The sequence below is a fragment of the Tinamus guttatus genome, unplaced genomic scaffold, assembly GCF_059628265.1.
Source record: "Tinamus guttatus ecotype Peru unplaced genomic scaffold, ASM5962826v1 Tinamus_guttatus_pri_ptg000356l, whole genome shotgun sequence".
Classification (NCBI taxonomy): Eukaryota; Metazoa; Chordata; class Aves; order Tinamiformes; family Tinamidae; genus Tinamus; species Tinamus guttatus.
In genome coordinates, this window is record NW_028288890.1 from 869,790 (window position 1) to 938,059 (window position 68,270).

Here is a 68,270-nt window from a genome sequence, read left to right on the forward strand (position 1 = left end):
TTTTCTTTTTTTTTTTGTCCTTTTAGAAACACACATTTCTCACAGGTGTTGTCAGCAGCAACGAACTGTAGCTGAGCCCCACACCAGAGCGGGATCCCCAAGAGCGGCTCAAGAGCTGAAGCGACATGGGCCGGGCTGGAAGGGTGAGGGCTCGACCTTGGCCTCCTCGAAGATGGCTGTGGTTGAGGCCCGATATCGGTACAGGCTTCGTCCCAGCGGCTGTCACCTTTAGAAGATGTTTGTCCGTCCATCATGTGCTGCTCCTCGCTGTCCTTCCCACCACTGCAAGGACGGGTGGTGACATGGGCGTTCGCGAGGGGTGACAAAGCACAGCACGTTTAGAAAAGATCGGTCCAGCTTTTATAAAATATAAACTATTCAATGCAATCAGATCTACGTGGCTTTTAACATGAAAAATACAGCCGGTCAGTCGTGGTTTGGAGGCTGTCGGCGTGTGCGGATCCCAACGCTTCCCATGCGCCAACGGACCCTGCATCCCGGCCGCGCCGCCAAGGTCTCGTCTCTCATCCACCCCGCGCCAGGCGCCCACGAGCGCCCGCACCGGCCATCACGTCTGTGCGGCCACAGCCTCCTGCCCCAGCATCGCCGGCTCCATGGGCCGCAAGTCAAGGCAGTCGAGCCCTTGTGGCTCCTCATGGCTCTCGGCGGAGCCCTCTTGTCCCTCGGGCTCGCCGGGCTGGCCCTCGGCGAACTCCAAGATGGTGGGCAGGTTGCCTTGCTTGGGGCAGCGCTTCTTGAGGCCCACCAGGAAGGGCTGCGGCAAGGAGAAGATGTCCACGTTGTTGCCCAGGTCGATCCACGTGATGCTGGGGAACCTGGCGGGGTCTTTGAGGGCCTCGGTGAGGTCGCGCAGCACGGCCTTGGTGAGGCGGTTGCCGTTGAGGGAGAGCGTGGTGAGCCGGGGCAGGGCGCCCAGCGCCGGCAGCAGCTGCAGCAGCATCTCGTCCGTGAGCTCGGTGAAGCAGAGCTCCACGGCGTCCACGTGCGCCGCGCTGCGCTCCAGGTACGCCGCCACGCGCTCCAGCTCCTTGGGCGACAGCGGGATGCCCGACAGGTCCACCGTGTTGTCCGGCGGCTTGCCCATCAGCGCGGCTTTCAGGCTGCGGAGAAAGCGGGACAGCGGCGGGGACACGTCAGCACCGGGGCTGCTGCCGCCGTCTCTGCGTGCACAGGCCCCAGCTCCTAATCTTCATAGAATCATGGAATCATAGAATGCTCAAGGTTGGAAGGGACCTCTAGAGATCATCTAGTCCAACCCCCCTGCACACGCAGGGTCACCTAGAGCACGTGGCACAGGGCTGCGTCCAAGCGGGTTTTGAAGATCTCCAGAGAAGGAGACTCCACAACCTCTCTGGGCAGCCTGTTCCAGTGCTCTGTCACCCTCACTGTCAAGAAATTTTTCCTTAAGTTCCTGTGGAACTTTTGGTGCTTCAGTTTGTGGCCATTACCTCTAGTTCTGTTGGTGGCCACCACTGAAAAGAGGCCAGCACCATCCTCCTCACTCCCTCCCTTGAGGTACTTCTAGACACTGCTCAGGTTCCCTCTCAGCCTTCTCTTCTCCAGGCTGAACAGGCCCAGCTCCCTCAGCCTCTCCTCATAGGGTAGATGTTCCAGGCCCCTGATCATCCTTGTGGCCCTGCGCTGGACTCTCTCCAGCAGCTCCACATCCCTCCTATAATCTTGCCTCGAAACGTGCAGACTGGGCCTGTTGGAAAGCTTTATCTTTTTCTTTTTAATAGAAATTGTGAAGCAAGTGCCCACGCCGAAGCGTGAGCTAGGGGGGAATTCAAATAACAGCCACTACTCTCAATTACTATTTCCTGCACGTTTCAGCTGCTGGGTGTTCCCAGGATAGATTATTCATGCACACTGCTTAGCAAAAGGCTGGCAACCAACCATATGTATTTATATTATAATACATTACATTATATTTCTATATATATGTTTAATTTTGATGACAGTGCAAGAGTGCACTAAGCAGCATTTTCCTCCTTGGTTTCCCCTCAGCCGCAAGCTATGGGGGATCACCAGATGCCTCTTTTGCACTCCTGTTCTTTGCTGTAAACTGAGGTCTGCTACCAAACTTGCCCAAGAGAGCGGCACCGATGGAGGACGTTGCACCCGCCGCATTTCCAAGCCACCGCGCTGAGGTCGGTGCCAAACCACAAGGAAGACTCCGACAGCGCTGGCTTGGAGCAACCCTGCCCTGAGGGAGGTGGCAGGGGGGCTTCTTACTGCCTTGCTGGGCTCAAACTGTCCCCCAGAAAATAAAAACCCAACAATCCCAAACTGTGATTTAATGAAAACTGTTCTCTGCTGAACCATCCCTTGGAAATGAGCATACTGTGTTGACAAAGAGCTGCAAAAAAATGTTATTCCTGACATCAAATTTTCCATAGAATGGCCCCAATTCTCAATAGGAAGATCTTACCCTGAAACAAATCCCGAGGACTTTCCGTCGGGAATCAGTTACACCCACTTGGTTCAGCCCCAAATGCTCCAAGCCTGTTCCATAGGGGAAGGCACAGACTTGTCCCCAGCTGCAAGCAGCAAATTGCTTCTGACCAGCAGCACCATGTAAGAAACCATGCACCAAACCCCCGTAACTCCTTGGCAGAAGCCCCTCTGTGCAAATATTTGTTCCACATTTGGGGAAATTGAGCTCGTTTGCTTTTTTCCTCCTCATCCTGGTAGGCGAAGCTGTGCCAATACCCCACGCTACAGCATGGTGATAGCTCACGACAGTGCTCACTTGGGGAATCCCTGACCCACGGTTGGGGTTTTGCTCTTGGGATACACAGAACTGGTGCCAAGACCGTCCTGTGAACCTAAAAGCTTCACGGGCATGGGAAGGATCCGATATTTTACACTCGCCACTTGGTTTGGGGGGTTAAAGTAAAGGATTGGGATAAAAGACTTGTCCTGCAGTTCTGGATGTCTCAGTGCAGAGATGGTTTCTCAGAGCTTCTGCTCCTGCTTTAAAAGCTGCATGTCCAACACCAGAATAGATATTTTGGAAGAGGAGGGAAGGAACATAAACATTTCCAGCAGGCTCATGTGCTCTGGTAGCAGCGATGTCGGCAAAAGGATGAAGCTCTCCCAGCCTCAAAGGAGGAACCGAGCCAAGAAAATGTATTTATTTAGCTTAAAGCAGGCATACAAATAGCAATGTGACTGAGGTGTATACGTAGTAATTATTATAGCAATTATTATACAGTAATAATGAATAATAAAGGGAAGATGAGATTAGATGGCTCTTTCTTATCATCTCTAAATCACGATCTGAGGGACACCCACCCTAGCAAAGCAGGGTCTTGTGTGCACAGGGCTGGCTCAACCGTCCACTTCCCACTGCGGGATGGGATGGGGACCATGCGCTTTTCCCAAAGCAATTCCAAAAATCTCTTTATTGGTTTTGTGATTCCCTGCTGGCAACTTCCCGTCCAGGCCATTTAGCTCCAGGGCGGGCAGTGAGGAGGACAGGCAGAGCCTGGAGCCTGTCCTTAGTCGGGATTTGCTCCTAAGCTTGGCAGCTGCACCCAGGGCTAAGTTTTTGTCAGAAAACGGGTCTTCCTTTCAGCTTTGACAAGTCTAAAAGGTTGCAGCATCATTTCATTGCATCTCTGTGGCATTTAGGAAAAGGACCCGGTTAAACCATAAAGCAACAAGATTTTTGGAAAATGAAATAACTCTGTCCAAAGCAGCAGCTTGATAAATATCTCCGGCAGGTATAACAAAGGAGAAGAGCTGCTTGAGGAGTTGCTTGCACCACTTACATGGAAGTCTGTTTTCCCAAAGATTCTTCTAACTTGTTTTTAATTTCCTGCTACACAAAAATCAAAGAAACAAGCACTTGGGATCCATCAAAATGCTTTCCATTAATTAGAATTCTTTGACTTATTAAGAAAATTTAAATATGCTGTTATTGAAGTACTCCATTTTCTCCCCTGAATTCCTCCCCGCCAAATAAAACATATTTATACGCTCCTCCTTATGAAACATTTTCCTCTCGAGGAACCTGCATCATCCTATAGAGAAACCATGCTGGAACATTTCCAGCTAACTCTGCTCCAGTCTAATAAAAAAAACTACAGCTGAGGCCCATTAATAACATGCATTTGCAGAAAAGGCAATTTGCACCCGTGCCAACAGAAAACCAATCAAGAATTTAAAAGAAAACACTTTGGGATTGTTGCTGCTGTAAATGACTTCCTGGAAGTCAATTTGACCCGAATAAGAATTTGTTCAAGTTTGCATGAAAACAAACAATAGGAACATTTTCTTTAAACTCTAGCATAGGAAAAATAAAAATAAAATATGAAGAAAAAAGGAAATGCTCTGAGAAATGGACTCTTATGTCCAAATAACTATTGGCTCTCAACCCTGTGGAGAAAGGAAGCAATTGCACTTTGCCATGGGGCATCCTCTGGCATTTTATTCTGCCCACCAGTCACTTCTTGATGACCACAGCGGCTGCAGATCTGGCTCTTGTGTAGCCAAAAGCCAGGAAAGCTTAGGGGGGGAAAAAAAAAGGAAAGGGATCTTTCATGCTTGCGGAAAATGGCAAACATGAAACCACTGAGGGTCTGAGTTCTGCATGCTGTGGAGTCTATTTGCTTGTTACTTTAAATAGATTAAATTCCATTGATGCAAAGGGAAAGAAAATAGCATTTTTATTTTTCAGGGGGGAAGGGAGATAGATAAACTTCAAGCCTGATCTTTCAGGCCTGTTTTCTCATCAGAAACCAGCCCAAGGAATAAAAAATAAAATAAAAAAAAAAAACACTTCCCCCCACTGTTTTTCCTGCAATTAGGCAGTGATCAGCTGCCAAATTATGTGCCCAGGGCTTTGCTTTCCCTAAACTGTTTATTTTATCAGAGCACGGATCCCGTTCGGGAGCGGTGCAGCAGGCGGCGGTTCCCTGCTGCCGCGCAGCTTCCCGGCAGCCCGGCTTTTTGCTGGGATGGACGTGGGAACATGTCCTGCCCGCTCCCCTCCGGCTTCACTATCCGTCTGGGGCCAGGAATGTCCCCATCCCACTTCCCATATCCCATCCTGTGGAGCAGATGCAAGAGCATCCCCAGCCCCCTCTGCTTTCAGAGCTGCTCTCTGTGTCCCTGCAGCTCTGCAAATCCCACAGGATCATCCGGAAAACCACAAAAACCTGCCCTGTTTGTTTCTCCCAACCAGCTGCTTAACCTGCTTTCTGACAAAAGACATGAGCAGGAAAAGGCAACACATAATACTGCAAAAATCTCACTTCCTGTTCAGCTTCCCAAGTGCAGGGAATTGGCCCTTTTCTTGGACCCACGAGTGGTGACATTCCACATGGCTGTGGTCCAAATTGGACCCTGCGGGAGACCAAGTGATGCTGCAGAGTCTGGCACAAGTCACAGACCCGTCGCCTTCAACATGAGCTGCTTTAACCTGGCGGATTAGGCAAGAAGCCCCTTCCCGGAGAAGAGAGATCCCTGTTAGATGCCAGTGCCAACTTCCTCCGGGACATGGGGTGGAAGCCAAAACTGCTCCCCGGAAGGACGAGCGGGATCCGAGTTGGGGCTTGGAGAGCATGAGTGAGCTTGGAAAAAAGCGTAAGGGGAAAGAGAGGTCCCGTTCTTATGAAGCAGCTTCTTCCACCCTCGCTGCCAGGGCAGGATTTTTTCCTTTCGGATATTTTCTACTGCTTCTGGCTGCCAGTTCATTTGTTCAGCAGCAAAATCAACAGTTTGAGCATTTTGTCAGATTCGGTGCTCGTCAGCGGGGCAAAAACCCTCCTGTGCCTCCGGGTTGAATTGCTTGAAAGTCTGGAGAGAGCCAGCGGCTTGCAGGGGAGGGATTATTTTCCAAAGGGGTTCCACGAGGAGCCTTTACCCCCTCCAAACCCACGGCGTGCCCGCGAGCACGCACACCGGCGCTGTTTACACACGCTCGATTTATGGTTCGGCTCTGTTAGACTGCAGAGGCGAGTGCCAACGCGGGCGCCTCGCGAGCTTAAACAGCGATGCTGCAAGCGAACGTTTTAACGAAGGTGCAAAATGAGGATTGCGCTGAAGCAGCCGACTCGAAGGCACATCAGCCTCTGCTCCCCGTCGCCGGGATAATTAAGCTCTAATTCCTTCCTCAAACCCTTCAAACATGCCCAGAGCAGCTGCAGGGAAGGAGAAGTGCTGCGTGGCGGGAGACGGGCAGAGCCAGGGGCCCAGGGAAATTACCCTGCTTAATGAAGCCATGCCACAGATTGCAATGCGTGCGTTACCTGGCTCGTTAGGAGGAGCGCTAATGAGCGCGGCTCCAGCAGACGGGACCCAGGAGCGCAATGCATCGCAAAGCTACAGATTGCAAATTAAGGAAGTGTTTTCCAGCAACGCTCCAGCCCAGGAGTTCTCCATCAGGGCCTCAACACCCGTGCAATTGGGTTGAGATCTGTAATTATCAGTAGGAAACCAGGGGACAGAGCCAAAATACTCATTAAAAGGTGAAGAAGCAGAAGCCTGTGCAGGAGGCGAGGTTGGTGCATATGAAGCTCACGGCTATGGAGCCTTCTTCAGCGACCCTGCTAGCAGATGCTCTGGGCAGCACACAGGCTCCAAACCTTCCCTTGATGACCCCCAATATTTTTGCAAGATGGGCGAAATCCTCTCCAGCAAAAAAGGAAATGAAAAGAAAAAGCAACAAAAGGAGGAGAGTGAAGAAAAAGGAGACGAGACAGCACAAGGAAGCATCGCGGGCACGGATGCAGCCTGCTGGCCTTCCAGGCCATATGCTGTGGAACAACCTGCTTTTCTGTGCCTGGTTTGGGAGGACACGAAGCTTAATAAAATTTCTTATTGCCAGTGGGAACAGGCTTTGGATCTGCCTTCTCTGAAGAGGCAGACAAGGATGGAGTAGCTGGGGATGTGTCCCTAGGAAAGGCAGACTGACAGCCTTTCCCAGCATTGAAAAGTGCTCATATGGCAGTAAGAAAAATAACAAGAAAGAAAAAAAAAACAAAAAACACAGATATATACAAAAAGCAGTGCCCCTTCCTTAGACAGTCATGGGAAAGGGGAAGCTGCTGTTCTCCTGCTTCATCCAAAAGCAGCCAGCACGCTGGGCACCGCATCCCGATCCCACACCAGAGCAGGAGCAGAGGTGCCAGGGAAGGCTTCAGCTTCCCCTGCCATCATGGCTCTTCCCAAGAATCCCACAGGGAACCGTGCGTCTTATCCCCAGGGCCCCGCTTATTCCCGGGAATTACTCTCACCACCCAACGTGAAGGAAAACGCGCCCGGTTGCCCCCGCGCGACGCCGCGGGCCGGGACTCACCAGGCCTGGGGCTTCCTGCGGACGAGGCCGTGGCGCCGCCACTGCGAGTGGGGGCTCAGGTGGTAGGTGAGCTGCCGGCAGAGCTTCTCCATGGCCCCCAGCGCCTCCCCCTCCTGCGGAGACAAGCGGGAACGCCGTAAGGGGCCTGCGGTCACCCCGGCCCCGGCAGGACACGAGGGGACGCAGGAAAATCTCCTGGGGGGCAGTTTGCTCCCACAGGTGCATCAACCCCCCGGGTTTTGTCACTGCACATGGGAGCATCGTGGGGGCATCGTCGCCAGCCCCTGTGCAAAAGAGGTCGACGTTACCGATGGAGGAGGCAGAAAGGGGGTTTCTGCGGCAGGCACTGACCCAAACAAGAGCAATTAGCCCCTGTCCCAGCCTGGCAGAGGGGCCAGGGTCACTTGTGTTGTTACAGGGTCCCACGTTGCTGTCACTCGCAATCAGCTTCCAGGCAGAAAAATCCACTTTGTATTGCAAGTCTTAACACACAAATACTCAAAAACTGCCCTCCAAAACTACGCTTTTCACTTAATTAACCCCGTTTTTTTTTTTCTCCTTTCCAAGCTTGTATCTTCTCTTTCTGGTTGCTGCAGCACTGTCAGGAACGGGAGCACACAATGCTTAAAGCCATGACCATAAGGACACTGGTCATTCCTGTGCCTGGAGCTGCCGCCAGGAATATCTGAATGAGGAGGAATAGCTGAAACACGGGATCGCGGCGAGCCCCAACCCTGCACACAACCATCTCGGGCATGTGCAGACCCCACCAGCAACACATTCCCTCTCCATGTGGCTCAGGGGACGTTGACCCCTAAAACACAATCCACTTCATGCCCATAAACCAAATGGGAGGAAAAACCCCCGGTGCTCCTGCCAGCGATGGGCCCTAATGCCGCAACATGAAGATGCGATGCAGCGGGAGATGCTCCAGGAGGCCCTAAGCCCCATCACCAAAGATGTTTCCTGACGTGCCTCAGCTCAGCTACTACAAATTAGCATCAAGCAAAGGAAAAACAAATGCCCACAACACAAGAAGGGATGTGCTTTGGTGTTTGAAGGAAGGAGATGTTATCCAAGCACCAGGAATCATCCCGCTCCACAAGAGCTCTCTGTGCCTGACGCTCACCCACCGCTCGCAGAGGCCACAAAGCCACTGGCACGAGCTGCTTCCCAACGTTGTCCCCGGCCACCGTTGGGCTCCACACATGGCTCCATCGTCGTCCCTGCTCCCAGCCCTGTGGCAGCCAGTCGGCATCCTGCTCCCCGTGGGTTTGGAGGAGCCGGCGCTGCCAAATTTACGAGGCCTTCCCTTCTGACGCGGTCACGAGGAGCTGAAGTCATCTCATGGCTTTCGGCTTTTCTCACTCGAGTTTTAATTTGTTTTTTTCTTTCCTTTTGGTTGATGCAATCACAGCCCATTGCTGCCTGCAGACATCGGCGCCGCAGCATCCCGGCCCGTCGCTGCTCGAGCCCTAACAGGGCTTTCTCCAGCCAACAGCTCTCCCTGCCCATGGGAGCAGCAGCCAAGGGATGGGGACAGCTCCAAACTCCCCCTTTAAACAGCCCAAAGGCCGGGGTGAGGGCCCATGGGCAATCGCAGCCGAGAGACCCCTGTGCTGCCTTCGCTGACAGGCTGAAAGCAGAACTAGCTGATTTGGTAATTTATGTTGCAGATGCAGAGCAACACGTAGGATTTTCCCAGCCCAAACAGGCTGTTACGGAGTCTGCAGCTCTGCTGCACTGCACCGGATCCCATGGGAAGCAAAGCTCCATCCTGCTGGAGCAGAGCAGGAAGAACCTGGGATGCTCCTGCAAATACTTGCCCAAAGCAGTGCGGGCTCTCAGACCCTCACCATGACCCCAGGATCCCCCTGGCATGTGGGAGAGCCTGGGAATGGGACACGGTGGCACGAGCTCTGTCCTGGCTGTCCTGGTCACACTCTGTGATGCACAGAAAAGAGATGGGGATATCTCTCAATTAGCTAATGAGCAAAGAACTCAATAACAGCAAAACTTGTCAAAGAGGATGGGACCAAACTCGAACCCTCTGCTGGGAATGGCAGCAGAGCCTGGGCAGTGTGAGAAAAGGGAGAAACTTCTGTTTGGAGCAAGCAGCAGCTCGGGGTCTGCAGCAAGACAGACGCGATGCTGCAAAAAGGCCCAACTCCAGCAACTCTTCCAGCTCCAGCGTGAGTGCCAAGAACGTGACAGATTCCAAAATCCAGAGGTTTTGGAAGCGCAAGGGGCTCTGCAGCCCAGCCCACACCAGCCCTGGCCAACAGGCCCATACCCTGGGCAGCCTGCTCAGGTCTGCAGCCATCAGCCCTGCTCGATCCATAGGCGTCTGCAGGGAGTCCTGCTTATTAATCCACCTATTTCTGCAGAGCCTGGTGCTGGTGGGCCGTGGGCTGGCTGAAAATTCACACTCGTGCAAGTGAGGCTGCAAATGGGTATTAAAACATCCATCCAAATGCGTGTGCTGCCCAGGTAAAACCTGCCTTGCATCCACTTTGCAGGTGCTGCTCAGCAGCAAAAGTGAGTGAAGGGCGATCCCAAGAACAGAACAGACAGGAATCCTTACTCTTCCTTGCTAGGCAAGGAATTATGTTCTGCTTAAAACCTAAACGAGCTGAACTCAAATGTCCATTATCATCTGCAAGCATCAATAAAACACGGCGCTGCTGCTTAATGAGGGACCTGCTTCCCGGCCCGTCCTTTTCCGAAGCGATGCTCTCTCGGCTTCTTTGGAGAGGCTGCACAGGGGAACGAAAGCTGCCCCTTTGCTGCCAATCACTTGGCACCGGGATCCTTGGGCTCCTGCCCTTCCCATGGACAAGACTGATTAATTGGGAGCCATCCGGACACCCCGGATACCCTTCGCCCTCGGGAGAGGCACCAGCTTTCCTCCCCTCCTCCCCGCAGCTCTCCAGCTGCAAACTTGCCAGCAGTGATATCATCACAGCTCCTCCAGACCTCGCCGTTATTCAATTTTAACCTCAATTTTTAAAAGAACTGCAAAGAAGAAGCCCTCAGTGCAATTTCCCCCGTTTCCAAGGCACGCTCTGTTCAGCTCTGGCTCGCACACGAGCGCTTGAAAGGGAGCATCTCTCCCTCTGCAAAGAAAACACGGGCAGAGGGCACGACACAAGCTCGGAAAGAACCAGAGCCATCATTAGCTCAGCCTGAGCTTCACAGCATCCTGCCTGATGCATTAATGTATTGCAGAGGTCTTAAACACCCCATAAAGAGTGATCATCACACTTGCAGAAAGACTGGCAGGAAAAAAAAAAGGAGAATAAATAGAGAATATAATTGATTTAGATGGTTGAAACACCATTATCCTCTTTGCTTTTGCATCAGGTATTGGGGGTTTAGAGGGTGGGGTGTTTTTTGCATTCATAAACCAGCTCCCTTTTATGATGCTTCTTGCAGTGAAGAACAACTAACGCTCAGCGCTCCCGCGGCGCTTGGTGTCTGAAACCTGCGGAGCGTTTTGAAAGAGGGGGCACAAAGGCCACTTTCCTTGTGCCCCTGAGAGCTGCAAAGCTCAGTGAGGGGACGAGCTGGCCCGGGGTGGCACCCAAGCGGCCCCAGCGTCACCGCGCGCAGGAGCCTTCGGCCTCGGCTGCTCTACAACGCCATGGGAGGACGATGGTTGCAGTCACCCCGTCACAAGCCCGGTTTATTCACACCGTGTCTTAGCCACAGGTCAGTGACCAGGAAATAAGAGGAAAAGTGTTAATTCGAGTTTCCATGCAGCTCTATCAGAAAGAGGAGCCTTTAGAAAACATGGGACATAAAAAACTGGCAGCGGCCAGGTAAATCTTCCAACCACAGAGCACAGAAAAGCTGAGAAATACATTATTTCAACCAGGTCACAACAGTTCATTTTTGTTTATATGCTTCCTCTTGCCTTTGTGGGTGACAATTTATAGACCCAAAAACCACACTGCAAACCTGATCGGAGTAGAGCCCGGACAGAGGAAAAAAAGGCCGCAGTTATGTATATATTTCTGAAATGACAAAAAAGTGAACAAGAAAATAGATCTTCACCGAGAGCTACACAGGCAAAACCAACTCTGCTCCCAAAACCATGGGAAAATGCAGCTCCCATACAGGCAACCATTCCCATGCAAGAGCGGTTTTTATTTGATCCAAAACAATGTTCAATAGGAAACAACTCCCTTTCCCTTGAGGGAGGAGGAACACGAGAGACCCCAGGGCCTTCCTGGAACAGAAAATGAGCATGGAGAAAATGGAGCTCGGTGGCTGGGACATGGTTGCTGCAAAATTTCCCCCTAGAAAAGCAGAAAAATGTGCTGCGGTGGGGCTGCCCACTCATCTCAACATGGAGGAGAGACCAGCTCGGTCACTCCAGCTTGGGGACTGCAATTTCCACGGGGGAACATCACACTGGAAAGATGTCTCTCAAAATGTCTCTCCTGTTCCCATTCCAGCACCCCACAGGGGAGGAGAAAGGGAGGAATTTGTTCTCCCTAAGGAAGGAACTAGAAACGCATGGATAGTTGTGTGGTCAAGGGACAGATCAGGCTTGGGGAGAATCCTCCTTGGCCAACACGTGGCCATGAAAGCTGCTCCCAACGACCTTCAAGCGGAGCCCGGGAAGGCTGCACGCGGGATGGGAGCTGCACAGGGGTTACGTGACTTTATGCTCTCTTATGGGCCCCAGGCAAGTTCGAGGGGTGCCATGGAGCCACCCCCGGCAAGGGGGTTGTTGCAATGGAGATGTCCCACCTTCAACCAGGCTTTCCGCAAAGCATCATCCTGCTTCTCCCTGAAGTTCCTGCTTGTTTCTAAATGCAGCTTCAGCTCCTGCTGAGCAATGCGCAAAGGGAAAGGAAAAAGCAGCCTTGACACGCAAACCTCCAGCTCCTCTGTGCTCTGCTCCAGGCCCGGACAAGGCAAAATGCTGACAGAAACGTCCCTCGAGAAGGACAGCGTGGTACTGGGGAAGGAAGCCACCTCCTCCGCACTGGAATATTGCAGATTCAGGCGACCTGCTCGGAGCATTGCGTGCCCATGGAGCAGAGCTCTGCTCTCCTCCCACAATTACAGGTCGGGAACAGCAGCACAGGATGACCAGGAGGTCAAAAATCACCCCGGGAAGCGATGCCAACTCGGCCACAGGGAAACCTGCTCCCGCCGGAGCCCAAGCTCCGAGGAGGACAAGCCCTTTGGGGACTCTGGCCTTGAAGGCACTGCCAAGCACTCGCGTGGCCTGCGGATGTGATAAATATTGCACAAGGCAGAGGGATGGGCCGTTATCCCGGCAAGGCAGGAACTGTTCCTGGTGGTGCAAGTTCTTTCACACTGCAGACGGGGGAGGAAATGAAAAGTGGCCAAAAGCAGAAGTAATTTGCAAAACAAAGTACCGAGACTAACATTATGTGAATGTAGTGACATTCACACTGTAGGGCAGCTGGAAATCCTGCGATCGAACCACCGAAGGGCAAAAACCACCACACCGACCCGGCCGAGCTTTCTCTGGCGTTTGAAAGGAGGTTTCCCATCCCCATGGAGCGCTTCTTCCCACACCAGGCCTGTCCCGGAGGCGTGATGGAGTGACGGTACCTACCGGCTTGGGGCAGTGGATGTATCGCGCAAGGCTGATGATGAGGTCGTGGGTGATGGGATCCACGAGGTTGCGGAAGCTGGCGTACCGATAGAGGACATCATCCAGAGAGGTCGATTCCATCCCTAAATCCTGTGGAAAACAGGGCAGAGGGGGCAATATTAGACGGGGCAAAACCCAGCCGCTAGCGTGGATCTTCAAGCACTGGTGGCCTCCACTGAGGAGCCAAGAAGAAAGCGATCCTGCCCTCCACCCCAGCACAGGGAAACCTGCTTTGCTTTGCCTGCTCTGCACAGAGGTGTTGGGGCAAATGCCCCAGAGCCATCACAAGCTGCAAACCGGTTCTCTTGCTCGCACTGAGCTAAAAGTCAAAGACGAGTCAAAAGTCAAAGCAAACGTGGCCAGCGTGAGGCTGGGCCTGGATGGGCTGTGCATGGGGAAGGAGAGCCTAAAACTGCAGCCAGGAGGATGAAACAGAGGTCATGGGGATGGCAAAGTGCTGGAGTCACCTGGCTGGGGACAGGCTGGAGGTTCTGCCGTCAGAGGCTGGACAAGGATGTGCTGGGAACAGCTTAGACCGAGCTCATTTTTTTAACCATGTAACCCAAAGTAAAATTCAACTGTTTCAGCCACCAAAAAAATAACAATTTACAATCCCCGTCAGACCCAGCTTCCTCCTCACAGCTCACATGCAATTTGCTGATCATTAACACTAAAAGCTGCCTTTCTCCTGCCCCCAGTGCTTAATTCAAGCAAACAGATCCTTGGGGTCTGTAGCAACCACAGCTGGTCCTGTGTGCAGAGATGCTCTGGGGCTAATAAACTGCTCACAGGAAAGCAAATCCTTTGTGAGTACCGATGCTTTGGGAGCTTGGAAAGGCAGAAAATGATCATCCTTCCTTTAAAAAAAGTCTGTTCCTCCTTAAGGAGAGGTCTCGCACCAAAACCAGGCAGCTGCTTTGAGTCCAAAACGTGCCAGAGAAGGGCAGCTCCGGCCTGGGACTTGGCAGAAATTGCCCTCGCTCAAAGCAGGGATGAGGCAGTTAAAAAAATAAAATAAAAATAAAATAAAATAAATGCATGGGGCTGTTTTCCTTTGATGGGAGTACCAAAAAATAAATAAATAGAAGCCCTAGAACAACAAGGCCAGCCAGCCCCAGAAACCAAGCCGTCAGCGCTGCAGTCGATTGCAAACACACCTAGCTTCAAACATAAAGCAGCTCTGCCCGTTTACGATCTATCCCACGGCACGGGCCAAGTTGGCATAGAGAAATAAATAAAAAGATGATAATCTGGGACTCGGCGGGTTGTGCATGCGGCAGGCCCTGGGAGCGGCGCGGGAGCCCATCAGCGCTGCTTTAATTAGCTGGGAAGCAGCAGCTCGTCACGCACTAACGACTGAGGCTTTCGGCACAGCAGTGATCCTGGGTAGAGCCCAGTGCGCGCCACAGCTCCAACCGCGGTGCAAGAGGGGAGAAATAAAGAAATAAAATAAAATACACGGAGAAATGGAGAGGATTGGAAGCCCGTCGCACTCCGGGAGCGGGCGGCACTATCCCAAGAGCAACGTCTTGGAGCTTCCCAACGCAGGGCCCGTGGGATCGCTCAGGCCGGGAGCTTGTTTCGGGGCGGGTGAGGAGCAATCCTGCACACATGGTTTTGGATGCTCCAGGATCCTTCGGGATCAAGCCAAGCTTAATACCTTGCCTCTCCCCTTTAAGCATGCCAAAAAGGTGAGCGTTTTCTCTCATGCTAAAACTAAAAGGTAGAACCAATAAACCTTCCTCTCCCTACCGGGCCGCTCCATGTGTTTCAGGGGAGCCTTTCCCACCTCCCTCCTGCCGCATGCGCCCAAACGTCCTTCCCGGCCGTCCCCCGCGGAGCCCTGGAGCCGCTCAGCGCCCCAGGCCAAGCGATGAGCTCACGCGCTCTAATAACACCGCACCGAGCGCCGCAAATCCCAGGGCTCCGGAGGAGACGCCCAGCGCCTGGCCCGGCTCCCTGCTTCCTTGCAGCCCCTTCCCGCGCCCCAGGGAAAGTTGCCCGCGTCCTTCCCGCTGTCCCGGGGCTCTGCAGAGCTCGGAAGAAGTCGTGGATGTTCCCGGCGGACACGTCGTTACTCTTCTCCTGGAGTCGCTCCCGGAGAACGGGAGAGGAATCCGAAGGTGGAGGACGCCTTCGTGATGCTGGGATGCCAAATCCCGGCTGTGACGACCCCAGTGCTACAACGGGGCTAACATCAAGGGCGAGGACAGACGTCCAGGAGAAAAACACAGGAAATTAAAAATAATCCCTATTATTATTATTACAAGAGCTCTCAGCCATCATCTGCGATGGGCAGAGAGGGACAATTTGACATGGAAATCAGAGCTCCTGTCCCGCCGCGCCGTGGGATTCATCCCGGGTTAACAACGGCAGCATGGGAGGACGAGGCCCCAGCTGCACTTGGAGCCTGTCCGGCCGCTCCAAGAGGCCTCCAGCAGAAAAGCAAAGCCCCAAAACCCGCAGCCAGGGCGAAAGGAAAGGAAGAGCCACCAAGGACTCGGCAGGCCCAGGCCACAGCTCAGCACAGCTAATTAGCAGGGACAACAGGAAGCTCAGCTCTTTCCTGAGCCAAAACATTCCTTCTGCACCAAAGAATAACCCCCAAATTCATCATTTTTTCCCCATTAGGGGAGCACCCCGAGCCAGCATGAGCGGAATGCTCAAGTTTCTGTATTCATCAATAAGGGGGTTTCTCCACAGTTTGGCTGAAGAGCAGGACAAAGGGAGGGGAGACTGAGTGGAGCCATGAGCCCAGAAGGACAAAAAGAGCCATCTGCAAGGAGATGGGGCCTTTACAAAGGAGGGAAATAGGGCAATTGCCCCACATTCTTCAGCAAGGGGGACAAAGGAGTTGGTGAGCTCAGGTGAGAACAGATGGCGGGAGGCCGGAGTTCGGTGTAGGCGGGCCGGGAAGGCTGTAACTTCTGAGTACCTTGGCCAATGGGGAAAAGGAGAGGGCGTCCCTCGGTCGGGAAATTAGGATAAAAGCGGGGCTGCGTCCCCCAGCAAAGAGAGAGACCCCACAGGGATATGCCCGGTGGACTCTCCCTTTATTCGAATAAAGTTTTAGGACTCCTCTGTCTCCTTTTTGGACATTCAGTTCTTGACAGCGAGATTTTCCGCACAATTGGGGGCTCGTCCGGGATCCTTCCACCTTCCGGGAGCGGCAGACGGCGATTGGAGTCGACGGCGCGCCTCACCATAGCTTTTGGTGATCGACTCCCTTCGACGGCAGCCTGCACCGGACGACTGATTGGGTTCCCGAGACTGTCCGGAGACAGACGAGAAGCGGATCAGGGGGATCCGCAGGTAGGACCGGGAGGGGGTCCTCAAGGGGGTCCTCAAGGGGGTCCTCAAGGGGTCTGACGGAAGGGACTAGGTCTGACGGAAGGGAAAGGACTAGGTCTGACGGAAAGGACCTCCGGGTAGCGCTAAGCCCGACGGAAAGGGCTAGGTCTGACGGAAAGGACCTCCCGGTAGCGCTAAGCCCGACGGAAAGGGCTAGGTCTGACGGAAAGGACCTCCCGGTAGCGCTAAGCCCGACGGAAAGGGCTAGGTCTGACGGAAAGGACCTCCCGGTAGCGCTATAGTCTGACGGAAAGGGCTAGGTCTGACGGAAAGGACCTCCCGGTAGCGCTAAGCCCGACGGAAAGGGCTAGGTCTGACGGAAAGGACCTCCCGGTAGCGCTAAGCCCGACGGAAAGGGCTAGGTCTGACGGAAAGGACCTCCCGGTAGCGCTATAGTCTGACGGAAAGGGCTAGGTCTGACGGAAAGGACCTCCCGGTAGCGCTAAGCCCGACGGAAAGGGCTAGGTCTGACGGAAAGGACCTCCGGGTAGCGCTAAGCCCGACGGAAAGGGCTAGGTCTGACGGAAAGGACCTCCGGGTAGCGCTATAGTCTGACGGAAAGGACTAGGTCTGAAGGAAAGGACCTCCGGGTAGCGCTAAAGTCCGACGGAAAGGACCAGGTTTGACGGAAAGGACCATTGAAATCTCACTGGTGAGTACTATGGGACAGTGGGGAACAAAAGGGGTGGCGACCCCGACATGGGAGTCCAGGGAGAGCAGCGAAGGGAAGGCAAAAGAGGGTGCTGGGGAAAGGAATGATGACCTTAACTTATCCCCATATAGTCCCTTGGGGAGACTTTTGAGGGTTTGGGATAACTTACGAATAATTATGGAATTAATGATAAAATATTGTTGTTTTGTTTGGCCAGAATATAAGTTACCAGGGGGATTTAGGTGGCCCCCTGTAGGGTCGGACGACGCATCAGGAGCCACAGGTCTTGTCCCCTCTGCACCTCCTGCTTCTAGTGACAGTGAAGAGGAGGAGGAACAGGACATTTTATCCCCTTCAAAAACAAGAAAAGGAACCCAGTATGAGGTGTCAAAAACTTCTAAAGTTCCGACAAAAATTCGGCAAATGCCCCTACGACAGGTTCCATTGGGAGGTCAGGATGGGGGATTTGGATTTGTAATCGTGCCACTGACCACCCAAGATATAAGGGGATTAAAGAAAGAACTACCTCCTTATTTAGATGATCCCATAGGAGTAGGGGAAAAGATAGATGAATATCTAGGAAATGCAGATTACACTTGGAAGGATTGGGATTTTCTTTTAGGAATCTTATTTGGATTCCAGGAAAAGAAAATGATCTTGCAAAAAGCTCGTCAATTATGGGAGGACGAACACCCGCAGGCAGGCCAAAATGTGATAGATGCACCCACAGTGGATGATATGATCCCAGTGGGAGACCCCCATTGGGATCCAAATGATCGAGTCAGTTTGACCCGTCTTCGAGATTATCGAGCATACATAATCAGAGCCATTAAAATGGCAGTCCCCAGAACTAATAATATGTCAAAGGCTATGACCTTGGAACAGGGAAAAGATGAGAGCCCCTCTCATTGGCTAGAAAGAATTAGAGATGCTTTGAGGAAACAGGGAGGACTGGACCCTGAGGGACCAGCCTTTGACACATTACTAAAAGTACAGTTTGTCACTAAATCTTGGCCTGATATAAGAAGGAGGATGCAGAAGGATGAAGAGTGGCAGGATAAACCATTAGAGGAATTGGTAAAGAGAGCACAACAGGTGTATGTGAGAAGGGATGAGGAAAAGGCAAAGACAAAGGCAATGATTATGGCTCAGTATATAAGACAATCACAAGGATCTGTGAGGCCCCCTAAGGGACCCCCAAGGGCCAGAGGAAGGGGTCGATCTCAAGGGCGTAATCAAAGGCAGAGCAGGGGAATGGTCTCTTCAACAGAAGATATCCATCTAAAACAAAAATTGGGAAGAAATCAGTGTGCATTGTGTAATGAGGAAGGACATTGGAGAAGGGAATGCCCACAGAGGCTAAGAGATCCTCAGGAAGAGGAAATTCACCGACTAATGGAAATGGATTGCTAGGGGTGTCAGGGGCTCCCATTATACCAAGGATCCACCACACGGGAGCCCTTGATAACATGTAGGGTGGGTCCGGACCGAGAGGAAGTGTGTTTCTTGATAGATACAGGAGCCTCTCGATCCACCTTGAATTTTATGCCAAAAGGAGGGCGATTGTCAAAAGGCTCCTTGGTTATCCAAGGGGTAAGTGGGAAAGACGAACGAGTGCGTATTATCCAGCCACTGGTAGTGGATGTGGGAAATAAATTTGAGATGCATGATTTTCTCTTTGTCCCAAATTGTGATTGCAATCTGCTGGGGAGGGATTTGATGGCTAAATTGGGAATGCAAATCAGTATTGTAAGAGATGATAAAGAAGCTTGCACTACTGTAACTTTGTGCAAAATGTCTGACAAAGCTTATGCTGAAGTGAACCCAGAAGTGTGGGCAGTTCCAGGAAAATATGGAAAACTAGACATGGAACCTCTCCAAATTACTTTAAAGCAACCAGGGCAGATAGTCTCTAAAAAGCAGTATCCTATTTCACGAGAGGGAAGGAAAGGCTTACAACCTACTATTGAGTCTTTGCTGGAAGCAGGACTTTTGGAGCCGTGTATGTCTCCATACAATACTCCCATTCTGCCAGTCAAGAAGCCAGATGGAACCTATAGAATGGTACAGGACTTAAGAGCAATAAATGAAATTATCAAACCAAGACATTCCACAGTTCCAGATCCATACACTATTCTAAACCAGATCCCCTCTTCACATCAGTACTATTCAGTACTTGATTTGAAAGATGCATTTTGGGGATGTCCTCTCACAGAGGACAGTAAGCAATATTTTGCCTTTGAATGGGAACAAGAGGAGGGAGGAAAAACAATAAAACAACAATTGACATGGACAGTTCTCCCGCAAGGATACACTGAGGCACCGGTCTTGTTTGGACAAGCCTTGCAGAAAATACTGAAGGAATTTACCCCACCTCCTGGAGTTAGGTTATTGCAGTATGTGGATGACTTGCTCCTATCAGGGGAAGAAGAGGGGGTAGTAGAGGAAGCCACTGTGAAATTACTTAATTTCTTGGCCCAAAAAGGGCTTAGGGTGTCCAAAAAGAAGGCACAAATGGTGGAAAGAAGGGTCAAATATTTGGGGCATATTTTGACCGGAGGTTTACGATGCCTTGACCCAGAAAGAATTCGGGGAATTTTAGAAGTGCCATTACCCAGGACTAAGAGAGAGCTACGGCAGTTCCTAGGGCTAGTAGGATACTGCAGAGCCTGGGTTGAAGACTTTTCTGCATTAGCTAGACCACTGTATGACTTTTTAACCCAAAACAGCCCCAAAGTTGTGGTATGGACACAAGAAGGAGAACAGAGCTTTAGAAAATTAAAAGATAAATTGAGCAAGGCTCCGGCCTTAGCTCTTCCGGATGCAGAAAAAGAATTTGAATTATATGTGGATGTCAAACAGGGCCACGCCAAGGAAATTTTAGTGCAAAAGCATGGAGGCATGCGAATACCAATAGCTTATATGTTAGACCCAGTGGCTAAGGGGTGGCCTTATTGTCTGCAGAATTGCGCAGGTACGGTCCTAATAGTAACTGAGGTCCGAAAACTGACCACAGAGGGATCCCATGATGTCAAGGTCCCATACCTTGTCAGGGCCTTGCTATCTGAAGGGGCTTCTGAAGCGAGGGAGGGTTTAACCCAGCTTCTTGTCTAACTGGTCCTGAGGGAGAAGAACCAAAGGAAATCCATGACTGTATTATATTTAAAGCAATATGTAGCCAGAATACTTTTTCTTGTGAAGTCTCTCCGACAGGAAGCCCAGCTCACACAGATCCTCCCCTTGGATTTTGCAGTCCATGATATCCAACCAGGGGATTGGGTCTTGGTACATCAATCAAGACAGCTGAGCATGGATGGACTCATCACACCAGAGTTAAGATTTCCAAGACTCCAGAAGCCTGGACTTCTCAGTTGATCTGTACCGCTGACGGGGAGTGGGTCTGGAAAATAAACTCTGGGTTGCTGGGTCTGTGGGAGTTCAGGAGGATATGAAGACTACTGATGGGTACTAGACATACTGAACGCAGGTTGTTAGTTAATAAGCTAGTTTGTAAAAACAAATGTTGTCCAAAGAAAAAAAAAAAAAAAAAAAAAAAAAAGAAAAAGAGGAGGGATTGAGCGGAATGCTCAAGTTTCTGTATTCATCAATAAGGGGGTTTCTCCACAGTTTGGCTGAAGAGCAGGACAAAGGGAGGGGAGACTGAGTGGAGCCATGAGCCCAGAAGGACAAAAAGAGCCATCTGCAAGGAGATGGGGCCTTTACAAAGGAGGGAAATAGGGCAATTGCCCCACATTCTTCAGCAAGGGGGACAAAGGAGTTGGTGAGCTCAGGTGAGAACAGATGGCGGGAGGCCGGAGTTCGGTGTAGGCGGGCCGGGAAGGCTGTAACTTCTGAGTACCTTGGCCAATGGGGAAAAGGAGAGGGCGTCCCTCGGTCGGGAAATTAGGATAAAAGCGGGGCTGCGTCCCCCAGCAAAGAGAGAGACCCCACAGGGATATGCCCGGTGGACTCTCCCTTTATTCGAATAAAGTTTTAGGACTCCTCTGTCTCCTTTTTGGACATTCAGTTCTTGACAGCGAGATTTTCCGCACAAGCAGCACAGCCACACGCTGTTCCCAGCTCCAGGAAGGAAGTTTCGGATTACACCAAGCGGCTTTTAAAACCAAACTGGGAAATACCCTCTTTCTCCAGAAAGCCACACTCCCTGGCGGGACGCACAGGCGGAACACACGGCTGCGTGGGGGAATTCCCTCCTTCCCACCTTCCCCTTGGGTGCAACGCCAGAGGGATGGAGCAGGACGCGACGCGAGGACATGGGGCATTGGCCGCCTGTATGTCCAGCAGCTCGAGGGTTAACAAAATCTGGGGGAAAACGTTGGAGGTTTCGTCAGAGGAAACAGCTGCTGGCGCCACCGAGATGCCCGCGGGGCTAACGGGCACCCGCATTTCCCAATGCCACTTCCCCTGTCCAGCATCCCGCATCCGCAGCCGGGATGAACCGGGGATCCCAGCTTGGCCCACAGACTGGAATCACAGCTGAGAAACCTTCCCCAGCACCACAGGAACACGCAGCCTTTTCTCCACCTTATATATATATATATATATATATATGCATGCATGTATATATATATATATATATATATATGTATGTGTGCATATACATATATATATATATATGCATGCATGTGTATATATATATATGTATGTGTGCGTATACATATACATATATATGCATGCATGTATATGTGTGTGTGTGTGTATACATATATATATATATGCATGCATGTATATATATATATGTATGTGTGCATATACATATATATATATATGCATGCATGTGTATATATATATATGTATGTGTGCGTATACATATACATATATATGCATGCATGTATATATATATGTGTGTGTGTGTGTATACACATATATATATATATTTTTTTTCTGGATTATCGGTACCATGGGGGCTCTGCCACCGGCCCGAGCCAGCAGCGAATTCCTGGAGTGCGACGTAATGTGGGAAGGCCGTGGGGAGGAGCGGAGCCGCCGCGCTCCGAGGGAGCCTCTGGCCGCGGGGGCTCCCGGAGCCGGGCTGGCTGGCAGCACCGCGCTGTCCTGCCGAAGCTCCGGAGCGCTCCAAAGAAGCAACGGTAATAAAAAATGGGGAAAAAAGTAAAAAAAAAAAAAAAAAAAAAAAATGCCTGTAAGTGCGAGCTCCAGGGAGTGGGGGTCCTTGAGAGCAAACTCCATGAAACTGGGGCTTTTTGAGGGCATTTCGACTTTTCCCCGAAGTGGCCGATGGGCAGCAATGGTTCGGGGGAAAACGCTACCTAATCCCCACGGCAGCCGCAGAGGTGACGGCATCACTCCCGTTTTCCCAGGAGAGCCGGGCCGGATGCTTTGGGATGAGAGAAGCCGAGGGGAGCCTGGAAGCGCGGGAAGCATCCATGCTCCCACGCTGAGTTTGCATCCCGTTTTTTGTATGGAAGCCCCTGCAAAGCCCCTGCGTTCCCAAAATGCTCCCTGAAGTGGAGCGGGTTCAGCAGGACACCCGCACACAGCCATCCCATCCCTCCGAACCGCCGGCTCCATCCGAACATCGGGGACAAAGCGGTCCCTGTGGTGATGCCACCGGCTCAGCTTGACGGGCGCTTCCCACAACAGCTCCCCGTCCTCCCCCAGCTGCCCCGATCCCGCCGAGGCCGGGCGCGCTCGCGTTCCGTGTGGAAAACTTGCCGTTTTTCCAGGCATTCCTAAGAGCCTTGGGAGTTCTCAGCCTCTTTTCTACCACCTCCCAGCAGGAGCAGAGGGTAAGGGATACCTTGCCCAGCGTGGTGGCCGCGTGGGGCTGCCTCGAGCTCTGGCTGCCATGGGACACCTCCCCGCTCCCAGCTCTGGCACGGGAACGCTCCCAGCCCCAGGCTCGCGCCAAAAGAGCGGGATGAGAAGCAGAGCTGCCAACAGCGGGAAGCAGCCGGGTCTGCAGAGCTTCCAGCTCATGGCTTTCACCCCCATGGCCGTGCCCCCCCAACCACGGCCATCCGGGAGCGCAGGGGACGCGGGGGCAGCCTCACCTGGCGCAGGTGCCTCAGCAGCTCCGTGGCCTCCTCCTGGCGGCCCTGCTTGGCGAGCAGCAGCATGTCCTGGATGAGGCACACGCGGCGGTGGTAGGGGGCCAGGCTGCCGCCCCCCCGCGCCAACTTCTCGCCCGACTTGGCCACGAGGGAGGCGAGGAAGTCGCCGCGGTCGCGGGGCGCCGGGCGCTTGCGGGGCGCCGGCGGGGCGGCCTCGCCGGGGGCGCCCGGCGGGCAGCCCTTGGTCTGGCGGGTGCCCATGGCCAGCGGTCCCCGCGCATGCGGGGGTCAGGGGGGGCTGCAGGGGATGCGCTATGGGGATGCGGGGTGGGCAGGGGCTCGGGGGATGCACGAGGTGGGATGCAGAGGGGGGATCAAGGGGGTGCAGAGGGGTTGCTGGGAGAGGCACAAGGGGATTTGGGGGAGGCACAAGAGGATTTGGGGATGCACAGGGGGATTTGGGGAGGCACAGGAAGATTTGCGGGATGCACAGGGGGATTTGGGGGAGGCACAAGAGGATTTGGGGATGCACAGGAAGATTTGGGGGATGCACAGCAGGACTTGGGGGGATGCACAGGGGGATTTGGGGGATGCACAGGGGGATTTGGGGGAATGCACAGGAAGATTTGGGGGATGCACAGGGGGATTTGGGGATGCACAGGGGGATTTGGGGGGATGCACAGGGGGATTTGGGGATGCACAGGGGGATTTGGGGAGAGGCACAGGGGGATTTGGGGGATGCACAGGGGGATTTGGGGGAATGCACAGGAAGATTTGGGGGATGCACAGGGGGATTTGGGGGGATGCACAGGGGGATTTGGGGATGCACAGGGGGATTTGGGGAGAGGCACAGGGGGATTTGGGGGATGCACAGGAGGATTTGGGGGATGCACAGGGGGAAGGGGGAGCACGGCGGGGCTGGGCGAGGGGCAGCCCTAGCAGCGGGGGCGGCTCCGCGCTGCGGGGCCGCTGCGCTCCCGGCTCCGGCGGCGGCTCCGGCTGCGGCGGCTCCGGCTGCGGGCGGCGGCGGCGGCGGTGGCGGCGGCGCGGGGGGGTCGCGGCGGAGGGGCCCGGCCGGCCCGGTCCATGGCAACCGGTTGGGGGCTCGGGGGTCGCGGCCGCTCCGCGCTGCCGCTCGCTCCTTCTCACGGGCGGCGCGTGGCGGGCGGCATCGGAGCGATGAGCGCGGCCGGGCTCAGCGCCGCCCTCCCGAAAAACGCCCCCGAGGCAGCAGCCTTCGTGTCCTGGCCGCCTCCTCCTCCTCCTCCTCCTCCTCTGCGGGAGCTTCGGCCCGGGGGGGCCCCGGCGTCCGAGCCGCTGCAGCCGCGACTTGGGGACAACTGTTGCGCGGGGCGCGGAGCGGGGGGCGGGCCGGGGGCGGGCGCCGGGCAGGGCCTGCGGAGGAAGCGGCGCCCGGACCGGGCTCGTCCTTCCTCCCTCCGCCGGGGCTGCCCCGCGGGACGCGCCGGGGCGGGGGCGGCACCGGGGCTCGCAACCCCCGAGGAGGGGCCCGGAAGGGGCTCCGCACTGTGCGGGGCCCCGGGTGGTTCCTCCCGCGTGTCCCGTGCAGGGACCGGCTCCGAGCTGCGGAGCTGCCGCACACGGTGCCTCCGTCCCGCCCTGGGCTCGGCGCTGAGTCCACGCGGGGTGACCGTGGGCAGAGGTGACCTGGCTGGTGGCCGGGGACTCACTCTCTGCCTCCCTGTCACCCCAGTCCCCCGGCTGTCGCCGCAATGCCGGGGCAGAGCTGCCAGAAATGCCACCTCCTTGGCGCTCGTATCCCCTGCACACGCTGCTCTGCTCAGGGGATGCCCGGATCCCCCTGGTCCTGTGGGCACTGGGGGCACCAATGGGTGCCCCTGGGTAAAGATCGTGGCCCAGAGCTCTGTCCAGAGCCCGCCCGTGTGACATGGCAAGAAGGCATCTTGCAAGTGCGTTGGAAGTAACCCCAGTGCAACAAGGGTGAGGGCACGAGGTTGCAGCCTCCCCTCTGCACATCTGGAGGACACAGAGAGGGGCTTGTGTTGCTGAATAAAAGCAGCCCACACATGTGTGCAAAAGGCTGCAGGCCCACAGAGTCATTCCTAACACTCGAAAGGCCAAATGCTGCAAGGAGATGCGTGCCCAGAGCAGGGTGCAGGATCCTGCTCATGTGCACAGGGTTTGACTGGGGAGAAGAGCCAGGTCATGCAGGGTGGAAACCCACACACACCTGCCCAGCTGCAGCTCATCCTGCTGTAATGATTAAAAGCCACATTTTGGGTTCAGCTGTATTGAGTTAAGGCATCCAGGGAAAGGCAAAGCAATAGGGTTTGGAGAAATTACCATTCTGCATTAAACAGAAGCCTTCCCTGGCAGGGAATTTCTCCACTTCTCACCATCCATCCGCCAGGCCAGCGCAGATCCGCGTTGACGGGATGCGGACGGAGCAGATGGGAATTCAAGCTCAAAGCCCCATCGTGTCCCCGCTGCCCGTGTGGGTGCGGAGGGAAACGCAGCCGCGCGGGGCAGAGCCGCAGCCGGGCACGGCGGCCGCCTCCACATGGCAACCAGGGCTCCACGTAAATAAATAAACCCCAACCTTTGCACTCCTGACACGGGCCGGCCGCAGGGCAGATAGTTTATCTGCTGTTCCCCACGGCGTTTATTTATAGCACCTAGGACAAAGGCAGTAAAAATAAAACCCAGGGCCGTGTGTGCTCTTGTTACAGCAATGCAAAACACACCGGTGCCCGTGCCGAGGGGCAGGACCTGTCCCCACGCACACTCCGGCGCTGGGAACCGCGGTCCCGGGCTGCGCTCCGCTCTGCAAAACCCATTACTGGCTCTCGAGCCAACACACATATTTTCCTTAGGACAGATGTGTGCAAAACTGCAAATTCATGGATGCTCGGCCAGGGGAGTTTGCTTTTCCCCTCCGTTCATCTGCCTGGTGATCGCTAATGGTGAGGGAGTGTTAGAGAAGTCCTGCTTTGAAAGGAAACTGCAGGTCGCGGGACCACGGAAAAGGACTTTTTCTCCTCTCCCACAAAACTCAGGGATAAGAGTGTCCTCTGTTTCACATCAAAATGAAAATACAACTTTCCCAAGCGTTACATAGAGACCAGGGAGCCTCCGGACGCCGCGAGCCAGTGACTGATGCATTAAGCTGGAGCTCTATAGGGTCAAATGCAGGAGCAGAGGCAGCCGGGCTCAGCTCCTTGACCCCATCGCCAAATTTCTGGCTGCTTTTTCACATTTCTACACAGATACATTCGGTCTCAAGTCAGATAAAATTACCTTCCCATCACAGAAAGAACTGACTGCTTTTCCCAGCAGATTTGTATCCATGTATTCACAGACTTACACGGCACAAATGCTGCAGCCGGCCTGGTAGGAAAACACTCTTTGATGCCAGGTTTGGACCAGGACTCCCATCCTGAACTGGAAAATCCACTCTGGAGAAGCAGGGTTAAAAGTGGATTAGTCACAAGTGGGATGTTTCTCAAAATACTTATAAATTGATGTTTTGCAAGACGCCCTCACCAGGACATTGTCATTGGAGACCTCTTGTGCCCCACGTCAGATGTGTCACCATGTCAAATCTGGGGGGTTTCACTTCTTGCTCCCCAGCAGGTTTTTGGAGAGGTTCTTGGCTGTTCAGCGCTGGAGCTCAAGCCCTCAGTTACTGCTTCTCCCCAAAGTGCCGATTTTTCCTAATAGGGATGAAAATGCAGATTAATTTTAAATGTCAGTAGCAGACTCGGTGCTACTCCCGATGCAAAACTATTAGAAATATTATTTTGAAGCTGGCATTTCAAGGAATCCCGGAGCTGATGATATTTCCTCACGTGATTAATGAATGGCTTTAACTCTGAGACAGCGCCGGGTCCGGCAGGAAGAGAGCAGTCAATCTGGCCACGGCATCCCTGGCACCGCGGCCAAACTGAAAAACGTGATTTGGAAAGAACAAAAGGCTGCTGAATCCTCCGCTTTTCGACCAGGTTCAGCAGTGAGACAGCCTTGAAATGCAGCAAGATGCAATCGCAGATGAACTAAACCCTGAGCTAAATTGTGAAGAGCGGCACCTGCACCGAGGGATGTTCTGAAGGCAAAATGAAAAGATCTTGCGTAGAAGTAATTATGTTTCCTGGGGACATGGATGAGGCTTCCCCATATTAACCTTTGCTTGGATTCATCCCCCCTGTTTGGCTTCAGCTAGAAAATGCAAGTGAAATAGGAAAAAAAAATGTAAAAAAAAAATTATTTTTCGCCACCCCCCACAGCAAAGGAGAGCATGGCATGAGCAGCCGGAGAAATATGGATGCAATATAGAGGGAAGCCTTCCTCCTCCTCTCACTTGCTGTTTGAAAGCTGCTCTGACACGGAAAGTCTCATTAGCTGGAGAGCAGACAGAGCCTTAAGGGGAGGAAAAACCCTCCTCTGTTCCTGCTATGCTCAAAATCCAGCCCCAAAATCCAGCAGCCGCTGCTGGGGCCTTCCCCTCTGTGTGTTATCGGGTACCCTCTATTTCCACTTCAATCACAGCCATCACTGCAGCTAAAGGCCGGTTTAATTGCAGGTCTTAGCCCGCTCATTAGTGAGCTGAAAGGAAGCTCACTAGAAATCCGCAGCTCCTGTTCCGCTGGAGGACTAGACACAATATGGGATAACGGGAAACCTGTCTGCGGACTCAGCTTTCCCAATCCCAGCCCTGGCTCGATGCTGTCTCAGCAGCGGTGGCTTCGACAGGCGGCTCGGAAACCCTCCTGCTGGCATTAAAAAGCCCCCAGATCCCTGGGAAATAAAGGGGAAAGGTGCAAGGCCCATGTCCACATAAACGGGAAAAACCTAGTGACAAAGAGCGCTGCGTTTGCCCAGAAAAAGGCACTGGGAGCACTTGCCTTCTGGAGAAAGCAATAGCTTGCAGGAACACCCGCCACGTGTTGCCCTGGGTGGGCGTTTCATCATTTTGTGTGTCTTCAGGCCCAAGGGTCACCCATCCCCTCTCCGGTTTCCTACGCAAAACGAGATCCCCCCTCCGCTGCCCCAAGGAGTTTGGGGTTTAAGGCACAAACACCACGAGCAGCTTCGCACCGAGAGCACCGCGGAGCAGCGAGCGCGGAGGCCCCGCGCGCTCCAGGTCCGGGCGCCGCGCGCGGAGAGCCGGCCCTGCCTGCGCCGCTTCCCCCGCCAGCGCCAAGCCCGGCTGGAGCCAGGATCCCGCCTTGACTCACGCTCCTGATTGCTTCCAAATGTTTCCCGGCATCTCGTCATTACGCGAAAATGAAGGTTTTTGGCATGGGGAACTCCAGCCACGCCGAGCGGCGCGGATCGCGCGCAGCGCTCGGCACGGGAGGGCAGCGAGCGCGAGGTTTTGCTTTACTGGAGCCCTCCACGTGCCTCTGGATTGCCCACGCCGAATATTTACTAGCCAACATCTCCTCAAGATTCATGCTCGCTTGGCAGAGCTGGCTGTGAGCACCAGGCCACAGCGGCTTCTGAGGACAATCTAGGGCTCCTGGGGACAACCAGGACTCAAACCAAGTGGGCCAACCGCCTCCCCAGGCGCATTCCTGCCATTAGCAACCCATTCCCAACAGGAAGCGGCTGCCCCCATCAGCCGAGCTCCCGTTATCCCGACCCCGCTGCTCCGTCGGCGGAGCCCAACACCGCGTTCCGGCTCTGCGGCAACCTCGGCCGTGCCAATTCTCAGCGCCAGATGCCGGGCAGGAGCGATGCCGGCCACGTTATTACACCCACGGATTTGCACGGGGAGCCGCCGCTTGAACTCACGCTGCAAAATAACCTGTGCGCGGCCAGGAGGAGCGGAGGTCCCTGGCTGTTTATCAGGGACATTCGGTGTGAATCCGATTTGGGGAAGGCTGTGTGGGGCTCCGGTTTCACCGAGCACAGCAGTGTCTTCTCGCCCGCACGCGGCCGGCTCAGCGGGAAGCCCGAGGGATGAGGCCGACAACCGTGATCTACCCCAGGAGTGAAGCTGGGGCTGCTTTTCACGGGGGCTGTGTGACATTTTATGACTCTCTGGCATTAAAACAGACAGACACAGACAGATGATGCTCCTACCTGCTGTCCAGCAAGGAAAACATGTGCAGATGGGAGGGGGAAGCAGCAGATAAATCCTCCTCATTTCATCTCCTGCGTGGAGCATGCACATTGCTACAGCCCCATGCTCTCAGCAGGGCTTTATCTGAGATGAAGGGACTGTTTTCAGGGCATGCGAAAGAGCAGAAAATTTAGCCCAAACTGGTCCTGGGAATGTACTCCCGCACTGTGGAGCATCATGGAAGGGACATGGTTTAATTACAAAATGAAGCTTTATCTTCCTCGTTTTAACTTTGCTGACTGCAAGAAATGATGTTCTTTTAGGGAGCAGCAGGAGTGAGACGCTCAGTACAGACTGCACCGAGGTCTGAACTGCCCCAGAGAGCAGCTTAAACCATTGGTTTCTTTCCAACATTAAGTAGAAAGTTGATACTTCAAAAAGAGTAATTATGAACCAAAGTTTCAATTTAGGTATGCGAGGAAAACTCCCCTATTTGGGACACACTGCAATTCCTTATCAATTCACTGGGACACAGTGATGTGAAAACAGGCAGCTGAGGTTGTTGCTATGCTGGGCTTTCCTTTAACACCACATTTTCTCCATCTGCTCTCCCCAAACCAGGTCAGGCTCCCTGGCCAGACTGAATTCCTAAGGATCTGCCTGGGATGGTGCCTCTTTCAGAGCTGACCTGGGAGTGCTGGGAATGCCTGGGAACCCCCATCCGCAGGGGAATAGCGCGGGGAATAAACACTGACTCCTCATGCAACGCACCAACGGCGAAATTCAATTTCATCTCATTGAAATAATCAAACATTTTTGGGTCACTTCAGCAAAACACACTAATCCGAGTCAGACTGACCTGATCCACTCTGATATATTGAGTCTACGCTCCCCTGGCAGAAGGCACAGAGTGTTTTAAAGTCCATTTTGCCAACCAAGCCCGAGGGCTGGTGGTGGGTGCTGCTCCTCACCCCTTCCCTTTGCAGGGGGGGACCAGAGCACCAAGGGCTTTGCAAAACCAAGCCCAGTTTTAGAGTATGCCAAAAGGACACATAAAGGCAATAAAATGACGACATTTCCTTCCCCCACCTCAAGAAGGGCTCCCAAGGCGCAGACCCATGTGGCCAGCATGCAGTTGTAAGTATTAGGCCAGTTCTAATAATTAATTGCACCAAAGGTAACAAAAAGGGGGAAAGTGGTTAATTAACCATGGCTATACGAGCACTGCTGAAGTCTGCTGCATAAAATCTTTGTTTCCCAGGAAGAGGGGGAGGGAAGGCGCAGTTCAAAACATTCCTTGGGATGCCTGAATAACGCAGCCCAGATGGAAAATGCGCTCACAAAAGAAAGATGTTACTGTGTGCTAAACACAAAACAACTGTGTGGGAATTCAGCAGGGCAGGAGCTGGGGTGGAACAGCCGAGGCAGTGCAATCCACGGCTCTCACACTGCAGGTGATAAATATATAGTCCTGGGAAATCAGAAAAGTAGCAGAGGCTGCTCCTTTAATATGTTTCTTAAGCAACTCAAATAAATAGGATTTTTTTTTCTCATCATGGCAAGAAGATGTAGGACAAGAAAATAAAAGCACCAACCTTTGGAAGAAGGCAAATAGGAGGAAAGAAATGGCAGCTTTCTTAAGGGGAAAAATTAAAAATCCGACTAGACTAGGCTGATATAGGGAGACAGCCCTTGGCATAAGGGAACGCCTCAAGTTTAGGGTTGGGATTTTGAAGACCAAGTTAGATGTCTCGCATGCGTTCTGTACAGGAATCATGTTGTTTCACCTCTCAGATCGGCTTCCAGGGCACCTCAACCTGGTTTGATCATATCTCTTGTCCGTGCCCTTCGGTCTTTGTGTTCCGTGCCACCTCTCCAAGGCAACATTCGGGAATAGGATCAGTTTGTGTAACAGAGCCCCGGTCCTGCCAGGGCTCCCCGGACCTTGCTTTGTAGAAAATAAAACTAGCTGTGCAGGTGAGCAGAAAGCCAAAATTCAGGCCTAAAGTCTGGCCAAAAAAAAAAAAAAAAAAAAGAAAAAATAGAAGCTATGCTGAAAAGCAGAGATCTAATTTCCCTCTCTAGGGCTCCTCTGTGGGCATTACTCACCGTCTCAGTGATACTGCGTGCAAGGGGAATGCAAATGTGCAAGCGTCAGAGCATTTAGGAGAACGTTTTTAAACACAGTCCCTGGACTTGCTCAATCTCCGAGTAATTAAAAACAGTAACTACCATCATTTACCGAAGTTAATACAAAAGCTATCACAGAAAAATCAACCGCCTGCGGTTCCGGCCGCTGCAGAGACACTCAGCGCCAAGGGCAGCCCTCGGGTACCCGCCGCGGAGCCGGCGCGCTGCGATGCCCAGACTGATGCCCAGGGCAGATCCGCTCTCTCCTCCCACACGGTACCAGCGTGGCCAAAGAGCCGTCACGTCAACGCTCTTCACTGCCACGGACACTCGGCCGGTATCAGCCGGGCCAGAGCAGCTGTTGTTGTTGTTGTCGAGATGCTGCTGCACCGGGAGGTCATTGCAGACACTTGGTGATTGTTTTTTTTTCCCTGACTAACAAGCAGGAATTAAACAGGGAGAGGGACTGCAACACGCTGCAGATCTCCACAACGTGGGCCTCAGCCCTCAACCTGCTGGGTTCACCAATGCACCTCTCAAGAGCCCCAAAACATTTGGCCAAGGGACAAATGGGAACAGATGAAGCTTATCCAAGTGCCAGATGGTAGCAACACGGCCCAAATTCAATTCTCTTCCCTGCTTAGTCTTTCAGGCCTAATCTAGATAACAGGCCTCGCTCCTCGAGCAAAGAGCTTACTTTCCTCAGTAAGATGATGATGCTGTTAAATCTTGGAGAGCCAAAGGGATATTGCTAATCAGAGGAGGGGGGAGACCCAACCTACGACCCAACTGGCTCAGATCTTGGACCTTTCTCTAAGTGTTCCCCATCTCCTCCTTCTTCAGAGGTGGGACAAATTAATAGACGGAGTTTGAAGAGCGCAACAGCTCTTCAAAGCGACTCAGGGGATTGAGGCAGGTTCAGAGCTTTGAAATAACTCTGTTTTGCCAAAGTGTGTCCACCTTTTAAGCCATTTCAGGCCCAGATTTGTAAGGATAGTCAGGCTCCCACAGCCAGAGTAAGCCCAGCAGAGGCAATCCATGAGGGAAAGCAGAGCATGGAAAGCCAACCACAAATACCAGCTGGCCAAGAGACTCACCATGTTGTCCTGTGCCATCATGTGGGAATGTCCTGGCTGGGAACTGAAGGAAAAAATAAAAAATAAAAAAGGTGGAAGCAAGAGGAGAGCTTCACCACCAGGTCTGGGCTGCTCTCGGGCTGTCTGTCAATGTCACCAGTGGCCTTTCTGCTCCTGAGGAGGGACGGACACCGGCCGCCTGGCAGCTGCAGATAAGTGACGAGCAGATGGATGTGGCGGGCGGGATCGCGGCGGGGCACAAGGGAAAGTCCTAAAAGGCGGGAGAAGAAAGAAAAACCGAATCAAAGCCAAAGGCTGCAGCTCTCCCTGCCTACAACCTCCTCCGCTGCCGTAGCCCGGGAGCGCTTTGAATTCCAGCCGCTCCTGCAGAGAGGGCCCCCAAACGTCTCATTTTCCATTCAATCCGCAGCACGGAGCAGCAAACGGCGGCGGCTCTAACCCGGCACAGCCCTGGCAAAGCCAGGGAGGCTCACAAACCTCGCCAGCCCCAAAACCCTCCCTAAATGTAACCTACCATTTAATCGAGCCCCCTGCAGAGACTGCAGCAGAACAGCCCCAGCAGCCTCGCACGAGCTGCTCGCATCGATCCCGGCCCGACCAGGGCCTCGCTCCATCTCCACAGCAATAAGGGCACAGAGGTTTTATCCCTGTTTTGCAGACGAGGAGCTGAAGCGTGAGGTAGATTGAAGCAAGAAGCGCAAGGTGGGATGAGAAGTCTGGTTTTTCAAATGCTTGGATCAGGATCTCTATCTGATTTATGCTTCCCTGCAGATATTCAGCTGAGCTTTTATCTGCTCCAGAACAGGAGTGTAGGTCCTTTTTTTAATTTCAAAGTCTAAAGTGCAGAAATGCAGCTATGCTTCTTATTCAAGGCTGCTTTATCTTAATATACACCTAGCTTCGTAAGGCATTTCCAGACTAGAAACAGCAGCCTTAAATCCTTCATGAGCAGCGGTTAGTCTCACCACAATTTTTATTGTGTGTTGTGAATTTTAATAGAAACACATACAAAAACCAATCCCTCAGCACCAAAGCAACAAGACAGGCAGGATTTGTACAAGGTGAGAAGGGCTCTGTTTTTTAAAAAACACACTCAGACTAAAACAATAGTTTTGGTGGCAAGAGAGAGCACATAACAGAGCAACATTTATCTGCTGAGGGCACCTCATTGCAGCTTAGAAATCCTCTTAATGAGGCCTCGCATGGCAGCAGAGTGTCTTGCCTTGAGTGCTCAGCACCGGTGTTCTCAAAGCCAAGGCTGCCCAAGAAAACTGAGAGCCTCAGGTCATACCCCAGTCCTGGCCCTCCTTTTTCTTCATGTCAGTGTCTAAAATGCCCCCATTGAGACATCCCAGCTGGTACAAGACACCTGAAGTCGATTCGTGATTCGCCCCCTGGTTGCAGCACCTTTGAAAGCACAAGAAATTCAAGCTGGCTTCTCCAGCACATCCTTGGCATCTTCTCTCATCAGGTTAAAACAAACTAAAGCGAAAACTTTCATCTGGCAGAATGAGAAGCAATCCATACTAATGTGCAGCATACTGCTAATGGGCAGGCCTGGTGATGCGATGGATGGATAGCCATTTTTAATGGAGTTCTTCCTATTTCCAGGAATTAGCTAGCTCACAGACACGTTGGGGTTGCATGGTGGCTTTCTGAAACAGCAAAAAAAAAAAAAAAAAAAAAAACAGATGTTTGTGGCCTAAGTGACCTATTTTGGATAAATTAACTTAAGAACGAATGAGGCACCAGCTCCCAGGCAGAGCGTGCAGCCTGGATAAACGCTTTGCAAAAAAAAAAAAAACAGTTTTCACAGCAAGGTACCATCTGGTTTTGCAATCAGCGGAGCCCTTATGCGCAGGGACAGGTATCACCCAACTGGGCAGATACGACGCTCCGGGCGCCATCCATCACGCTTCCAGCAATAGAAACATTTACGAGCTGCTCCCAGGAAATTTGGCAGACACCTCGTGCTACCAGCAAGTGCCACAAGCTTCCTGCCATCCCCGTGTCACAGGACGCGCACGGAGAGCGCCCGCAGCAGCTGCGGCCCCGTCCCCAGTCTCTTCGCCCGCACGCGGCGCAGCTCTAATAAAGACAAGGCTGGAACGGGCTTTGGAAAACCCTCTGCTGAGATGCTGCAAACGGCGCTTCCCTAAGCAGAGCAGCTTACAGAGATCTGGAGACACAAATGTGTCCAATTCCTGCAGGCACATGGAAAAGGGGGCTCCCAAAGGCTAATAATACCTTCCAAACCTGAACAAGGACGACTGAGCTCTAATACGATGCACTTAAGATAGTCTCATGGCAGCCAGATCAGCGCAGCACCAGATGGGCTCTGGGGACTTAGGGATTGTGGCGGTTTAGCAGCGGTTCCCGCGGCAGATGGCTGGGAATGCCTGAAGCCACCCCCTATGCAGGGTGCTCCTGCTCCTACGGAGCGTTGTCACGTCCCCGAGGGTCCCATCCCATCATAACGGAGGACTCACAGCAAGGCAGAGCAGCCTGGACATATTCACTGTCCAACCAGGAACTTCAGCTCCCATTGATGTATCTGCTGCCATGGGACACAAATGGCTCAAGTGGAAACCTCGGCACCGCAGTAGCTGGTACCACATTGCCCCAGGATTCCCTTATTCAAACTCTGTATTTCGTCTTCCATTTCTCAGCAGCCTTGGCTCTACTCAGATCTTTGATGTGAGCAGATTTGGGGGGTTTGGACTTCTGCTGGGTGACTGCTCCATGGGCTGCTTTCTGTCCCTGCGTATCCCGCTCTCCCAGGCAGCCCTGGGCTCTATCCAGCCCTGGATGCTGCAGGACTCCCTTCCTCTCTCGGCTCCAACCCAGCAGCCTCCAAGCTGCTCTAATGGACACTGGGCTCTGGGCTCGCTCCAGCTGTGCCCTGGCTCTGGGAGGATTAGAGCCCTTGCGTGTGGCAGCCTAAAAGCTTCCCTCAGCACTGCAGGCACTTGTTTAGTTTATGCATGTGCTGTCATGTCTGGGCAACCATCGGGTGGACAGAGAGAGCTTCTCTACTGAAAAATAAAACAAAATAATGTTTTTCTAGCCTACGTCCCTGCCCGCACTCATGTAAGCTGGCACACTGGGGGCAGAGACTGCTGAGCAATCTCCTACGACGAAAGCTTCCTTTCTTTCTACAAACCATTTTATTCACACACCATGAAGTGTCATAAATAATTACAAGCAGGCTGTGCTCCCCGAGCACCGAGGAAAGCGCCGTGTGCCAGGAACTCGCCTCCCTCACTTCATTCTCCTGCTCAGAACCAGCGGGAACTTCACATGGAGCTTCTGTCCTTAAGGCAAGATCAAAACCTGGCCCGGGAGAGAGGAAGAGTCCCCTGAGCCACCACAGCCAGGGAACAGAGGGACTTTAGTTCCTTTAAAACAGGAGACAGAGGGAAGGCTCAAATCCTCCAAACAAGTGTGGACGCTCTGGGCAATGTCAGGCAGCAGGGGCTGGGCCCTGGACAAGATATTAATCTCCTGCTGCATGCAGGGGTCTGAGTCATCCTCCTGGAAACACCATCTCTTTCCCCCGACATCACGGTGAGCGTTAGTTCTGAATTAAGAAGGATCTGGCGCTTGTCAGCCACCACTAGTGCCAAATCTGGGGGCTGACATTTATGCCTATCACCAGGGAGCAGGGGAAATACCTCTGCACGTTCAATCGATAACACAGGCTTGTTTAAATGCTTCAGCTTCTGCTCGCTGAGCCTTCCCGTCTGGAATGGGAGAGAGATTGCCAGCAAATTGCAATTTATTCACTGCAAATCTCTCGCTGTTACCTTTCCTACTACCAGCCCTTCTCGGGTTGGGCACGTGGGCCAGGGCCCTGGGCCTCAACAGGAGGCAGATCAAGTTCAACTTGCCAGAAAATCCCCATCTTCCCTGCTAGAAATGAGCACGGTGCCCAAATCTAGCACAAAACCTGACAACTCACCACATCCAAGAGAGCACATTAACTAATACCGCTTGGGAATAGCAGGATTGAAGACCTGCATTTGCTGCTCCGCATTCCTGCTGGGAGCAAAGCCACCCCCTGCGCTCCAGGGCGGCTCGAGGCCGGGCTCCTGCCACCATCTAGCGGTGCTCAGAAGAAAGCAGCAGGCAGATGCCCAAAATCGCATCCTCTGTCCCCACTAAGTTCTGCCCAGGTCCCACCACACATCTGAGGTCACCTCACTTGTGATGACTCGTATTTCCCAGGTCTCCTCCCCAGCTCCTATTTCTCATGTTGCTCCTGGAACATACCTGATTCAAAAGAGGTTCTTGTAGATGTTAGTCCTCTTTTCCTGACCTGGATCAGGTTTCGGTTTCTCCCTCTTTCTGTTCTCTCTCAGGCTACCTGCACTAGCTCTGATCTGCCTGAGGATTTCCTTGGAAAGATCATTTTCAAGCCGTTTGCTCATCATTCCCAGAGCCTTCGCGAAGCCAAAGCAGTTTCCAGATAGTGAGGCACCAAGATTAGCGACAAGTTCAACCAACCCCCCCAGGTGTTTTCAGCCCTGTGTCCAGCTCTTGGCCACTGACTACATTCCCTAAACACCTTTGGGCTCACTTCGAAGTCCAGCCTGGCCACCCAACAGCAAAGGCCTCTCAGGAGAGACCACAAGGGCTCCCCATGCCGTGAGGCCCTCAGGGACTCACCTCCCGGGGCCGCAGCCAGCAGGAATCCGGTTGCTCGGGTGCTGCCTGTCCACTCGCCAAGGGCTTGTCCATGTTGCGCCGAGCCATGGCGCTCCATCCATCAGCTCACTCCCTGGCATATCCCCAGGTACACCCGGATCCCTGGGAAGACAGGTTAACCCTGCTGACAACAACCACAGCAGGTCACTGCCGGGCTCTCCGCAAGGCAGCTGAGGAGCCCTGAGAGGACAGGGCAGCTCCTGGGGGAAACGGCCAATTAAACCAGCTGGAAATCCGCCCTTCGGTATCAAGTTGCACCATGGAGCCAGGAGAACAAGATCCACGCAGCTACAGCCCCATCTACAGATCACAAAAATCACTTTCCTTCACTCTTGTGCCTGTGAGAGGGTGGCAGCACTGGCTAGGTGGGGCTCTGGGGTGAGATGGGTCAGGGACGCAATGGGTTCGCCCACATGTTTCCGAATTCTCAGCTGCTTGTCCTAATCCTTCCCCACCGAAGCGGCTGCGCAGTAAGAGCAGACAGTGCAACTCCATGGTGTGACACCTCCTAAGCTGCCAGAAAAGATACTGCCATCTTCTTCTCCCTCTCACTGCAGGTCATTACCAGAAAGGGTCCTCTGAAGGGGTAAGTGTTAATGACTGCAGGATGTGGTGAAATATTTTGTTCACAAGCCTTAATGAGAGCTATGAAAAAGCTGGTTCATGGATCACTCACTTTCTTTGTAGCTATAGATGAAACCCTTTGTTATTAATTTGCGTCAACGTGCAAGAATCAAGAATTGTGTTTGAAAGACCTAACAAAGGTGAAATAACAACCAAGGGCTTAAGCAGAGATTTCCTTATGCTAGAGAAACACCTTCGAAAGACAAAGAGCATTAGCCCTGCTGGGAAGTCCTACAGGTTTTGCAATAGCCTCCCAGGAGAGAGCAGCATGGTTGGTCAGATGGATGTTATAGCCTAGGGTAAGTTATTTCCATCAGTAAAGGTCACAGAACTTTGCACTGCTGTAAGAAACTCCTTTATAAAGGACATGGAAACACAAGGAAGTTGCCAAAGTCACCCAGCAAGGCAGAGAGAGGAACCTGGGTCCCCGGAGACCCTGGGCACGCGCTGACCAAGGGGGACGCCGCTTTCTTACCAGCACTCAAGGACGATTCAGATCCAGTGAAGATGCACCCTGGTTCTCAGCATTTCTGCTGTTCACTTCGCTCAGCTGCTTTCAGCCCCAGATGCATCGAGGGCAATACCCAGGCTACATCCAAGAGGCTGGCAAAAGCTAGCAGCTACAGAGTGATATTCAGCTTAATTGTTCATATAAACTTCAGGGTAACTTTCCTTTGAAATTCTGTATTATAAGAGGAAGGGTAAAGACATTTGCGTGCAGAAAAAAAAAAAAAAAAAAAAAAAGCACCGTTGTGAGAAGACAGATGCGGTTCCTCATTTTCAGCAATACTTTCAAGTAATATCGAAATATTTGGCACAAAACACGCGATTAAAGAAATGCCACCACTGATGGCAGATGGTACCTCTCAGCCCAATCTGTAGCAGCCTGCTAACATGAGATATAATCTGACTGCAAACATGGTGTTTGCATTTGTTTTCCAGATGAGCAAGCTTTACATAATTATTCATTGCCCTTATTTTAGTTTGTTATCAAACATTAGCATTATGAATAAACATCTGATTGCCATGTTATCAGATGAATCCCTTCTGCTCAGCCCACCCTTTCAACTTTTGAACGCCTGGAAATGTCCTGTAACAACCAAGCAATCAGCCTGTTTTTACTCTGCACTTCCTGCCGAAAACACCCACTTTAAGTTGCTCTATTAAGAACCCGAAAGGAGCCTTGAAAATTTTAAAACTATGACACTGAGCTACACCAGGATGGTCTGTACATAGAAGTTGTGAAATACTTTTTCCCCTGTGTATAAGGATTGTGAAATGCTCTGGACAGCAGGTTGCTCCTGTTTACTTTAGAATAAATGGGAGCTCACCCTACATCCTCCTATGAACCTTCTCAAGTGTAACTCTGTGAAGAAACAGCTATAAAACAGGATCTTCAAGGAAACTGCCCTTCCATATAACTCATTGAACAAACCTGTGTGTTTGCCAAACAGTGGCTGCTTAAGTTATGAAAGGGAGCTTGTTTAACAGAAAACAAGTGAATAGTGTCCTGCTGCCTTTCTCTTCTCCACTGCTGGCTTGGGCACCGAATTCAGCAGAGACCAAAGATGACAACTGCTCTGCTAAAATAATGGGTAGTAATGCCACTTTGGGCAGGTATTTCATAACTAGCCAGATTTCTTACAGCCACACCAAGGGGATTTGTCAAAGTTATACTGTTAAAATTGATCACTTTTTTTTTCTATTAGTTCTCAGAGTTCCTTTCCTCAACAAAAGCTATGAAACTGCCTCATAGATTTGCCTTTAAACAATGCTGCCATTTGTCACCGTTTTTGAATAGCCACCATTTGGATACATCCAGAGTAAGTCAGAGCACTGTGTGAATGCTTTGAACCATGCTCCTCAGAAAAGCATGTACTTCTTGTACTTGTCACACATATTCAGTGCCTAACACTCAGCAAGCTTCCAAGAGCAATATGGAGTGTGTTTCCCTTAATCAAGCACTGCAAACACAGGGGTGCTGCCCATTCCAGCTGCAGAGCAACCAGAGCTGGAATTTATCCGGTTACAGTATCTTGGTTTCAACTGCCATCCATGTCCTTCAATGATCTCAAGCCACCCACTGGTATTTTGAAATACTCAGAATCTGGTCTCCAAGCAGCTGATTAAGTACATAGTGCCTGTAGCAATGAGGCGGTGGAAGGCACGATAATCATCCAGGAAAAGTGACCACATCTCTTACCCTTGCCCAAGGCATGTGACCTGAAAACAGCAATCACAAGAGGTTACTGCTGTCGTTACAGAGGTCCTACCCTCTCTGAAGTTCTCCTCTGCTGCAAGAAGTTAACCTGTTTGGTGGTTTTGCTGACAGTCCTACAAAATATTGACAACTCCGAGGAGAGAGGCTTTGGCTGAAATTGTTGGGATTCCAGAAGGAGAAATGCGCATACAGGTGAAAGGAACAAAAGCTCATCTGATGGTTAACAAAATACATGAGTTTCAGAAGTGTCAACCAAGCTGTTTCAACTCCCTTCTGCCACACATTTCTTGGTGCTCCAGCTGATATTAAGGATACAGCTGCACGGGATCGACAAAGCTTGCTTTACCTATCGGTGACTGAACATGGAGACAAAAAGCATCAAGAAAAAAGCAGTTTCAAAGACTGGTCCACGTCACAAATCCTGCATTTATCATGATGGGCACGGGCTATGTGCCCTACTATACCATCCATAAAAGAAAAAAACGTATTCCTGTAAGCATCTTACATAGAAGTACAACATAGACCTTGAAATTCCAATCTACTGTGCACTTTCAAAAGTATTTTCTTCTCTTGGTGCATGCAGCTTAGATGATTTATGAAAATTCCATAGCAACTGGTGAGTAAAATAAAGACAACAGAATAAACTTCATTGTTTTTATTCTGCAAAGCAATATGCACATCTTACAAACACAAAATTAATCTAGGAGAGAAATGTCATTTTCAAATCAGCTATTAACCATCATGCAACAAGACAAGTGAAATGTAAGAACAAAAATAAAACAAAGAAAGCCATCTTAACCCTACAATCATCTGCAGAGGGTTGAAAACCAAGGCTCAGATTCTCTATGTAATGCCAAAGAAAAATGCAACAGAAAATGGCAGCTTTCTAAGAACAAGAAAACACTTACAAATAGAATCAAAACTGATTCAAGTCATAGTTAAAAAGAAAAAGAAAACAAAAAAGGAAAGATCAATATGATCCGAACTTTAATATTAAGTTTTTACTCTTCTGTTTGGCTGCATTTAACTTTTGCACGTTGCGCCTAAGTACAATCCGAAGTTCCTCAGTATTACAGCATCCCAACCCGATGGACATCCTCACCTCCTTGCTGCAATACATGGGGGCTAAGGCCAAAGGAACACATCTCCTTAATGTTCTCCCCTTTGCATTTGTGGATCGCAACTTGAGTATTTCTGGCTATTCCAATAGAGTGGGTAACACATTGCAAAGCAGACCCCTCTAAATTACCAAATAGCAAAGCCAGATTAGAAAAAGAAAAGAAACCCAAACAACAACAAAACCCACAAACTTGTTTTCCCCACCACCTTGTAGTCAGAATTTCTGCAGTTGGATTTTAGTTTGCTGAAATGCAAAAGACTTGAGTTTCTTTCTTTTTTTAAGAATCCTTGTTAACTTGGGTACTTCCTAGTTATTCCCAGGATCTGCAGTACAACCCCACTGAGTTTTCCCTCCCTGCCTTTGGTCCCCAGATCAAGCCACTCTCTTAGGCCACTCTGGAAGTGAACACTAACGCAGAAGGCTGCGTATGCACGAGTTGGGAACAGCTCCAATAGTTTTCATGAGAAGCTCTCTGCCTGTTTTCACTTTACTGGTTCATTACAGTGAGGCAGTGCTAGTCCGTAGCATCATCAGGAGGAAAACGGAAGCCTCCTTTTATCCCCAGACTTCAAACCAGGCCATCTCTAAAGCTTTGCCCTCACATCCCTGGAGAAAAACGCACATTAATTAACACCACGTAAGGAATTGAAATGCTATAATGGGAATACGTTTTGAAGAAAAGTGTGACTATTTTGCTTTGAATGCTCTGAAGATTTAAGAACTTACCGAAGTCCCATACACACCGGCCAGCAGACCATTCACAATAGTGTCTCTAGGTAATAAACTACATATCTCATGCCAGCAAAACTGACTGCAGGATTTAGCTTGGGTTTATTGTTTTGTCTTCATACTTAGGGCAAAAACTTATCAAAGAGGAAGAAAAAAGAATATATATGCACATGTTTACAGACCTGCAGTTATACTACCTGACAGGACAGCTGAAAGATGAGATGAAAGGTAAATTAAGGCAACGAGTGAGATTTAAAAGCAGTGGCGGAAATCTTGGCAGGAAAACCCTGACTCATGAAAATTAAGGAGCTTCCTAAATAACCAGCTAGAAAGAAACAGCAAAAGCTAGAATGGAAGAGGGAGAAAAGCACATTATAACTCATCTGATTTAAGAATGGACTCAAAACATATGGGTTTTACTGTACAGTTTCTTTGACCTGAATCAAAACAGCCCTAGCTCTCTCCTTGTCGTTCTCCCCTCAATGAATAGCATTAAATAGAAATTGGACAAAGCTAATAAAAAAGTGTCATTTTCAGCTGCCTTTCAGAGATGGAGGGTCTCAAACTGAAGCTCTATTACAGACTGTGGGATTCTTTTTCCTCTTATTATTTTGCACTTGCCCAAGGCTGTGCAGAGCCTCAACACAATGTTAATACAATGCATCTTTTTTATTAAGGTTCACCTTCCAGAAGAAAAAGGTTACAGAAAACTACTCTGCAGCAAAGATGCTAGTTCCATATTTGAAGAAGGCTGTAGATGGGGGGCAAGTGGAAAGCTTTCCAGAAAACCTCTACACTGACTGATTCCCTGGTATTCAGCAAGCCAATGGGAAAAAAAGGAAAAAAAAATTCAAACTTAGCACTTCAGTAAGAAAGATTTTAAATGGGACTTTACTTCTTAATTTCTATGAATTTCTATGAATAAAAGCACAAGTTTGTCCTAAATACAGCACTATTAAAATGTGAATATGTATTTCTCTTTTCAAAAGAAGAAAATCTAAAAATGTTGATATTTCTTCTTGCAAGCAAAGAGCAAATGGAAAAAGATATTAGGCCACACAAATACACATTTAATTGATGTTGTAGATTGGTGGCTCGGGAAATGCAGTATTATATCAAAGGTGCATACTGTTTCAAACACACTGTACATATCATTGGGCAAAAAAAGAAAAAAAGAAAAACATATAGTTGTTGGTTTGTTTGAGACATTTGCAAAGGCATCTTAATCTGTCCAGATGCAGCTAGACAAAAATATCTTGCTTTGACTATATGTAGCCATATCACTAAACATATCTACACAAACATTCGGCTATGTCCACAGGTAAAGACTGAAGTTTCCGGCCGCACTACAATGCGGAACAAGTGCATCGTCTGACCTAGTCTGGATATACTTTTATAAATATGTACAAATCAATTACAGGCACTTGAAATGTCTTTGGTTGGAATAAACCAACATCGCAAGATAATGTATTCACAGAGTGTTAAGTCCCATTCTGGGTTCAGCAGGCAATGATTATGGTTCTCAGTCATTCTCAGTAAAAGGAGAGGATGGATTATGCTTCAGACAAAGCCACCTACACAAAAGAAAAACAAAAGATGTAATTAAGTCAAATTCGTAATCCTGTAACAGTGATATTCCTTATCTCCATGCAGCTGGCATATCTGCCCTTGCCTTTTCAAAGAACCTTGAAAAGTCTGACTTGGAAAGGAAATTAAAGCCACTCTGAAGGTGTTCTGCATTCAGCATGATTAATCTAATAATTATATCTACTTTTTTTTTTTTAAAAAAAGAAAACAGCTATAAAATATTCTTATGATGCCAACATCATAATATTATCATCAAAATATTATTATGAAGCTAACATTAGCCTTCTAATTTACAACTAAATATATTCATATTTAACCCCTCAAGCAAAATACAGGCCTCCACTGTAGTACTGAATAACAATATCTATTCAGTATGTTTCAGCGTATTTTTCAACAGTTTCATTACTGATTTTGCTTAATTTTGATAACAACTGTTAGAAGTGTCATGTTTAATTCAAAGTTTTAAGTCTTTTGCGATATGGGATAATTTTAAGATATTCAATAGTATCATTCAATGCTGCAATACAAAAAATATAATAATAATGGCATAAAAATAGAATTATAGTGTTTACTGAACTGCAAGTAATAAACCACTTTTGTGGTAGAGCAGTCCAAGTCTAAGGCTCTACAAAGCACATACAGGTGCTTTACAGCACCCCTATGTCCTATTCACAATGAAGTACCTGTGTATCTTCACAAGAGAGTAAAACCTGCATCTCAAGATCAGAACAAGCAGCCTGTACAAACTATGTAAAAAGAAGGTTTCCTGTGTTTTCTTATCAGTGTTTTTTGTTACCCATACTTACTTTTTCAGAGCAGAAGTCTGTATTGCTTTGCCTCAGTTTGCTTGGTCTGCCTTTAATAACTGCATAGCAGAACATTGTAATCACCATCACAAAAAGAAAGTAACTGGTATGCATGAGATGCAGGTTTATTAGAGAGCGGTCATCCTGCACAGAGAATTAAAGCCATTTACTGCCAAGGCACTGAGAGCTGGTACTTTATATTAAAGCAATAATTAGCACAGAAATTAGTTCATGAATCAACCTTCTCCCCTTTTATGAAGCTAGCATAGCAATGAAAGAGATCCCCAATTCTGGCACACAGACAAAATGTTCTTCATGTTAGAAAACTGTACTAAGGATCTCTTTCTACGGGAGGACTGTGCCTTTTGTCAAGTTATTTCAAAATACAAACCTTATTTATTAACGTCCTGAGGCACATGGAAGATAAGCAGAACCCAACATTTCCACCAAGGGTAAACCTGGCCCTTGCAATACAATAAGAAACCAGATCCAGCCCTGAATATGGTTATTTGGGACAGGAACATATTCAGTTAAACCTGAGCTAAGCATTTATTCAACATAACATATAAAAGCACAGTGGGTACTTACATCTGGAACTATAACAGTTAGTTTGGGATTTAAAGCATGATACACTTTTCCAATTGCTCCTTTGTAACACCAGAATGGGTTATAATCTTGTGCATATTTTGTATTAGAGTCCCTGGCTGTGGTGAAGATCTTGTACCAAAGTGTAGCATTGCTGTACGTTTCAGGAACACAATGTGGTGGTTGACTACAAAAAAGCAGAAATGATTAGCACTCAAATTGCCACTCTCCACATTCAGTAAGTCTCTGAACTGAGGCAAGCCCAGTCTTCTTAAAGGCAGAGTAAAATACAATTTTATTTTGGACCTTCCAAAACAGCAAAAAACAAACAAACAAAAAAACCCCTACAACTTTAACCAAAGGCTGGCATTACAACATATGGTTCCTATAGCAACATGAGAATTTTACTGCATGCTGCTCCAGTAAATCAACGCCCTAGAGCTTAATTAGAAAAATGCTGGTTTTCATAAGTATCATGCTATCATGTGAATCTATCCAGGGCTATGCAGAGTATCCTGAATAGTGTCAGAGTCCAGAGAAGACAGAGGGTAACTACTCTCATGATAGGTACTTTCTGGGGTTGGTAGCAAAGCAGCATCCTGCTTGTGCTGATTTTTCAGCACGGAAGAGGGTAAGAACCTTACAGTCTTAGGTCTTAGCTTGCCTACAGAGCAGCGAACATAAATTATAGGGTATCTTTCTTAAATATTCATTGACTGCTGTTCCCAGTGAAGTTTAAATTACAGCTTGTTGAAAGGCAGGGAAGGCTACAGTTCAAAACATCCACAGAAAAATCCGATGTTGCTAGAAGATTGTCTCGAGAGTCAAGAGAGGGTTGTTACTTGGGTGAAATGCAGGAAAAGGGAACCTCAGAGCACCACCTGAGGAAGTAGAACGTGAAAATTCTCACCCAAAATGAACAATCTATGAAAGAGTGTTTAGAAGTGTCACACTTACACCGTGACAGGGAATACGCCGCTGGCCGCCGTCACAGTCATGCAGGTGGTGAACACAACCTGCTCGCAGTGACCGTGGAGGACACAGTCGTCCGAGTTCCAAGCAGCCGGCAGGGTGAACGTGATATTAATCTCCTCATGGGATTCTCTGCCTTTTAGGAAAAAGGAAACAAAAAACTTATTAGTTTTTTTTTTTTTTTTTTTTTTTTTTTTTTGATTCACAGCAGTATTTGAGCAACAATCACTAGGGAAAGGAAAGTGCACAAATGACAGATAAGCCTGGATCTGTACCTTTGGAGTCGCCCAGGATCTTTACTATTAATGAAGAGAACAAAAGTCTATTTTTTAAAAAAGAAAAACTCACTATTTACAAGTGATTTCATGCATCAGGGAAATTTCTTAGAAAAACAAAACAAAAACAAACAAAAAACCCCACAGCTCTTTAGCCTTTCCCCTCTCAATGACTTAATCATGTGACAAAACACATGATTTTTCTGAAGTTTATTTTTTATTTGCAGATATTAATGCAGACATAACTACAGAAACGTGGCGGCGATAGGGAACTTTGTGTGGATAAAGTCATATTAAAATTGAAAATAAATTCAGGCAACTTGCAAAGGAATATGTATTTGATAGGTCATGTAGAAGTAAAAACAAATACAGTACTAGATATTTAGAGATAGAGCAAATATCTCTTATAGATCTCTGAGGTTCAAGACACCTTCAAGTACTATAATAACATGCTGTATAAACAGCCCTGCATAGAAGTTTAAGTGAAGTTCCATTAGCTATTTCTGCTCAATCTCTACAACTTAAATCTCCTGTCAAAACGTAATGACAGGACAGCAGCACAATATCACAGAAATTTTATCCATCTTGCTGTGTTTGCAATGCTGAAGTCTGTTCATGCATGCACTTGTATTTTAGATTACCTGTGTTTTACACAATATGCCACTTGATTTCTAGTGCACATACATTAATGAGTTTAATATTTGACTTAACTACTTGAAAATGCATCAGGATAAAGTTGTCCAAATATTTACTGTAGAAGCACTTCCTGATCAGAATTTTGTTGAATCAATAATTACCTTCCACTGCCATTACTGTGATCATTTTACACAGTAATGCCTAATCCCGGCAGATCTTTCCACCCTGAGCACATGGAACAGCTTTTCAAGCAAACCAACGAAGGCTTCTGTATAGGAATCTGCTAATATCTAATCTGGAAACACATGCATTCTAAGCAAAAGCTTCGTCTCACCAGTCGTAGGTTGCAAAGTTTTCATTTCTTTTCCTGAACGATTTGATTACATAGTTACCATTCAAAATTACAAAAATAAAAAATAAAAATAAAATAGAAATTAAAAATAAAATAAAAATCAAAAAAATAAAATAAAATAGAAATTAAATTAAATTATAAAAAGTCTTGCATACCTGAGAGTCCAATTTGGTGTCCAAAAATTGTGGAACTTAGGTGTGTGACATTGCGAGAATAGCCACCGAACGGTCTGAGCGGGTCCAGCGTCAGAGTGATTGTAACAGAGATGTTTATGGGACCAGAGTCTTCGAGAGTCTGTGGAGACTGTGTAGAAGACCGTGCTTGCCCGCTCGTCACTGTACTTTCTGGAGTCGTGGTATCATTGATGAGATGCTTTAAGGTTTCATTCTCAGATATACAGAAGTCCAAATCATTAAACCTCAGCAGGAAGGTATTCCAGTCCTTAAAACAAACACAAAGACTCCCATCAGATCAGCAAGTTGACTTTTGGCTGCGACTTCTCTAGAGCAGTGCAACTTTAACATCTACTTTTCAGCCCGCAGTTCCAAGCTATTTAACATCGATTAAATGGCTCATGAAGCAAGCACAAACACCATCAAGAATGGGATAAGATGTTTGCAAAAACTAAAGCACTCGGTCCCAGCCACTGCCTGCCAAGCACAGCAAATAGTATCGTGATTTAAACAACTGCAAGACCATAAAATTAGAGGTAAGTATTAACGCAGGCAATATCCCGTAAGACGCTGTTGCACTCCCATTAAAGAGTTCTTCGAGAGAAAAAAAAAAAGGAACTCATCAACTTTTAAGCATGTTTCTCAAATAAATATTCCCACTGTTAAACTAAGGAACTTTTTGTACGGTACCTCTGTCATTTCTGGTGACTTGATCTCCTTGATTTTAAAGAAATAACCCAGGGTCAGGAAAGCAATTGCCATAGCGCTTACACTGATCATAAAAACCACAAGCGGCGGTCGACTGCTGATGTAGACCTTCAGGTTCTCCAACAGGTTTATGTTGAACATTATTCTGATTGTTCACCTGAAAATAAAGAATATTGTGACAGAGTGACTAGGCTGTATGCATCCTTGAGGAGGGAGGGCATAGGAAGCGTGTAAGACGGAAATTTGACATCAAAAACTAAAATACTAAAATAAGGCTCAATAACACAACTTTCTCTGTACCGTTCACTGGACATGCACTCTGCATGCCTCAAATAAAACACAGAACAAAACATGCTCAAGTTCACCTTCTCAATTCCTGCAATTGCCAGCTAGGTGCAGATTTAAAAAATTGAGAATCACTTCTAGCAGAGTCAAATGCAAAATAGAAATCATCACTGACAAGCAATAGAGACAATAAAATCATCTTTTTTCTTTCTCCACTTACACAGCTAGTAATATTTGGATTCACTATAACACAATGCAAGCAAAGCTGCAATGCAGCCCAAAGATCAAGGCCTGTACATCCCCATACACACTTCCAAAATTGAGGCTCAAGTCGTGTAACATCCCTCTTTCCTCCCTAGCTTGCCCTCAAATAACCAGACCTTCAAGGTGGGACCTGGGAAGCAGCCCAGACCATTTTAGGCTCTTTTCTTTATTTGATTTGTGCAGGGTCAAGAGAACATGTGGTAGAGCCAAGAAACAAGAAGGCTCCACACTCCCTGGAGAAATGTGCTGAGTCAATAAACTTTGTCAAAAAAAAAATCACTATATTTAGTCTTTCTAACTCCCCTCCTGAATTTCCTTTTTATTTGCTGAGTAGAAAGACCAGAAGAAAGTTTACTGTGAGAGCCTCCCATCTCCACCCCAATGAAAAGCAAACAGTGACTGGTAAAAGGCAGCCTCAGTGCAACCACCCCAGCAGCTCTGCAAGGAGGCAGTGCCAAGGAAGCCTTTTACCTTTGTTTTACTTGCGATTTTGGGGGAAAAAAAGAAAAAAAAAGCTTTAATCCTACATTTTAAATTGTTGCTAGAAATGTACTGCTTACCCTCAAAATTTATGGGAAACGAACGACATCACGACTAGCATCTCAGGAATTCCGCACTGGAATGGTTAATGTTTGGACATGCATATGGATCTGCTGATAATTTTTAGTGAAGTCTGGGGCACTGCTCCCAGCAGCTCTGTGAGATTCTGATTGACGTTTATGAGAAGCACAATAGACACAAGCCAGAAGTAGCACGAAGGAGGACATGTTTTGAAGGAGGAGAGGAGGTAGAGAGTGATCTTTTATCCGATCCACCGCTTTAGAAGAGCAAGGGAAGGGAAAAGGACAAGGTTTTCTTCCAGATCCCACAATCTGCAGTGATTACAACTTCTCTGTACACTCTTCACACTCTCCTGAGAGCAATGCTTCAGACAGCCCTTTCCTGAAGGGAGGAAAACCTGCAAACCAGCAAAACCTGCAAACCTCTTCCAGAGGCTAGAAAAGCAGCTCGGAGGAGCACAAGACGACGGCAGCAGGTTAGAGACCTCGACTGCCCCTCCTGCCCTGCCAACAGCACCGTGCTCTCCTGGGGAGACCTGCAGAAAGGGCTGCTCATGCTGGAGCACGGGACACGTCCTGGATCCTGCTTTGCACCATTCACCAATGTTCATCCATACCTGGAAAGGCTGGGAGAGGTACCAGCAGTAGCTGCTGCCTGCTACAAATGCACAGGGTGCCCAAGTGCAAACAGTTGGTGAAGAGAAAAAACGAGGGATGGAGGAGAAATGAAAGAAAAGGCAAGAGGTAATGACGAAAGTGCATCTTACCCCAATGTCTGTCTTTGTCAAAGAGCAGCTATGCTACTGCCAAAAAAACAGCAAAGGTGTCAGAAAAAGGTAGGTCTGAGAGGAAAAGGGAGAGCTGCCGTTGGCAAGAAACATGCTGGGTACCAGCCTCACTTCTCCAAGCTCTGCCTCCTGTCTTGTCACCAGCCGCAAATTCCTTAAACGAGCCCCGGTTCGAAATCCCCAATGTCCCATCTAGGAGCACTGGAGACACATGTTGAGGTGGAAACGGATCAGGAGCCGAACCGAAAGCGGCGCCGAACGCGGCGTTCTCCGCTGCGGATCCCGCCTTTATCACCGCTCTTCATCAAAGCCGAGCGCCACCCCGATCCCTGCGCGGGGACTTCCCGGCCATCCCCTCTGCTACGGGGTTTAAAACCTGCCACGGACGTCGACGCGCTGCAAAGTACCTCGGATACAAAAATATTGGGGTTAATATTTTAATGTAAGAGAGAGCCAGCTCTAAAGCGCGTGCTGCTTAATATGCCCTGGTAACTCGACAGCTTAGAAAGCAATTAGAAAATGCTATAAGCTGCAATTTCCAAAGGGTAATACGTCTTTGGAGCATTTGTCAGAGAAAAGGGAGCAACTGTGGATTTTAATGCTAGAGCTGACGTGAAAGCAGCAATTCTGCAAGGCTAGTGCAAGCCAGCAGGGAGAAGGATGTTTCCACACTGCTGCCTGGAGAGCTAATGATTTTCATGCAATAAAGTGAATATATATGAAAACCAGTATCTCTATATATGAACACAGATATATTATGAATATAAATACGTATTTATATAAATATGAAATACAAGTTTCTCTACTTATCTATGTAACAGGTTACACACATCACACACAAACCAAAACGTATATTCTTACAACATTTTAAAGACTTAGTTCATGGTGCCCACACTCAAAACTGCTCCTTTCTCTTAAGGTCTAATGGAAATAAAACAGTCTCTACTCTTCTGCCAGTTCTAGCTGTAATTATTTCCTGTGTAAATAAATAAACTTAAGAGTATAACTTAAACTTTTCTTTTTCCCCACAGGTTAAAAAAGGGGGAGGGGGAAGGAAAATATTATTAGCTTGTGGCAGGTCAAAAAACAAGATCAGATTTCCTGGTTTAATTAAATAAATAATTTACATTAACTTAAATAATTAACAAGTGTCATCTGCCTCTCCGCACTCTGGCTAGGCCTTTTAATACCTGTGCAACAGCTATATCCATAATCAGTCCAGTAACTAGCTCAAGCACAACAGGATGGGTGAATATTGCCAACCTGCAGCACCGGCCAACTCCCAAGTAACTTTTTCTGGTATCGAGGTGCATATATCAAGACAAAAAACCCTGCTGAAGTAGAATAACAGCTGTAGGTACTTGTCAGGAGACCCCAGACAAGCACTGCAAGGATGCCAGGCTCTTAAATCAGGCCCTTCAAACTCAAGAAATAAATATTATTATGTGGTTGCAAAAGATAAATATTGAAAAGGAAACGCACAATGGTTATGATCTCAGTCTCCCAAGGAAATGCTGCTTTCATTAGTCAGCTAGAAAGGGATGAAACGGCCACTTATTTTACAGTTCAGGAGGATTTTCCTGCAAACCGGCTCAAGGCTGAAAGCAGCAACCTCAAAAAAGCAACATTTCCAATCCTTCCGGGTTTTGATACGAAATAGGGTATAAAAAAGTCATTTTTGAAACAGTCCTGTGAGTTTTTTGAAGGGTAATTTACAAATAAGGAAAATAATGAAGTCTATTTCAGAGATCAACAAGTCAAAGAAATGAGTCATAGAAGTATTAAATTCCTACTTCTGGGGCTTAATATCAAGAAACAGCATTCACAGCAACAATAAAAAAAATGTATGTTGCACTGAAACAGGCATTAACAATAAAATTGCAGTTGCCAAAAGGAAAAGGAAAAATACAAATTTCAAAGAGTTTGAAGATATTGCATATTTTTACATGATGTCTTTTTGTAAGGTCACCTACCATGTATCTGCTAGACAGCTTGAAATCAGTCATTTCCTTATAAATATTTCCCCTTGTTGTGCATGTAAGACAGCCAAAGGAGATTTTTTTTTCCTAATTTAATGACAACAGAAACCAAAACACAAAAATATCTTAATGAAGGAAATCGTGGGCAGAAGACAAGGGTAACAGAGCTAACTCATCCTAACAGCCTCCATCCAACAGGCTCCTCGCCTCCTTTGTAAGCCTGAAAATCTTACTGCTCTCAGCAGCATTTCAGCTTAACTCTACGGTTCGGTTTAATTTTTATCAGCAATTATGTTTTCGAAGACGAACCACAGCAAGTGGTAAAACAGGGGTTAGGAAACGGGTCACATTAGGGTTAATCACTCCGAATAAGAAAGCTTTGCTTGCCAGAAGAACACTCATGAGCGCAAACCACGTGAACTGTGATTCTCCCAGCAAACCATCCATAAATAACATGGACACAAAGAGATGGGGTTAATCTCAAAATGAAACCACCTCCCATTTAAGTACAACAAACAGCAGCAGGTATCAGAAGTACCTTTAATTAAATTTGCTTTTTCTTTTCAAGCAATGCTTGAGGACTAGCGCCTAAAAGACTAATGCTAAAAAGCAAGAGATGGCAGCTGTGCTGCTAGGCTGGCAATTCAAATTTAGAAAGCACAAAAAGGTCTGCAAAGCTCCGTGAAGTTTAATTAATAAGAATATCTACACCTCCAATCTGGTATCAGCAGACTGGTGCCTAGAAGTAAAATAAACCTCATCTGGTCTTGCAGCTAGAAAAGGGCCTCAGCTGGTTCCCAAGGCAGCTTTATCCCTATATTATCCAGCTGTTATCCTGTCCTCTTCTTCCCACCTCCCTTTTTTTTTTTTAAAAAAAAAAGAAAACATAGGATCAAAATTAAAATTAAGCAGAAGTTTCCAAATCCATCAGAAGGCTGTACCAATAATACATTCCTGCTCTGTTAATCAGCACCAGCTTTTACCATCGGTTTTGCTTGGGAATTAGGGAAGTCGGAGGAGCAAACTGGCTCCTTCCACCTCTGCTGGAATCCCGCAGCACCCGTGGGCAGCAGGGGAAAAGCGGGGCCGAGGTTCCTCCTGCTCGAGGAGCAGCAGCACCTCTGCCCTGGCCCTGTCTGCACCCCCGAGCGGAGCTTCCCTGCTGCCCAGCTGAGCCCTTCCTGCCTCCCGGCCCTGGGGACGCAAAGACGGGACCACGCGGGGAGGGAAGACCCTTGGATCCGCTTGGATCCCTCCACCCGTTGCACCCGAGCACGACCAACAGACCGAATGACATCGGGAGGCGACGGCAGCGCAGCTCCGAGCGGGCAGAGGCTCGTGGCAGCTTCCTGACCTACTTTATCCCACAAACGTGTTCGCCGGGAGAGCGTTTTGTTCCCCAGATGCTGCAAGCGGAAAGCGCAGAATATTTAATTCCTCGAGGCAGGAAAACGACCTGCTTATTTGCACATAAAAGAGGGTGAAAAGAAGATAGGATGGCACAGAGAAGGAGGGGACACCCTCACTGGGTGTAAAGGAGGCTCTTTCCTCCCAAAATTCAGGTGACGGAGTCATCTGGGAGGCAGGTTATGAATGAAAGCGTCTTAGCAAGAGCGGTGCAAAGCAAAAGGCTTCATGCTTTGACAAAACATTGCTCTGGCCCTCCTGAAACACTTTCCAAAGCAGCATTAAACATTTCAACATGCCCAAGAGATGAGTAAATAGTTCACTTTATCTATTAAAAGAAATCAGAGAAATAATTTGTTGGCAATTACAGTAAAAAGTAAGATCAACGTGATACTGAATTTCACATGGCCCAGGTTAAGATTTAACTTAGATTATAAAGCAGAGAGTTCAAAAATAAAAATGTCAGAAACACTTTTTTTTTTCCCCCACTAATCCAATGAATCCCATATTCTAGGTTTTGTTAAAAGTGAAAACCATGGTTTAAAATACACACAGCTGCACAGTAAAAGTAAACCTAACCTCTGCTTGAAAATAGACATCCCACTGCCAACCCTAAAAAGCCCCATCCTGTTTGCCAAGTGACCTGTATAATGGGGAAGAGAACATCTTCATACACAGGACTGCTGGCTTGAGCATTTTTAAACCCTTCCAACTTTTCAAAGCCAAAAATCATGATTTATATCATGTTTATCCTGAGCTGGACCACACAGACTATGGAAAAGCAAAACATTAGACTCACAAAGCTCTAAGGATCTCTTTAAAAATGGTTCTTCTGGTTACTATCCATTAGCAGGAAGGCAGAAGTAAAATAAACTGCTTTGATAGGACCTATGAAAATTTTGCTAAAAGTCAAATTGAGCGTATCCTACTGACACCAGCCATGCAAGCATAGTTCATGGAAAGGCTTTGCTCTAAAAGCATGAAAAGTCTCAGTAACACTTTAATAATCAGAAACCAGTTCAGTGAGCAGTTTAAGGAGGTTAATCGTTGACTTCATTAAGAGCACACATTAACGAATGTGCCTGGAATTCAGCAGTGCAACCAGAGGAAAGCGCCAGCCAAAGGCTCTTCCGAGCGCTCGTCCGTAATGAGAACTGTAATGAGACAGGGACCCAGACACAAGCACAGCTTGAATCACAAGCAGAAAATGACTGACAACCCGAGGAAATGGCAGCTCCAGTGGAAATGGCAACACAGAGCAGTGGACACACGCAGCAGGCAACGCTCACTGTGTTAGAGGAGCAGAGAAACAGGCAGCAGCCACTAGTGAAGGGAAGAACACAAACCACAACAGAAATGAGTGAAATAAGTGGCTTTGGCAATAGCTGAAACACCAAGGATGTAGCAATGATGATAATATCACTCCTGTACCACTCTCCCCCACTGATGAAGAGAAATGTGATTTTAATTTGCTTACTCATGTAGGAAAGTACAGACTCCATTTAACAGATAATTAATGAAAACCATCATGCTGGAGCATATGCAAGACTTTATAAACCAAAGCCTGGGAGTTCTGGGAACCTGCTTTATGTGCAGGGCAGAACGTTCTTCTCCAAGAACAAACCTCTCACTATAAACGTGCTTTTGGCAAGGGGAGATTTGGAACCAGCAACTGAGCTGTGACACTAAGGAGTTCCGTTAATATTGAATTTAGGGCTCACTTGATAAAACAGCTTTACTTCTAATGGTCTTTTTCCTTTTTAATTAAAAAGACATGAAAAAGACAATGCTCACAGCAGAGTGCACATTATAGGAAGGTCTTTAAGGGAAGGGCTGTGCTGCTGGGGTGTGATACCCATCCAGGGTGCTGGAATTGCCGGTATCCTGCCTGCTCGCGGTGCATCCGGCTGACACCACGTAGAGCCGGGCTTGTTTTACTGCCCTTGGCCACACACTCCGCTCTGCTCCTTCCCACCAACGCAGAACGGCTCCTGTTTCACCTCATTCAACAGCTTTTCAAGCTCTTGTCCTCCAAGTTCTTGTCCAGCAGGATCCCAGCCCGCTCGCTCCGAGCGCTCCTCGCATCGGGGGACATCACGAAGCCACCGAGGTCTTAACCCTCTCCAGCAGCCCTGAATCCCGTGTCAAAGAGTATCCAGCCCCGCGGGCACAACACAATATTATGTCCTTGCTAAGTCTGCCAGCAAAAGTTGTCATTTGTTACTTGGACACCTGCTGACCAGGGACTGGGTTGCAGCCAGCAGCTTATTGCAAACAGGCAGGGAGACGCAGTGACACCCACAATGATCTCCTATGGACAGCCCAGGAGCAAAAGGATTAATAATCATTCCACAATCTCCTGAGCATACCTGTTTTCTTTAACAAAAAAAAAAAAAAAGAAAAAAAAAAAGCACTAACATTCTAGCACAAAAGATATCGCTTACATTTGCGTTCCGGGGAATCATTAAAACCATAAAACTTCTGATAAGTTCAACAAGGATGCGGAAAGTAACCCGAGAAAAATTCACATCTGGACTCAGGCTTTGTCTAGCAAAGAAAATTTACCCATTTAATTACACTGCCACAGCTAATTATGCCAGTAAATTTCCCCAGAGGCAACGAGCCCTTAAAAAGCAAACAGAGTGAAAAGGAGAGGGAAAAAAGGCTCTGCTGTAATCTCTTCTATCCCCTGGCTGGACAAAAAATGATCCCAGGGTGTCCACGTCTATGATTATGATCCACGGTGCAAATTTAAATGCAGGCAGCTAGCAGCCATGTTCCAGGCATGCTGCACCAGAGGTGGCATTCTTAAAAAAAAATAAAATAGTGCCTTTAAATTAAGAAGAAAAACGATAAAATATAGGTATGCAGTGAACAGGAAAAAAAAAAAAAAAGAAGAAGAAATCACCATTCACATGTCATTTTGAAATATGAATATTTTTAGTACTACCCAAGTTATTCTTGTAAACATTTATTTTCCTGCTACAATAACAAGCACACAACATTCGAGCTAACATCCTTTCCTTAGTTTTGAAATAAAACTGAAATAAAATATCCAATTCCAGCCAAATCATGCTCCTTCATGGTATTTCCACACACGACCCTGCACACGAACCACACGATCCCCTGCGGAAGCCAGAGGCAGTGGAGAGAGGCGCCTCGAGGCCCCGTTCCGCGGGGGGCAGCGACGATGATGATGATGCTGCTGCACGGGAGGAAGGCGCCTTCGCGGCGGGCAAGTTTGCAGCAAGGGGTCGGGCAGCAGGTTCGCACAGCGCCTCGGCCCGTTACACAACGGCAACCTGCCCCTGAAAACCGCTAGCGGGACTCCAGCTCCGGGAGATTAACATATATGTGCAGGTACGTGTATGTTTATATATATACATATATATATATATGTACATATATATTTATATACACGTACCTGCACATAAAGAGGTGCCCTGGCTGGAGCCACAGCGAGGGGAGCCCACAGGAGCAGCCCACGGAGGGGCTGGGCCTGCCCCGAGGGTGCTGCAAAGATCAATATGGGGGCAGTTACAGGAAAAAAAAAGGAATAAAAATACAAATATATATATATATATAAAAGGGATGGGGGTAGTTTTCACCGCCCCCCCCTTTTTTTTTTAATATTTCTCATTTTTCCCCCTTTTCTCCCACGCAGCAGGGAGGCCTCGCTCGCCCCGCGGTACCCGGCGGCCCCGTTTCCCCTCTCTCCTCCCCGCCTTTCTCCCCGGGCCTCCGCCCGCGCGGGGCCGCCAGGCTGGCGCTGGGCGGGATCCCCGCGCCCCGGCCCGGCCCACACAACCCGGCCGTGTCCTCCCGCCGCCCCCGGCCTTACCGGCGCCCCGAGGCGGGGAGAGGCCCCCGGGCCGGGCCCGCAGGCGGCGGCGGGGCTCACAGGCGGCGCGGCTGCCGTGCGCGCGGGCGCTGCACCATCCTCGTGCCGCGGGGCCGGGTGGGGAGGCCGCTCCCGCCGCCGCCGCCGCCGCTTCCGGGGACGCAGCCGCCGCCGCCGCCGCCGCCTCCTCCGAGGCCGGCCGGCCGCGCCGACGGTGGCGTGGGGGGGACAAGCTTGTGCTGCGGCAGCAGCAACGCGGCCGCGCAGGCCCCGCCGCCTCCCGCGCGCGCCGAGGGCGGCGCCGGGGGCCGGGCCGGGGCGGCCCCGCAGGCCGAGGCGCGGCGGGGGCGGCGGCCTCGCGCCGGGCGCCCGCCCCGGCCGCGGAGCCGGGCAGAGGCCGCCCCGGGGGCGTTTGCCGGGTGGTGCCGAAATGCGGAAGGTTTTTTTAATAAACGTGAAAGCCGAAAGTGTCTGAATCACCCTCAAAGCGGGGTGGCCGCAGTGCCAGCCTGGTCCCTAACAGCCACCGCCTCCTTGGCCCGAGCTGCGTCCCCCACCTCACGCTCCTGGGTTCCCCGGGGCTCCATACTTGTTCCCTGAACACTTCCCACCTCCGCACCCTTCTCCCTTAACAGCCCTCGGCTGCCCAAGGAGGAGCTGGGGGACCCCATGCTCAGGTCCTGGTATCCCCCTGTGCCCCTGCTGGGAGCTCCAGGCCCGGCACACGTGGACGTACCGGAGCGAGGCCACCGAGGGCCACAGCACCTGCCACGGGAGAGCCACAACTGTTTGAGCAGCGCCCAGGATCCCGGAATGGAGAACCTGGCAACACGTCAACAGCTGGGCGAGGGAGGAAGCCAGGCTGCTTGCTGGGGTATCCAGGGAAACGTTGGAATACTTGGAATTACACTTAAATATATAAACCCCCCCGCCCTCCCTTTTTTCTTTCCTGCCAAGGGAGGGTGGTCAAACAGTGGAACAGGCTCCTTGGAGGTCTCTGGAGTCCCCATTGTCGGAGATATTTGAAACCCAACTGGACAAGACCCTGAGCACCCTGCTCCAGAGGACCCTGCCTGGAGAGGGGCCTTGGACTAGACAGTCCCCAATGGTCCCTTCCAACCTCAGCTTTGGTGACCTGCACCTGAAGAGGACTTACAGTGTCACCCAAGTGCATCAACATCTATTCGTGACTCCCTGGGTTAAGCACAAGATGCCCAGCCCCAAGAGGAGAACATACACTGGTGGATCTGTAGACACGGATGATCACTAGGGTAGAAAAATCACTTTAATTTCATGGTTCAGTTATGTAAAGCAAAAAATGTTGTACAATTCAATCAGTACTTACTGTAGTTTTTTTAATCACAGCAAAATAAATGGTTAACATGCAAAGAAGTAATTTACAACTTAAATTCCGATTAACAGCAATGAGCTCCACGGTTTCGTTTCCAGTAATACTGAATTATTAGTGGACTGTTCAGAAAAATCAAAGACTTTCTGATACTGTGACTCTTGCCAAAGCATAACAGCCTATAATGCAATTCATTTTAAGACAGTGTCTTGATTAAACATTCCTGTTTACTAATAACTTGTTTACAACTCCTCTTCCCATTCTAGCACTGTGCAAAGAACTGGCTCAGTGATGTAACTTGGAGCTTTTTCCTATCATCCAGGTCTCTCACTACATCTTGTGCCTTGTGTACCTCTCTCTGTCACATCCGTGGGCCCAGAGCATCTGCACAGTGCAGGGATGCCCAGTACCAAGCACCCAGAGCAAGCACCAATCCCACGGGTACTGCTTATTAAGGGGGTTTTTAGCTGAAATCTGAGGTGGGACCTTCTCAGCTTGGCACCTCCCAGCTCATTGTGCGTTGCCCATTCAGACTTGCCCGTAACACTGGTAACATACTTGGAGGTTATTACTATGGCAACTACCTTCCTTTTCAGCAAGACAAAATTATTTACTGTTTTACCTACAGGTGAGTAATTTGCCTAATAAAACATTCACAAGGTCTTAAAGCAGCCCGCGTTATCCAGACACCAGAATGTGACTTCTGCAAGAGGTGCAGACCGACTTGGTATCTACCCAGCCTAGACTATGGCCATGAACAAGCCTCTCTCCTCCTGCTTTGCTAACTTTTAGGAGGACTTGGAAATCCATCTTACCTGCCTTACAGGGATTCTCAGGATTTGTTTGCAAAAACGTCCACTTTAGTGGCTTGACACAAGATGGCATATGAATTAGATACACGTTAGTGACAAATGCACCAGCAGGTCATTCTCGAGTACTTAATCACTACAATGATCTTTTCTGAAAAGAAAAAGAAATTCTGTTACCCAGGCTTTCACCTGAATGATTTAAGATTTCTTTCTCCCTAAACACAGAGAGCACAGAACCGGTCATAATTAGGTTCATATTAATCATTAACAGCATAACAAAACCCAGTGACAAGATTTTTAGGAACTCATTAACAAGGGCACACCATACACAATTTTATTCAAACATGGCAACTTATACAATAGCTAAAAGTTTTTGTTTTCAAGAAAACCTGTGTACCTGGATATCAGAATTAGCACCTAGCGTTTGTAAAGAAAATAAAGACTTTGCAGTATATTTACCACAAGCACGGGTCAGATTTAAACAGTCTGGGAGCAGGTCTATGTGGACATACTAAATCTAATTTCCTGTCATCGCCTGATTAATTCATTGCTTCACCTCATTTGGTAACCAGGTATTTCCAAAACACTAGCAGTGCATAGTTCATGAGGCTAAATATATTTGACAAAAAGGGACAAATCACAGTTTTGGTCTGAAATTATTGCAGTACAAATTTAAATATCAGTGTTTTTAAAGCAGTGGAACATAGTAGAGAGGTAGGTGCTTTCCTCCTGATGATAAGAACTTAACATTGCTTTAGAGTTGTTTCAGCTAAGTAGTTTTAGATGATGTTAGATGTCACAGGTGTATAAACAAGACATGGCACACTAGATTAACTGGAAGAGATTTAAAATGATACATAAAATGTTTCACTGGCATAAAAACAGTTCTATTGCAAGAGGTTACTTTTTGCAGAGTGAGCTATTGCTCGCAGTTTCAAACACACTATATACGGATGTCAAGTTTTAGTGACATAGAACAGGATTTACCTTGATGCTCAATACTTGGCAAGGTAACTTCCTTTGCTAAAGGCCACTGAAGATCAAGACAGTGACATTTTCATGATATTCAAATACACCTTCCTGTTTGGAGCAATGGCCCACGCTCCCACTAAAAAGCAGCCTCTAATTGTATGAGCTTATTATCTACCAAGATTGTCCCCAAAAAGCCACCAGGACCTAGCCCACCAGTGGACAAAAAAAGCCATTTTTTTACCCAACTCTCGCACTGTTCCTCTCCCTCCACGTCTTGTTCCAAGCCTGGCTTAGCATTCTCTTCAAAAGAAGCAATATCAGCACTTTCATGCAGCACTGAAGGTTATTAGGTGGACAGACAAAGCAAAGAGAATGTTTATATGAAGAAATATCATATTTTAGGTAACACTTCCTTTTTATAAGGATTAAATTTGAAGACAACTGAAGTGAAGTTTTCAAACCATTACACGAATATCCTCTCTGACTGCAATTCATCATTTATACCACATAGCTTATTGAAACAGTAACAGTGTGCTTGCCTTTATACTGCAAAAGGATTCAACTGAAAGGTGCTATAATGAACACTTTCCCATAATATTTTCACTAACACACAAGATGTCATGCACAGTTGAGACATTAGATTTTAAATCTATTTACAATTTTACATATTTTACAATATATATTTCATTTTTACAGCTACAGAATAAATTCCGACTACCACTGGTACCTTTCGAGTTTCTGCCAGAACTCGAAATTTTCTTACGTTAAACTAATTATTAAAAATGTAAGTGCATGCTTAGAAGGAAGCTTTCAGGAAAAAGATGTCAATGGACTAGTGTTGCTTAAAAATTACACTGGTTTGTGTAGAAAATTTAAGTTCAGTTCAAAAACCCACAAAAGCCTAATATAAATCTACTTTGACTAAAATAAATACAATTTATTACACTTAACCAAAAAAAAGTACCTTTAAAAATGTACTGATTTAAACTCATTTGATTTTTACCCTTGAATTTACTTCCCTTTCCAAGTAGCAGATAGTACTAGGTGAGGGTAAAGATGCCTTTCCAGGTTAACACTGATAATTATCCTGCATAAACTTGAGGCTGCAGTGGTGGGGGCAGCTTGTCATTCTCCACATTTTCAGAGTCAATAGCTGCTAAGGCTTGACTTTTTGGTTTTATTTCTAATGGATATTTCTCAACAATATCTTGGACTTCCTTTGTAATTCCATCAGTCCAATCTATCAGGTCTTTCTCAAGCTTTTTGGCTTCACTGACAATTCTTTCTTGTCTCTCATTCAACTGAGATAGCAGATCTAAGTTTTTATACATTTGCTTAACACCCAGGCACGTATCAGGCGACCAGCTGTCAGATTCTTGCTTCTTCGGGGACGTCTGACCCGACATATAACGATCAAAATCCTCTTGGCTCAGATTTAAAGACTGAGCATCCAGCTTTTCAATGAAGGCCACAGCACAGCACTACGAACAGAACAGAGAGCAAGTATCACCACATGCTGTAAATTGGAACTTGTGTTCTACTTCTTTTTATCTTGCAGTTGAACCAGTAACATATTTTATTTATCACCTCAAAACATTTCTAAAGACCTTCTCAGGCAGCCAGCTACAGCAGACAGTTCACATCTCTCTCCCCTCCACGAAGTTCAAAGTGGTCAAAAACTCAGAGCATGAAATAATTGCACTGTTGCACCTGAACACAGGCTGACTGGACAACTTGGATTACAAACCTTGGGGCTGCTGTATTTTGGAGATGAGTGACCAGAAAGAACAAGACATGATGACTAAACCATATTTATAGTTAATAATCTGATCAGCCGAGATCTGCTTTGCTTTCTGCTTGTGCTTCTGCAGGAGCGAATGCAGAGATGCCCATCTTACCTTGGGGATGCTCTTGTCCTATCAAAAGGAATATTTAATATTTCAAATATTCAATTTCAGCTAAAAAATGTTTTAAGATGAGCTGCAGAGGGGCCAAGTTCATAATTCTTTTCAACAGACAAGCACACAAATAAGTGCTTACTACAGAAGCTTTAAAAAGCCTATTTACTTCTATACATTAATGGCCTAGTTCTGCAGTCCCTTCATAGGATAAACTCCTGTGGGCTTAAATGGTGAACTTTGCAGGCATAAACATCTGCACTGCCCAAGCCCAGGATTTAGCAATACCAAGTACTTATCTCCTACAGAATAAAAATGTCCTCAAGTTTTAGCATCAGACTGTTCAATAAAGGGCTCCATACTGTAAAGAAGGCAAAGCAGACGTTCTGTTTTGAAAAGCAGAGGTGGAAGAATGAAAAGACATAAAGCAAGAGAGCTTGCTGTACCCTAGGTGACCTGAGCCACTATTTCAAGAGCAGCTTTAATCTTTCTTCTATAATTTTATGATGTATTTTCCTGTACCAAGAATCCTTCCCCATTCAAACAGAAGGCGATCTCATATAAAGCATCAATACTATTCCCACACTTACCAGATTAGTAAAATAGTAGCCATCTTCTCCTGTCATTAACCTGCTTGGATTACAGAAGCGTGTTATATACTGGATGTTGGACTGCAGGCGGGGTGGGTTTCCCTTCAAAACAATGTATATAAGTGTTGGAAGGAAATCATCAGCAGAAGCAGGTTCATTTTTTGTGATTTTAATAGCATTAAATATGTGCTTGCTGCACTTGGTGATGCATGCTAATTTCTCACGAGGGACACGCTTCGAATCCATTTCAATAATATCTGCAAGATAAAAAGGTCTTCAGATAATTAAAATCACACTAATCATGCACTTAAATGAGTAGGATATTTACTAAACAATGCTGAAACTGCACTAGTTCTCCACACTACTTGATATTCTATGAAAATATTCAACCTATTTATTTGACCCTTCGTTACTACAGCCCAAACATCTTAAATAGATTATGTCAGTCTGAACACTTTTGTTGTAAGAAAACTATTCTTGCTTCATAGATTAACTAGCCCAACAATACACAGACTACTGCAAATCCAGAAGTCTAGACCCCTTTTCTCATTACAGCAGAAAATAGTTATCAATTAACAAGAGTTATGAAATTTAAAGTTCTAAACTTTTTAACACCAAACAAACAAAAAACCCTATAACAGAATGACAAAAAACCCTTTTCAGTTCACAAACCTGTAATTGCTTTTACAACCATATCAGAGACTTCTGGAATTTCTTCATTAACAGGAACACACAACATTTGTGGAGTGACCCAGTGCAAAGCCCTAAAACGAAGGATGGAGGGAGAAGTTAAAACATTCAGTGCCAGTAACATTCAGGTGTTTGAAACCAGTTGCTTCTTGAACTAAAAAAATGCATGAGGACTATTTTACTTGAACAAAGCACTAATCCAATTATGAATCAACTTATTCCACTGAGTTATTCCATTCCCCACTTCAATTAAACATTCATTTTTTGCTATAATTTAGCAAAAACACACAGATGAATTTTTCTATTATACTAGCTTTCATTATTCATTCTGTTCATTCATTTCCTTTCTTAAATAAAAAATATTTAAGAACTTTTTAGCTAAAATGCTTGCTATCCTTGTCCATATAGTATGAGGTTTTTAGCATGTCTGCTTCAGAGACCACTGAAAGCACCGTGGACTACTCAGTTAATTTTGTTTTAAACACTTACCTGATTCTCTTTTGGACAGCCAGATCCTTCTTCTCATCATCGGTTGTTTCAGGACAAAAGACATATTTATACTGTCGAGTCATAATGTACCTTTCAATCTGATCCATGGCTTTCTCAACTTTTTCTGGGGGCACTGAAAGGTACAAATTCCACAACGCAATAAGAGTAGCCCCACAAGCACAATACAGTGTCTCCAATATAGAAAATAAAGATTGCAGATTGTTTGGAAGATTCCATACTCTGAGTTGTATTAACAATTCAGTAGCTCTAATTACAGCACTGAAAGCTGTTAATAGCATTTCTTAAGAGATTTTTTAGGAAACATTTTGTTTTTACTGGGAGATGTGGCTTTATCCTCAAAATTTTTCAGCAGTAAGATAGGAAGAGGAGGAACACAATACCTTTCCAACGTGTCTGCAATTTCTCTGCTACATTTTGGTAAAAGTCTTGGGCACATTCAGATTGTTCCTCAATACTTAAATCCTGCAACATAAAATTGACAAGTTTGCATGTATGGAAGAAATGATAATGATGCCTCTAACATTCCTTTATGGAAAGTGTCCATATATGTGCAGCAACAGTCTGAGAATGCAAAAAAAAAAAAAAAAACCCTCAGAAGTGTTTACACTGGCTAAATTATATTCAAAATATGAGAAATTAAGACATACTAGCTCCTTAAGATATGAGATTTATATTTATTTGCTGAATTAGCAGTGAAATCGGACAGATCCAATTTCCTTTTCACAAACACATCTCCTACTGATGATATAAAAATAGTATTTAACTAGAATGTTTGCTTGCAATTTTGCCACTAACTTTTTAAGATGATATGCACTATATCAAAAACCAAGAATTGAAAATATTAATTTGAAGTAATATCTATACAGTAAATGTTTCAATGAGAACATTACTGTGAAATATACCCACAATGCTATTTGTGAAATAACATTGCCTTTTAGGCATTAACTAATTGACCTACTTAAGAACATAGAGGCTCACAGAGTTAATATGAATTTTGCTGAATTTCCGTTGTCCAAAAACAAGACAGTCTCTCTGAACATAAAGTCCTGATGGCAGTGCTGCATTTTGGACTTGGTTAATTTGTAGTAGCAAATTAAGTCTTGAGAAGGACATCTCTTTGATTAAGGTAGACAAAAACACCTTTAGTGGTTATAACCAATACAGCTCCACAATCATCACAAATTCTATGTTCAAAGTGAATTGACTCTAAAAAAAGTACTTCAAGATGTTTTCAAAGCAGAGGGCACATATGGTTATAGGAGAGCATCCTTTAATTTCCAGTTAAATTTGAGGATCCCATTTGAGTAACTACAAGGAAAACAGGAAAGCAGTAAACAGAAGAGGATCTGAGTACAGAATCCTGTCGGATCCCTGCAGGTGGCACTGCAGTCACATTAATATTTCAAGGAGGACAACACAGTTTTTATGGAGAGAATGAAGAAACGTCTTTTTTTTTTTGAGGAGAAGGAAGAAGCAGGGGGGAAACGCACTTACCCTTTTATGATTCATTGTGTCCAAAAATAATTTACATTGTTTATAGATATCCTGTCCGGGTTTATGATATGTCTTGAGAAATTCTATGAATTCCTTGGATACTCGATCTGTCTCGATGCTGGCCTGCCTGTTTATAGAAGGGCTGGGAGCCTTGGTTTCCTGGATCTCTGCTGGGAAAAATTTGACATAGTAGATTAACTTTTGTACACCAACGTATGCATTCAGAAAGTGTTTCACATGTACTAAAAGTTCAGATTTTTTTTTTCCAGCTTCACAGACAAATAAGCATTCTATTTGTCTGAAGAAAGTGTTAAACGTGAAATGGTGAATATTAAATATAATATAAATATTTATTTCCTAAATGTAGGAAACTGAATATTCCAGAGTGAAACATTTAGAGCCTAACACGCACTTACAGTAATGGCCTTTTGATGCTAGCAAATCACCATAACAGGGGTTTGCTTTCAAGTTTCTTGCATTTTCACTCTCATGTAAGACCCCTCCATAGGAGATAAAGGCTTCGAGATGTGATTCCACCGCAGCTTCAACTAAGGGAGTGGTCCCACTCCCCTTCTCCCTCACCTTCACATTCCTGCTCCTTCACCTGCACCAACACTAGGGATCATCAACTGCTGATGAACCAGCTCAGGAAGAAACAGCTCGGGTCAGTCCTAGTCAGGAGCAAGTCGTTCTCATGGGGTTGCTTTTCAGCAGGATCAGCTCCCCAGGCTGGTTTATGGCCAGATCATGGGAACAGCGGGAGCAGCCTGGGAATGGGAGCAGGAGGCTGGTGCAGACGGAGCAGCCCTGGTTTGGAGGGACCGCGGCTGCCGCAGGATCTCCCCGCGGCGTAAATGAGAGCTCGGCCACTCGTGTTTCGGAGAGCAGAAGCATCAATTCTGTTCAAGGAAGAATCCGGCTGGCACTCGAGAGCGAGGCAGGAACACAGACCGCACACAGCACTGGGGGCAAGTTTATAGAGCCAAAACCACAGGGGTTTTCCACACAAGCACATCTGATTTTCGGGAAGGGCGTACACTGCAAGTCAAGTGCACGGGTCTGCTATCTGCGCTACCCGAGCTCAGCTCACCCACCTTTCAACTTGCCAGCCAACACTGCCCAAAAGGAAGGATTGAACAGAGATGAGGTAAATGGACATGATGAAAAGCAAGCAGCAGAGAGACAGAAGACACAAAGATATTCATAACCAAAATGATACAAGCACATCTCCCAATCTGAAGACACTAACACGCAGCACAAAACTTGCTTCAGTAAGCAGACATGCAGAACTACAAAGTAAAAAACGTGTGTTTCAATGTGATTAGTATCATTAAGCTTGCATGCTTAATTTGGATTTGAGGAGGGTTTTATCTGTACAACAAGCACTGATTACTGAGGTCTACAGGAACATAGGCAGTTTGAGCAACAAAATACTTTCAACTGCATCATGTATCCCAAAACAACTAAGTCACTCTACCTCCAAAAAAGTGATTATGGAAAAGGAAATCGTCTTGAGCAAGTGAGAGAGAATCTAGCAGAAGAGAAAAGCCAAAACAAAGAGCAGGGGGAGTTAGGATCACCTTTTGTTGAGAGGGAACACTATATATTAAAATCTGTCTCAAGGCATTGTATGGAGGTGCTAGATGTCACAGGGGAATGTCAGCACTCCAGTGATTTCACTATGGTTGTGCCATGGCAGACTTGAGTAGGAGACGTAAAGGATATTAAAATAGTGTTGTTGCTACCTCTATTGCACGCAGACATTGATCTGTACATAAATAATTAGCAGAATAAAGACACTCTAAATCTTTCTGCATTTTGTATTTTGTATTTAAGTTGGTAGAACTTGTCAAAATGTCAAGGAAGCAAAGATCCTAAGCCTGTTCACATCATGCGTTTTGGTGCCTTTTTGGTTTCAGTTAAACCAGAATGCCCTTTTTTTTTTCGTCAATATGAAATTGTCTTTTTGACTAAGATATCAAAACATCTTTAGATATTTGGAAGTATAAGTGCTCTTTAAGTTCAAACCATTAAATTGAAGCAGTTTCAACTCAGAATGAGATTTCTAATGGCAACTTGGAATTACTTGAAACCGCATACTCCTTCGGATGACAAACTAAAGCAGAGTTCAAGGCATCATCAATTTTATCCCTGCACTCCCCACACAAAAAAGAACTGGTTTAGAGATTCAGGTTCCCTCGGAATGCTGGATTTGCTTTTCTGTCACACTCATATTTAATAGTGTGGGTTATTATTGGCACAACCCTAGTTTGTATTTTGCAAAGCCCAACTAAGTAAGCTTACTAAAACCAGGCAGAGAGCTTGCTCGAGCTACGCTGCATTACCTTCAGAAGGGGAAGCCAGTTCCCAGGAGGGAGTAAAAATTTCCTTCAAGTCCCTGAGAATGTTATCAGCATTTCGCTCCCTCCCAAGCTGTCCTTGCTTTATGGTTTTCTCTTGAGCTGCTGAAATAAATGCAAAAGCAAGCAAGACACCAAGAGCAGGGGTGCGTGAGACAGCGAATGGCGCAAAACAAAACAAAACATGGGAAGTGAGAAAAATAAATGTTAAAAAAAAAATACTAATACATCACAAAATGCCTCCTTAGTCAGCTGGTGCTCATGAACCAAGACAATTTCTAGGTATATTTGCAATTTCCCAAAGAAATGAGTTGTCCATAAGGTTAAGGCAAACTGATTTTGCTTTGTCCTCTGGAATTCCTGCTCGAGAGTCAAGCATTTTATCATTCATGCCCAAGTCAAAGCAAGCAATTCATGGAAGTTCCTGCCATGCAAAGGCATCAGTGCCATTAATCACATTATCCCTGCACACATGCTCTAGAATAAACTGTTCCGCCAACAAACTTTATATTCACAACGAACATGCTCCTTTCTAGTTGAAGGTAACACTGGGTTTCCCTACACATTTATTGTCATTTAAAAGTATCCTGCCTAAATATTCCAATTTTCCTGTTAAAGTTGCTTGAATGCTGCACTGTGGCAGCATCACCATTCTACTTAAAACATTACGGCCACCAAAAAGTTCACATTTTTGTGCGTTTTCA

The 68,270-nt window shown here is 47.9% G+C and overlaps 3 protein-coding genes across 6 annotated transcripts in view; all 3 read right to left on the reverse strand.

Annotated features, from left to right (window-relative positions):
• Positions 1-568: 568 nt before the first annotated feature.
• On the reverse strand, positions 569-23,272 carry LRRC75A (leucine rich repeat containing 75A). The gene is made up of 4 exons (XM_088529933.1): positions 23,004-23,272; positions 12,927-13,055; positions 7,328-7,440; positions 569-1,121 (listed from the first exon to the last, which is right to left on the reverse strand). Exons 1-4 carry the CDS (start codon positions 23,262-23,264, stop codon positions 569-571), a joined length of 1,056 nt encoding a protein of 351 aa, XP_088386059.1. The 5' UTR covers positions 23,265-23,272.
• A 19,697-nt stretch (positions 23,273-42,969) lies between these two features.
• Positions 42,970-56,988, reverse strand: TMEM248 (transmembrane protein 248). Its single transcript, XM_088530038.1, has 7 exons — positions 56,896-56,988; positions 47,754-47,928; positions 47,046-47,331; positions 45,613-45,763; positions 44,659-44,842; positions 44,071-44,214; positions 42,970-43,251 (listed from the first exon to the last, which is right to left on the reverse strand). The coding sequence occupies exons 2-7, from the start codon at positions 47,910-47,912 to the stop codon at positions 43,231-43,233; spliced, it is 945 nt and encodes a 314-aa protein (XP_088386164.1). The 5' UTR covers positions 47,913-47,928; positions 56,896-56,988; the 3' UTR covers positions 42,970-43,230.
• A 2,372-nt stretch (positions 56,989-59,360) lies between these two features.
• The window catches only part of RABGEF1 (RAB guanine nucleotide exchange factor 1), a 20,105-nt gene continuing 11,195 nt past the window's right edge, over positions 59,361-68,270 (reverse strand). For 2 of the 4 annotated variants that reach the window (XM_088530031.1, XM_088530033.1), the window contains 6 exons: positions 65,207-65,376; positions 64,093-64,174; positions 63,692-63,824; positions 63,185-63,276; positions 62,513-62,769; positions 59,361-61,505 (listed from right to left, as the gene is read on the reverse strand). In XM_088530031.1, coding sequence (XP_088386157.1) covers positions 61,107-61,505; positions 62,513-62,769; positions 63,185-63,276; positions 63,692-63,824; positions 64,093-64,174; positions 65,207-65,376 — 1,133 coding nt within the window. In that variant the 3' untranslated portion in view covers positions 59,361-61,106. Of the gene's footprint in view, positions 61,506-62,512; positions 62,770-63,184; positions 63,277-63,691; positions 63,825-64,092; positions 64,175-65,206; positions 65,377-67,551; positions 67,672-68,270 lie in introns of all 4 variants that reach the window. The other 2 variants (XM_088530030.1, XM_088530032.1) reach the window with 2 other exon arrangements.

Bases quoted from the DNA above. Each gene is read 5' to 3' on its own strand.
- LRRC75A (XM_088529933.1), bottom strand. From the start codon at position 23,264: ATGGGCACCCGCCAGACCAAGGGCTGCCCGCCGGGCGCCCCCGGCGAG. The intron at 13,056-23,003 runs GTGAGGCTGCCC...TGTTTTCCACAG, and splicing joins TGCTGAGGCACCTGCGCCAG to GATTTAGGGATGGAATCGAC. The intron at 1,122-7,327 runs GTGAGTCCCGGC...CTTTCTCCGCAG, and splicing joins CGCAGGAAGCCCCAGGCCTG to CCTGAAAGCCGCGCTGATGG.
- TMEM248 (XM_088530038.1), bottom strand. From the start codon at position 47,912: ATGTTCAACATAAACCTGTTGGAGAACCTGAAGGTCTACATCAGCAGT. The intron at 47,332-47,753 runs GTACCGTACAAA...GTTTGTTTTAAG, and splicing joins AGTCACCAGAAATGACAGAG to GACTGGAATACCTTCCTGCT. The intron at 44,843-45,612 runs GTAAGTGTGACA...GCTTTTTTGTAG, and splicing joins GGCGTATTCCCTGTCACGGT to TCAACCACCACATTGTGTTC.